This window comes from Gracilinanus agilis, chromosome 6, assembly GCF_016433145.1.
Source record: "Gracilinanus agilis isolate LMUSP501 chromosome 6, AgileGrace, whole genome shotgun sequence".
Taxonomy (NCBI): Eukaryota; Metazoa; Chordata; class Mammalia; order Didelphimorphia; family Didelphidae; genus Gracilinanus; species Gracilinanus agilis.
Genome location: NC_058135.1, coordinates 147,880,041 through 147,933,797, shown reverse-complemented (window position 1 = coordinate 147,933,797; position 53,757 = coordinate 147,880,041). Strand labels below are relative to the sequence as shown.

The window sequence follows — 53,757 nt, the reverse complement described above, 5'->3', positions numbered from 1 at the left end:
TTGTGCCTACATAAGATACCAAAGGGCCACCATGTGTTCATCTGTCTCTAGAGGTCCAAATGGTCATTATGATAATGTGACAGAGAGTATAGACAATTAGTCTTGGAGTCAGGAAGATCTGGATTTAAGTCCTGATTCTGACATATATTTTGACTCTGACTCCAGGCAAAACTCCTACTTTCTCAGGGTCCCAAGCAATTTGCTAAGCCTACTGGGTAAATTGCAGAGAAGATGCAGATCTGCATTTATAGAGGAGGCTCATTCATTGCAAACTCCTATATTACAGGTCTAGTTCCAGTATATATGTTATGGATATGTAGTTTTCAAAATTTATTCTGTTCTCTTCTCATATGGTTATTAGGGACACCCTAAATATATGTAAATTTTTTAAACGTTTTTATGTTCTTGAAGATTTTGAAACTTGGACTTCATCCCCCATAAGTCCTTAGTTTTTCCAAAATTCTGTTAATCTCTTCTTTGGTGGTCACTGTATAGTCTTATAGTTGGCTGTAACTCCTTCCTCTTTCTCTTTGGTTCCTGGGAGCGAGCTGGTTAGTCCCTTTTAGTTAGTCTCTTTTGTTAGTTTATTGTTAATAAAATATTTATAAATATAATATTTAGTATTTTGCATATTAATTTTAATTTTCACATTTTCTACTAGCAAGCATTTTTTTCTCTGCCACTTCCTTTCCTCCCAACTTCATTCCCAATGAGCAAAGAAAAAAATAACTCTTATGATAAATATGTATAGTCAGGCAAAGGGCAGCTAAGTGGTTCAGTGGATTGAGAAGTTGGCCTAGAATCAGGAAGATTCATCTTTCTGAGTTCAAAGCCAGTCTCAGATACTGGTTAGTTAGGTGACTTGTACAAGACACTTAAAACTGCTTGCCTCAGTTTTCTCATCTGTAAAATAAACTAGAGAAGGAAACCATTCCAGCATCTTTGCCAAGAAAACCCCAAATGAGGCCATGAAGTCAGATATGACTGAAAACGAGTAAAAAAATACTTAAGCAAAACAAATTTCAGGTACCATGAAAATTTCATGCAAAATGCATGACTCATACAGCCTTAATCCATTACTTTTCTTTCAGGAAAGGGAAATTTTGTTTCCTTTTTGGTCCTTTAGAATGTTGCTTTGACATTGCACTGATCAGAATTCAAAGTTTTTTGGAGTTGTTTTTCTTAATAATTTGTATAAATTGCTTTGTGACCACTAGGTGGTGCAGAGGATAGAGTGCCAGGCCTAGAATCATGAAGACTCATTTTCTTGAGTTCAAATCTAGGCTGACATACTTACTAGTTATGTGAACCTGTGCAAGTCACTTAACTTTGTTTATCTCAGTTTCCTCATATGTAAAATGAGCTGGATAAGGAAAAGACTTTCCCTAGGCCTGGCTGTCAACCCACTGAGCTACCAACTACCCCAAGATAATAAACTCTTAAGTACTTGTCTAATTACTCTGGCCAGAATTAGCTAAAGACAACCAAATTTTAAGTATCTCTTCAGTCATGTTAGCCTTTCTAGGCACCCTACCCTCTGGCTACCTCCTCTTTCCCAAGCTTTGTTAACTCATACAAAGAGTAAGTTTCCCTTCCCTCCTTTTTTTTCCCCCATTAATCTATTTTTTCTCCATTTCCCCATTAATCTACATAAACATCTCAAAATTTGTAGTTCATTGGAAATTCCAGGACTGTGTTCTGTGTGTTTTTCCAGATTAATCTGCCTACTTCCATTATAGACTGATGACCTCTTTTTTTCTTTTTAAATGAATTCCCAAATTTACCTTTGTCCCTTTGGAACTTGCCTTCTAGGAGCTCCCTGACTGATCCTGGTCTTAGACTGAACAATGGAGTTGTAAGTATCCATTAAGCACCCCAACAGGAGTGATAGAAATACTTAGACCTCAAGTAGCCTTTTTGCCTTCTTAGGTTCTTGGGCTACTCACTGGCACCCCAACCTCAGGCTACAACCTCTTTCCCAAGGCTCCTTGTAAAAGTGTGTTTCCTTTCTTTCATTTTCCAGAGTGTATACAGGACCCCAAGTTCTTCAGTTCATTGGAAAATCCCTTTAGAGGTACATTTTCTGGGAGACAGTGTTTCCAGAGTCCCAGAGCTTGTTTTTGTGTGGTATTTTGCACATGACTCGGTGTGGTGGCCCTTTAGAGCACTGTCTTCTTGCCCCCATTAAAGACTAATCCTTTCTAACCACTTTAGTGGTTCTGTGTTTTTCTAGGTTGACAAGACCCTTAATAAAATTATATTGGTTCTGTTTTTTTTAAGGATGACCTGCAAAGAAAACTCCAAATTGGGTCATGAAAGAGTCAAAAGGTCTATCAATCAAAAAAGAAGAAATAGATTGCTTTAATTGTGGTTCTAGGTAAAGTTAGCATAGTATTAGCAGTCAGTGCTTGTAGAGTGAGGATGGAATGGAATGAATATGATTTTATTATTTACAACTCTTGAATGAGTACTCTTAAGAGAGTTGGGAATGTCTTATCTATTTATATGCCATGCTCTGATATAGTTAACACAAAAAATGCTGATTAGTCTTGCTATGAAGAGCAAAATTCTTTTCCCCTGATATCCCAGTCCCTTCCTACATAAGATGGGTTTAATAAACTTGTTATGTACTTCACAGGATTGCTTCTCAATCAATTTTAATAAGCCTTCAACCACTATTTATGCATATTTCCTAGATCAACACTAGTTCACTTTTACTATCTTCCCATTGCTATTTCCAACCAGATCTTTGCTCTGGTAATAATTTTGTTCTAAATTAGGAGTAAACATCGGGATAAATATGCAATTAAGAGTTTCTTTCCTCCTCTTCTGAAAACAAGTGGAGGTAGAGCTAAAGTTCACGCTCATTAACTTCCGTGGGCTTCTACTGTTTTGGCCAACCTGTTATCACACTGGGGGAAACAAACATACTGAGGCAAGTAAGGAATTACTTTAATATTAGTTGCTCTGAGAACCCAAGCGATTTTCTCCAGGTGGAAGGGTTGGGTTGTGTTCAAAGTGAGACTTAAAACCACTCTCTTCTGCCTCAAAAGATAGAATCTCTCTAAGCTGGAGGCCTAGTTGCTAAGTGAAGTCACAATGATTTCTTTAGAGTTGAGCACAAGGGATACAGAGCAAAAGAAAAAAATTGGCCCTGCCCTCAGGGAGCTCTAATTCTAACGGAGAGTGTAAGCAGATAACTCTCTGGGAAGGCCAGGGCAATTAAGAGTTAATAATTGAGCGGCCCGCAGGCTTTCAAGAGAACAAAGCGTGCTTCCCTTTGGGCTCGGGAGGGCAGCAGGGAGCCTAGCGGAGACACTGGGGCCACTCCGAGCCAAGGTCGCAGACCTCGGGTGTGCCTGTGCCCCCAGGGGAGCCATACAAGGTTGAACATTTCCAATTAATAAGCAGTGCAGGAGTAGCTTCAGAGGAAGCAGTACTTGGCTTTAGAAAGAAAAGGGATTGGGCCGTTCGGCCCAGAGAGGCGCGACCTTCGACCCGGGTCTCGGAGCTCCGCATCAGGGAGGAGCCTAGGGCGGCCGGATCCGGACTCAACCATCCCTCCCTCGGTCTACGTCAGAGCCCTAGTTCGAAAGAGGTAGGGGGAGGGCTGGGAGGAGTTCTGAGGGAGGGTTGGAGAGCCAAGTCTCGCCTGCCCCTCCCCAGCCGAATCTCGGCACCCTATGGCCTCTTCCTACTCGCTGCCATCGCTACTGGACTGGCCCAAGACCAGACGGATTGCAGGAGGTGGAACACAATCCTCCTACCGGAGCCGCCGGGGCGGAAAAGAGGCTGCGCAGTAACGTCACCCCGTCCCACTTTTCTCTGTTCCCTCCCTGCACTGTGACGTTGCCCGAGAGGAACGAAGCGTAAACAGCGCTGGGCATTGTGGGAGCGGGATTGTCTCACGCAGGAAGCCGGGCTCCATTTTAGCGCCGCCCGCAGCCGCCATCTGTTTCCCCTCCCTCTCCCCTCCCCTTTCCCCCTCCCGGCCCGGAGCCATAAGGAGAAGGTAGCCGCTGAGGTCCTTAGGAAAAAAAAAAACGGGAGGAGGTGAGGAGAGAGGAAAGGGCTGAAAAAGAAGTCGGCCGCGGGCTCGTGGGGCTGAGGTGGCGGCGGAGGCCCGGTCTCGCGGGGCGGCAGGCGGGAGGGCGGACGGACGGGCGCGCGCAGCGGCGGCGGCGGCCGCGCGGACTGTGCCGAGGCGGCGGCTGCTGGAGGAGGAGGAGGAGAAGGAGGAGCTGCATCCTAGGGGCAATGGCGGCCGACAGCCGGGAGGAGAAAGGTGAGTGCGGAGAAAGGGGGACGGCGCCTGGAAAGGAGTGGGGAGGTGGTGGGTGATTTCGGTGAGGGGACAGAGGCAGTGGTGGGCTAGCCCCGGACCTGAACGTCTCCGTCGTTCCAGAAGGGAGGGGGTGGGGGTTTCTCCTCGCGGGGAACTCTGGCCCCACCCCCACCCCGACTCCCTGTCTCCTGGGAGGAGAACAGGCCTATCAGCCCGTGTACGGCGTGGCCTCCTTTTTTAATCAGTTTCTTCCCTTTAGATCTTCTTTTGCCTTTCCTCCTCCAGGTCCATATCCTCGCTGAATAGTTTTTGCTATATTTGTATCTGGGATGGTATTGGAGAAAGGACGGATTAGGGCATTTTTTTCGGTTCCAATGGAGGCCTTTAGCTTTATACACTGTAGGCCTGCTGCGTAGGTTCTCTACCCGATCTTTCCTTTTAATCCTCCCTTTCTTCCATCCAGATTTTCCCAACCTTTCGTTTAAAATCGGATTGTAAAACAGACTTCGGGTGTGCCAAGGACATTTCATCAGAAGGATTGTCAAAGCTTGTTTAAATTCATTACTATGTTTAGAGAATTCTAAGTAAACGGGAATGTGGCAGGATTTGTAGCTCTTTGATTTCGTCAGTAGTATTTGTTTAGGTGTACAGATGAGCAAATACATATAAAATTTAGATTTCGTTGTTATATTCCGGTGGTAGCATTTTTCAGCTTGGTGCTTATCAAGATTTAAAAGGTTTCTTTCCATACCTTTCCCCCTCATTCCTACCCCCACCCCCTTTTTCTTTGTGAGCCAAAAAAAACAGTTTAGAGTAGCAAGGATGTTTATATGGTGTATACAAAGTAGTTATTGAGAATTCTTTTTCTTTCAACATAACTCTTGTTTTGATATTTTGGGTGTTTATTGAATCATAGATTTACAGATGGAAGGGAAATGGTAGTCATTTGGACCAAACCCCTTATTTTACATATGAGAAAACTGAGACCCAGAATATTTAAGCAACTTACTTTCAAGGTCAAGTAGCTAGTGGCAGGTCTGGGATTTGAACCCAGATTCTTTGACTAAATTATCCGGCTGTCTTCCTTTGCACCTTTGACTTTTCTTTAGTTTTATTTTGAAGGATGGGGTAGGGAATGACTATTTTTGAAAATAGAGACTGATATAATAGATTTGTAGTCAAAAGATCTGGGTTTAAATCTTAATCTTTGCTACCTGTAACATAGGAAAAGTCACTTTAGGCCTGTTTCCTCTTTTGCAAGAGGGAGCTAGGTGGCTTACTGGATAAAAGTTGGGCATGGAATCAGGAAGATATGAATTCAAATATGACCACAGACCCTTACCAGCTTGTGTGATCCTGGATTAGTCACTTTACTTCCCTGGATTGTTGTAAGGGTTAGATGAGAGATGATCTGGCACATAGTAGGCTGTATGTAGGCAATGATATTTAACTTGCCTTCTTTATTTACTACTGTACTTTACCTAATTGCCCTCTTAACTACATCTCTGGGACTTTCTTTGCTTTCTCTTCTCTGTAGAGGTCCTCTGAGGCTGTTTTCTACCTTTTACTTGCTTCTTTACACATTTCTTCAAGAGAGCACATTCAGTCACATGATTTCATCTATTTGAGTTGTGCAGAGGATTCCTAAATCTATATTTCTATCTCTGGTTCCCTTTTTCTGATACTGATACTTCATCTTACTTCACTTTTAGTACTAACTTATTGGTTTTTTTTTAAACCCTTAACTTCTGTGTATTGGCTCCTAGGTGGAAGATTGGTAAGGGTGGGCAATGGGAGTTAAGTGACTTGCCCAAGGTCACACAGCTGGGAAGTGTCTGAGATCGGATTTGAGCCTAGGACCTCCTGTCTCTAGGCTTGACTCTCAATCCACTGAGCTACCCAGCTGCCTCCTGTCCTAACTTATTGACAGATACTGTCTTTTCTCCACAGTCTCTTGGAGACTAAAAATCTTGACTTTTCTGTCTTTTTTCTACATCAAGTCTTATGTTCTTTCTTTTTATTATTATTATTCTGTTTTTTACTATACCTATTGCCACAGTGCTCTTGTCACTTTAGTTCTTGGATTGCTGCAGGAGTTTTCTCCTGGATTCTTTGATGCTAGTCTATTTCCTCTAATATATTGCTACCAGAATAATCTCCATGAAAACAACCCAGATCTTGTGACTTTGGGATTTAAAGGGAAAGAATTATTTTAGTGTTAAAGACTTCCTCTCCCCAACCTATCCAATGTTAATCTCTCATTGCTCCCAAACAAAGACCCCCCCTAAGTCTCATTTTTCTTTTTCTTCAGGTTCTATTAATCATCTCTGTGCTTTTTACTTAAGTTTTCCAGCTTAAAATAATCTTTTATCTTCCCCTTCATTTATCTAAATCTTAACCATCCTTCAGGCCCAACTTCTAGTTCTTGTTTCATGAAGCTTTATTTGACAATTACTTCCCCCCCCTCCCCCATTGCACCCCCTCCAGTTTCTTTCCTTTAACTCAAAGCACTTCTTAATATAATGACATCTACTTTCAGGTTTTTTTTTTTGTATTAGTCTTGTTCCCAACTAGATGATATTTCTTGGAAGTAAAACTCACATCTTAATACTTTTATATTTTTATCAGAGTGCTTGACATAGTCAATAACAGTATTGAAAAACTGGAATCCATAAATTTGGTAATTTTTTTTAACATTCTGATTACTATCTTGACATAATAGATTTTCTTTCTAATCCTATGTATTTTATTTTATGCATTTAAAACCATTTTTCTGAGAAACCTATAGGCTTCACCAGACTCCCAAAGGGGTCTATTTTATAAACAAAAAAAATAGCAACTTTTCTCAAACTAATTTTGGACACTTTGGTGCTTTTGAAATAAATTGATCAAACTCATAATTACAGAGGAAATAAAAATTTGGGAGCAAAAGATAGATAGTGAAACCTTTTTCCTGCTGTAAAATTGACACATAAAAAAGTTTGTCGCCACTATTCCTCAATCTTTCACATAAACTGGAAATGTAGAGCACTATTTGAAAAACTGGTTCATATGGTAACATACATCTAAGGTTTTTTTAAAGACTATTTTTGGTAATGGGGTATATAATATGGGTGACCATATATTTCTTTAATTATTGTTCTCTGAGATTGTGAATCTCAGGTTATTCCATTACTTAAAATTTTATTAAATTTCATTTCTCCCATTTGATGTAGAATTACAAAAGCTAGAAAAGTTTAAATATTGTACCTATTAAAGAAGAAGGCAACATGGTGCAGGGGAATAATGGACTTGGGTTGTAGTCCTCACATAAACTAACTGAATTGACAAGTAATTTAACCCTTGAGTACACCAGTAGCTCTCAGACTATACTATTAGTGGAAGGAGTCTCCAAACTCGGAATTATACAAAGCTAAAATCACAGGTTCTTACCAAAAGAAAACCAAGGAGAAACTACCTTTAAGTACTTTTAATTCAGCTCAATTATTTCATGAAGATATAAAATACATAGAAACATGTATTTTTATACAGTCGTTTTAACTGAAGAGAAATAGCAAATTTCTGGCTTGTATTGCCAAATTTAGAAATAGGAAAATTGTATTTAATAATCAGGGCTTTTACATTTAGTTTTGTGAGTATGGGGCACATTAATATCTGAGCTTCCAATTTTACTCTTCTAAAAGTGAGCTAATCATATTTGCATTACCTACCTCACCTAGTTATTGTGAATATTAAATTAGATGCTGTATATAAAGCACTTTCAGCTATCTTTTTTTAAAGGTTAGTGGGGGTTTTTCGTTTTTTTTTGTTGTATTTTTTGGTAAAGTGACATAGCAAGGAACCTACAGGGATGAGTCATAATTGATTATTGAACATAGTATTGATTTCACTCTCAGAAGTACAAGTGATTAGTCTTTAAAAAACCTTGATGAAAATTTTTTTGTTCCAGAGACTTAATAGTTCCTCAAATGAATTTGCCAACCTGTATTTCCCCAGCTTTTTAAATTTGAGGTTATTGGATTCAGTAAACTCTTTGATCATCTTGAAGAAGGATCACAAACCTCAAAAAAACAAACGCATAAACTTAAAATTGTGTTAAGTAGTGATTTTTTGGTTTAACTCCATAGAGTAAGACAGGAATTCTTTTTAGATAGAATTATATTAGCTTTGTTGTAGCTGAATTTCCATTTCAGCTTTTTTTAAAAAAACAACAAATCCAAACTAAAACATGCCTTACTGTCATAACTTTAATTTCCTCCTACTGCATCAGTTATACTCCATTTAAATGTATGATTTCATTGATGTGGCTATTCTTTCCTTTGATACACTTCACACACACTTATCACCCTCGACTTTCACATAACCTTTGAGAATTAGTTATAAGTTCCCTTTCCTCTCAACCCTTCCCCCCCTCAATATATCTATATCTGTCTATATGTCAATCAAATGAACCTCTCCAAACTGAACTATGCTTAACAACCAGATATATTGAATAGAATGCTATATTCAGAGTCCAGGACCTGAGTTCAAAACAAAGCTCTGCCACTATTTTACTTTGGGGAAAAGGACAAAATCCAATCCAGCTTCCCTTTTGAGGCATTTCTAACTTGATAGTATCCCCAGAGCTTTCTTTAAGAGCCCAGACTCATATCTAACCATGGTAAGAAATCAGTAGTAGAACTTTAGTTGAGAACCATATTTGGCCATTGCCCCAGAATAGTAATAGAGATAATGCTAAAACACATTTTTTCTTCAAGGGGGAACAAGTATATTTACCTTGGAAATAGGATAAAAGCTTTTCTCATGTTTTAAAACAATTGATTTTTATTTTTCTAAAGACTAAATATTTGTAGTGCATCACTATAGATCTCAAATTTAGGTGATCCTTAATTATAGTTTGCTAAACGCATTTTTTATATCACTTTAAAATTTTCGCTATACTATAAGCATTAACCCTTATTTATTCCTCATATGAGGAAACCAAGGCTCATAGAAGTGACTTTTGAAGGTCTTTCAGAAACAGTTATCTGTGAGTATTAAAATTCAGGTCCGTTTCTTCATTCCAACAATATTTTTTTATACCAGGTTGCTAAAGAAGACAAGGTATCTTTAAAAAAGAAAAAATTTTTAATTGTTATCTTTTGTTTTTCTAACAGACTCCTTAATCCCACCCCATTTGAAACAACCCTCTTGTAACAAAGACAAACATTTTGTGGTACAGTGGAAAGTCAGCTCTGGATTTGGAATCAGGATTTGGGTTCAAATCCTTCCTCTGCTACTTAACCACCTATATGGTCTTGGGCAACCCTTTTAACTTCTTGGGACTTCAGTTTCCTTATCTGTAAAATGAAAAAATTGGATAAAATGACCCCCAAATTAACTTCCAGATCACAATCCATTATTTTAGCAATGCCAGTTGACATGGGGACCCTAAATACCCCGTTCATAACCATTGTTCCAACTTCTCTACCAAGTAGTTATATTGATTACATTTATTGTACACATTGTTCCTTTGGTTCTGCATTCTTCATTCTGTATTATTTAAACATAGCTTCCAATTCACTAAATTCCTCTTTTTCTTGGGGGATGGGGAAAGCACAAAATTATTCCATTACATTCATACATTACAGTTTGTTCATCCATTCCCCAATAGGCAACCATTTTTACCTAATTTTTTTGCTCCTTCAAAGAGTGTTAAATATAAGGCATCTTTGAATTTCCCACCCTGTCATGAGTCAGTATTTTGCCATGGAAAGTATTGGATTTGGAGTCAAGAAAACCTTGAGTTCAAATCCCACCTCTGCTACTTTTCTACCTATGTTAGCTTAGGCAAATCATTGAACCTCAATTTCTTGATCTGTAAAATGTGAACAGTTGGATTAGGTGGCATGTCTATTCTTAAGCTTGGTTATATGGTTTTTTAAAAATGAAGTTATGTTACTGAGTGGGACAAAAAAAGTATCTGTAGGTTGGAAGTATTTCAAGTACTTAAAGATTTTTCATCAACTTGCCAAAAGATGTTAGAAAAAATTAAAATTAAATGCTCAAGTCATATGGTTTATTAAGTACCTAATTCTAAAGATCAAGCCCATTTTGTAATTGCCATTATTAAGAAGCAACATCTTTCTAACATGCCACTGGACAAAATGACTAAATTAATTGGTATTTTAAAGGAATAAAAATTGTTGTGGGATTGCCTTCCCCCTGTGTTTTATTTTCTTTGTCTTATGATGTTGACACTCAGTTTTTTCCAGTTTTTCTCAAAATAAACCATAAGGAAACCTTTCCTATAATGTCTTTTGGGTCTGTGCTATGAGTTCACCATATAGATAAGATTGCTTTACTATCAAAGATTAATGAGAAACAACCCTAATAGATTTTTTTTGGTCCTAGATACATCTACCTGCTACAGGTTCTGCTATGTTTTAGTAGAATTCAGAATATTTGTTTTGCATTTGTTATGAAAAAATAATTGTGTTCATAACAACTTGAGCAAGAAAAGTAAAACCTATTTTGAGTACTCACAGTTAGTTCCAGAGAAATGCAGGAGTAACAAAACAGCTATTGTTTATTATTTGTCATTCACAAGTGACTAATTACCTAGTGTGTAATATGCTTTGTTGCTCAGTGGTATAAAGTAGAAAATTATTGAGCTCTATGTGACTACCCAGTTTCATCTTTTAAAACAAAAGCAAAATCTGTCAAAGCCTTAATCAGCTCAGATCATATTTCTTAATAAGGAGCCAAATGGACTATAGAATTTAGAAATCTTATCTATGCTAGAGAGGTTGGGATACTTATATACTACCTTGGAATAAACCTGCAGTTTTTGACCCTAGGTCATGATGTGAATAAAATGGAAAGGGAAGGGCCTGGAGTTTTAGGACCCAGAAATTTTTAGGACCTAGAAGGGACAGAACCCCTAGAGCCCCTGTTGGTGAACCTATATAGCACATGCTCGCTTCTTCCAGTCACCATGCCTAAGGATATTTTTTCACATCACCTGCACCCTCTGCCCAGCAGCCCAATGGGAGTCCTTTTTCACTCCCCTATCTGGGGTAAGTGGGTGGCTCACATGCAGTGAGAGGGTGCAGTTTGGGTCCTCTCTAAAAGGTTTGTCAATACCGCCTTAGTGGAAACTATTATTTGACTAGCTCTTAAGTTGGGATTTCTTGCTGTTCTAGGCTCTGTTTTTACATATCTTCTGATTGAGGTGAGTGCAATGTGAATCCTGTCAGGGGAATAGTGTTGTATTTTTGATAATCTACTTGTGTATATATATGTGTGTGTGTGTGTGTGTGTGTGTGTGTATATATATGTATGTATGTATGTATGTAAAACATATATTTGATTTGGTAGTATCATAATATGTAGAAAGCTGGTCTCCAAACCAAGAATACTGTGATAATTTTTAATCATTTGATTGATTGGCTTGGGTAACCTTTGGCAAGTCATTTAGCTTCTTAGTGCTCTGGTCAACTCTCTTTAAGTTTGGAAGATTCTAGGGAGAGGATGACATGTATTATAGATGAGTTTCTTTAATCTATAGAGTTCCATGTACCAATAAAATTCCAGATTCAGAATCCATCCATATCCCTGAATCTGTGCTTCTTAATATCCATATCAGTTATGGTAGGTCACTTTACCTCTGTGGGCCTAAATTCTTCATCTGAAAGTGAAGGGATTGAACCAAATGACCTTGTAGGGTGTTCCTTCCATTTCAAAATCTGTGACCTCTGAACATAGATTTAAAAAAATCATTCCATGTACGATACCATATGTTGCAGCCCAGTATTGTCAAAAGTTGTGCCAAGTTATTAAAGAAGATTAGAATGGAGAAAAATCCAGTTCACTTGACTAGTTGGTTTTTTTAGTAAGCAATTTTAATAGGTTAGTTGAGATTAGAAGCCAGATTGCAATGGTAGATGAGTGAGTGCATAGTGAGGAAATAGAAGCATTTAGTATACCATTTTTTTGGTGAAAAAGAGGCGTGGTATAGAGAGGATGATGACTTTGACAGGATATCAGAGTTAAATGAAAAACTTTTAAGGAGAGTCAGACCTGAGCATATTCAACCTAGCTATTGAGGAACCAGTATAAAGGGACTAAAATTAAGAGAAAAAGATCTTTTCGGCAAAAGAAATTCCAAACTTGCCTTTTTTTTTTTTTAATTTTTTTTTTTTTTATTATTTTAAACCCTTAACTTCTGTGTATTGACTTATAGGTGGAAGAGTGGTAAGGGTAGGCAATGGGGGTCAAGTGACTTGCCCAGGGTCACACAGCTGGGAAGTGTCTGAGGCCGGATTTGAACCTAGGACCTCCTGTCTCTAGGCCTGGCTCTCAATCCACTGAGCTACCCAGCTGCCCCATTGCCTTTTTTTTTTTAAAACCAATTTAAAACTAGGGAAAAACAATCATCCAAAGCTTTTGATAGGAATCATGAAACATGATTCTTAAGATGCTTCTATGATTACACCCGTTGTTAAAAGATAGAAAGATAAGAGCTACTGTTCTATATTGTGTACTCTTCTACTATTGCCCTTAATCCCTCTATATCTTGATTACTTCTAATATGGGATCTTTTGCCCTCATATATTTATCTCTGTAATTTCCAGTTTCTTTTTCTCTGTTTTCTTTCTCCCACTAGCCCTCTGCATCCTACTTCCCATCCTTGCCACTATATTGAAACTGCTCTTTTAGAGGTCAACAATCCATCATTTTTTTTTTTTTTTACTGTTTTAAAAAGAAAATGTTTTAATGTCTTGTATTTACATTAACCATTTTCCCTCCAACACCCCATCCTCTGCTGAATCTTACTTTGTGAAAAAGAGTCAAATAGAAATAGCATGTGAATGAAGTAGTCTCCCTTAGCACCCTCAACTCAACCCCACCATCATATCTACCATGAAGGAGGCGTGTTTTTTTTTTTTTTCCATTGGGCTTTTATTGTTGTTTTTTTTTATTTTTAATACTCAAACTTAAGTTTCTTTTTAGAGGATTTTTTATTTACATGGTTATAAATTTGCATCGTTTTCTTTTTTCTTTGTTTCAGATTACATCTGTTCTCATACATATTTTCCTCCTGAGTCTTTTATATTTATTTTTTCTTTAGATTAGTATATTGTTTCCATTTATATACCACACTTTTTTTTTCTCAGCCATTCCACAATTGGTGGTCAGTCACTTTGTTCCTAATCCTTTGTTATCCACAAACAACACTTTAGTGAATATTTCAGTATGTTTGGTTTGTGTTTTTGTATCTTCTTGGAGTAATTCCTTATTAGTAAAATTACTAGTCAAAGGTTTGGAACAGTTTAGTTCCTTTTAAAAGTCCACATTGAAACTCAAAGTACATTATCAGTGCATCAGGGTTTCTGTTTTCCCACAGCTCCTCTAACTGTTTCTATATCATCTTTGCCAATTTGTATGACATGAAACTTCAATATTATTTCAATTTATGTTTTTCTGTCTTTGGAGAATCCTTTGTGCTGTCATTTATAGCTTATTATACTGTTGAAAATTTGTTTACTTCTTTTTTACCACTTATCTAGTAGGTTACGTTGTTAAATGTTTGTGTCAATTTCCTGTCAGTGACATTTAATACCAATATATTTCCCATACTATAGTTTTTCTGTCTTCACTGATTTTATTTTTGCAAAAGCTTTTATGTAGTTAAAAAATTCTATTTTTTTGTTGCTGTTTCTCCATCTTTACTGTTTCTACTTATATAAGTGTCTAATCTTTTCTCATTTTCTAGTATTCTGGATTCCTATCCACTGCTTTCTCTAACAATTTTGCCAAGTTCAGGGAACTTTTTTCAGCTCTCCAATGTTATACATGATTGACTTCTTAACACTTCATCTTTCAGCTTCCTTGGCATTACGTTTTTTTTCTTACTCTCTTCTATCTGGTTTCTCTTCTAGAAATTCCTTTAAATGGACTTGATTCTTGACTCTGATTTTGTCTTTTTTTTCCCCTCCCCTTTACTGAGCTCAGCTGTTTTCACTGGCTTCATTTGTGACACTTTGGGGCCCATTCATCAAACCCAGTCTTCAAGTTTGAGCCTTGGATTCATTTTAGAATCCTTCATCCCCTGATATGATTTCTTTGTATGTACTGTTGCTCATTGTTTCACAATATCTGTAGCCAATCTGTCTTTTTCTCATCTTTCTATTCTAGTGTTCTCCCAAACTGGATCATTCTACTTTTGTTTTCTAATCTATTCCTTTAGTGTTAGATTCATTTAGACTTCTTTTTAACCTTATTAATCTCTTCCTGTTTCTTACTATAGCAAATACAATTCCTTTTTGACTCTTGAAGGTCATTTATTTCAAGAGATTTAGAAATTACATAATCCATACATAATCTAATCCGTTTATTCTGTATATGAGAAAGCTAAGGTGAAAGGATTTGCCTAAGGTCCCTGTACTTTTTTTACTAAGGTTTTCTGTTTCCAAATTCAGAGTTTTGTTTTATTTTTGTTTGACTCTCTGCCTAACTTTATATAATCTTTACTTCCTAATCAATATCTTTCTTATTTAGGTCATTATCTTTACTTGGGCAGCACATATTAGTTGCTCATCCTTGCTGCTGTGCAATTTGATCATTACTGAATCAATGTGTTAATCATTCATTTCTTTGAATTCTTACAGCAGAAAAGCTTTTAATTCTGTCCTCCCTTGATTGTTTTAGGTATTAATTATGCTTCCAGAACTGAATTATATGCATCTTGAGGACAGGGATCTTATGTCTTATTATTCCCCTCCATTGCTAACTCAATGTAGAACACATACTAAGTCCATGTTGATATTTACTCTTTCTTTCCTTTTTTTTAGATGGAGAACTTAATGTTCTGGATGATATTTTGACTGAAGTACCTGATCAGGATGACGAATTATATAACCCTGAAAGTGAACAAGATAAAAATGAGAAAAAGGGTATGGGAATTTTTTATTATTTCTTGGAAAATATAATGAAAGCAGATGTAAATGTTTAAGAAAACGGTTTGACTTTACATTTAGCATTTATTAGAAGCATATTTGAGAGTATGGAAGAGCATATTGAACAAGAATAATATTCTCTAGATAAGAAATGTGAAATTTCTTAAATTCTTAGAAAACATTCTAAAAACTTTAGGGTATTTTGAAATAAAAGATTTTAGTAGGATTAAGAAATTCAGGTTTATTTTTACATATACTTATTGTTGAGAAACCTTTACTCTTTTTGTTTTTCCCTGTAAAATACATACATTACGTTTAAAGTGTTTATAGCTTTTAAAATTCTCTTTTTAAGGTTCAAAAAGAAAAAGTGACCGAATAGAAACTACTGAAAGCAAGAGACAGAAACCTTCTGTACATTCAAGACAATTGATGCCAAAGCCACCTAGCTCATCTATTAGTAATAACAAAAGAATAATTAGTACAAAAGGAAAGCCAGTAACAGAGTATAAAAATGAAGATTATCAGAGGTCTGAACGAAAGACCCGTTTATCAAGTGGCAGTTCCAGAGAGCCATATAAAAGTCAACCTGAAAAGACTTGTGTCAGGAAAAGGGATCCTGAAAGAAGGGCCAAGTCTTCCACACCAGATGGTTCACAGGTAGTAAACATTTTTGCAAGTATAAAAAGAAAGCAATTCTCTGATGCTTTTGTGAATGAAGCATATTCTTTTAGAACTATTTGTGCATCCTGATGGTATATATTGTATGACTGCTGATTCCCTTTTTCTTTAAACATCAGAGAATTAGGCATGATGTGGATAGACGGCACAGCAGATCAAGCCTTTCTTCTAAAGAAGAAGTAAACTCTGAAGAATATGGCTCTGACCATGAGACTGGCAGCAGTGGTTCTTCTGAAGAGCAAGGAAACAACAGTGAGAATGAGGAAGAAGGAATGGAAGAAGAGGAAGAGGATGATGATGATGGGGAAGATGAAGAAGAGGTAGAAGAAGATGGAGAGGAGGAGGATGAAGAGGAGTATGAGCAAGATGAGAGAGACCAAAAAGAGGGCAATGACTATGATACTCGAAGTGAAGCCAGCGACTCTGATTCTGAGTCTGTATCTTTCACAGATGGTTCAGTCAGATCTGGTTCTGGCACAGATGGATCAGGTATATGCTACAGTTGCAAATGAATACTTTTTTTTAAATCATTGATTTAGCTTTTTCTCTTGAATGCATCCAGATTGACTGGTAGAACAAAAGATGATAATCATAGTATCTACATTTAGAGCTTGAAGGGATATAGTCCAACCCCGCTCATTTTACAAATGAAGAACTTAGGGCCCAGATAGTTGGTTTAATTTGACCGTAGTCACAGAGGTAGTAACAATTGGAATTTGAATCCAGTTCCTCTGACTCTAAATCCATTACACTTTCCATTGTACCAGACTGTTTCCTAAATTGACTCTTGGTTTATTTATATGGAATTTCCAGGATATTATCAATTAAGATTTGAGTCTCTGTAAGTAAATATAAAATTCCATTGTGTTATCTTCATATTATTTCACAAGAGTGATAAAGTTTTGAGTACATTGTTAGAAATTATACTTCTAATCAGTATATATTCCTTTGTAGTGAATTGTCAAAATGCTTTAAATTTAACCAGGAGAAATGGTATATATTATTTCATCTTGTTCTGGTTCTTGTTTTCTTTAAGAGGAAATGGCTAGATGTTTGAATTGAAATGGGTTAGAGGAGTTGAAGTGGTTTTTTGATCACAAAACACCCTAGTTATATCCTATTGTTCAGCTTAGTCCTTCACTTCATGCCTTCCATATAGGAATAAATATTTGTAACAGATGAGTGCTTAATAGATAAGGATGAGAGAATATTATATTTACTCTATGAAAGCAGATCATAAATAATGTTTCTGATCAATTAGAGCATTTTGATGGTTTATTTATCTTTGGAAGCAATTTTATTATATGGAATTCATCAGTTACTTTTTATTAGCAAGAAGATATTTCTGGCCTTGGAAATATACTACAACTTAATAAGCTTTTATCATGAGACAATTTTAATAGAATGTTTTTATTATCTATTTAAAGAGTATACATTCCTGGAAAACTTTTTTTCAATCAAAGGCATTAATTGGAACCCTCCCTAGGTTTATGTGGTCTCTAAATGAAACAATTTCCACACCTGAGACCTCTCATACAAATGAATCATTTGTGTGTGGGAAAACACGCAATTGGATTCCTAGGTTCATAATCTGTATCAATCATAATTAGTTTATTTTTGAAATTTCATAGTAATTGAGTATGTTGGCAAAATTGCTATTGGTGGTAGGAAGGGAGGGAAGGTGGAAGAAGAAATAATGATCAGTTTGTAGGTTTCTATTTTTGTAAGGGTATTGAAATAAAAAATAACATTTTCCCTATAACAGTAATATAGTAATGAGCTTGCGTTTTTCTTAGCTGAAAATGAGGTTAAATATTCTTTTGTCTCTGGGAAAGTTCTCTTTTTTTTTAGATTACTTTTTAAAAATGAAATTTTACTAATAGACATTTAAATATGAAGTATGTTTTCTCTTGAGTAATACTTCTACTAATGTTATGTCTGATGCTGTTGAGAGGCCGAGGAAAAGGGACTTGTCATTAGTTACCTTATTAATAACTTTTTTTCCCCTTCTACATCATAGTGGAAGTAATTATTAGTACCTTTTTTTAAACTCTTCCCTTCTGCTTTAGAATCAATACTGTGTATTGGTTCTAAGGCAAAAGAGTGAGTGGTAAGGGCTAGGCAATGGGAGTTGTGTCTGAGATCAGATTTGAACCTAGAACCTCTCATCTCTAGGCCTGGCTCTCAATCCACTGAGCTACCTAGCTGCCCCCATTAGCACTTTTTAGTCACAAGTACTGAGGACAGGCTTAGAATCTTAAATCAGGTTTGATGTCCCAAGAAAATTAAAGTCGGAAAGTGAAATGAAAAGTGAAATTTGGGGAAATTACCTGCCTTTAAACTTGTAGGCAGTTCCTCACTCATTTTATGGTAAGAGCCTAAAGTACAAATCATTTGAGTCAGTTAAAGTAGTTAGTCACAGGGACCCAACATGCTGTCTTTACTGAGACTTTGAAAATTCCATTTGATATTTAGTAGCTACAATGCATAGATTAAGGAAAAAAAAGAACTTTGATTATTCTGTGTTTGCATGTGGCATCATCTATTCACATGTCTTAGGTTAACAGGAGCGTGGATTTAGAGAGGTAAGGGACCTCTGAGGGCATCTAATCCAATTCCTTCATTTTTAACAGCTGAGGAAATTGAAGCCCAGTGAGGTTAAATGAAATGACATCAAGTGAATAGAGCAAGATTGTTCTCTGACTCTAAATTCAGTTTCTTTCCACTGTGCTATGCTGCATCTCTTCTTTCAGTATTCCTTCAAAACTCAATTTAGGTGCCACTCCTTCCATGATCCTGCTAGTTGCCAGGAATTTTGGCTTCCTGTTTTTTCCAAAGAACTTTGGCCCTATCACATGCCACTATTTTGTATTGTGCCTTTTTTTAAATGTCGGATTCCTCCAGTAGTATGTAGGCTGCTTTGTGGGTAAGGTTAGTTGTTATTTTTTTCCCTAGTAGAATGTAAGTTTCTTTGGGGGTAAGGTTAGTTATTTTTTAACCTTTGTATCCCTATACGTTAGCATAGGGCTGTATAATTGTTGAATTTGTGAGCAAATTTTAGATGAGGTCTTAGCAATGGTGCATTAAGCAATTGTTCAGTAACAACAGCTAGATATTTGACATCATGATTTAGCTCATTAGTACAGAATAGTTGACCTTGAAATATGCTGTCTTTTGATACTTTATGACATTTAAACCATATCCTTGTTACTTATTTCAAGTTAGAGAGTTATTTGAATGAAGAACAAACAACATGATAGGAGTAATTGATCAGAAATCAACAGGCCTGAACTCTTCCCTGTTTCTGCCACTGACTCCCTGTGGAAATGTGGGCAATTTACTACTTTCCCAGCCTCAGTTCTCTTAGCTATAAAATGAGTGGACTTGGACTATTTCTTTCATTTTAGTAATTCTTTTAAACTCTTACATTATAGAACTCTAATCTATAGAGTCACAGAGCTTTCTCTGAAGAAGTGACTCCACTTATAATCAAAACTACTTATGAAAAGTCAGCTTTAGTTAACATTTTGCCTAGGACTAACAGAATCTATATTTTGTTTTCCAAATTTTAGGGAGAGATTTTGAATTAAACTTGCTTTGATGCTATTTCTGGGGAAAGTCTAGGTCCATTAAAAAAGAGCACTAAAGAAAATAACAATCACAAATAATTGTTAACAGCATTTTTTTTTTCCAGAAAAAAATTTTGGTCTTGGATGCCATCAAAAATTTTAGAGCACACAACAGAATAAAAATAGCAATGGAATGAGAATTAGATGGAAAGAATGTGTAGTAGGTATAAAAAAAGAATTCGGTAATTTGAGAAGATAAATTTAATTGTATTTACACATGGCATTTGTGCCTTTTCCAAAAAATATATATATTTTTTTTTAGGGTAATTATATCAACACTTTTTTTAAACCCTTAATGTCTGTCTTAGTAATAACTCTTAACAGAAGGGCAAAATAGCTAGGCAAACATGGTAAAAGTAACTTACTCAGGTCACATAGCTAGAAAGTGTCCGACCAGGTACTCCCTGACTGCAGGCTTGATGTTCTATCCGCTGCCACTTAATTGCCTCCTCTCTAGTCACTTAATATAGATATCTGGTGATCAACTTGCCAATGAAATTATTAATTTGATTTAACAATAGTTTTCTTCCCATTTCTGTTTGAAATATATAGTAATAGCTTGTCTTTTATGAAGTGTTTAATATCCCTTATCATCTTAGTTTCTTAAAGCAATTCCATGAAATAGTTGGCAGAAATTGGTAATAATAATGATTTTACAGATGAAAAAATTTAGCCTTAGAGTAAATTACCTGAATCACATGGTAAAGTGGTAAAACTTGTTTGAAACTAGAGCTTCTGACTTTTCCCCCCATTATATATATCATTCTTCCAACTTAAAATTTTTATTTTTTTGCTAGTGAAAATTTGCACTAAATACTCAGAACTATGGTGGCAAATTTCAATTATTGAAGTCACTCACTAAGTCTCTTCTTATCTGTTAAATGAGAAGAGTTGGTCAAGATGATCTCCTAAGGTTCATTCTATCTCAAAATCCATTGATTCTTTGATATATATTTGATACAGATTATATATTTGGGAAAGTTTAGGAATGGTCAGAAAGTCACATAGTAATATTTTCTTACTTTGGGCCATATAAGGACATGCTATGTAACTAATAGGATTTTTGTTGTTGTATAGTACTTGTTGTTTTTTTTTGTTTGTTTGTTTCCTTATAGTAGATATTGCAGGATTTCCCCTAATTATTATGGAATTTTTTTAGATGAGAAAAAGAAAGAAAGGAAGAGAGCCAGAGGCATATCTCCAATTGTTTTTGATAGAAGTGGAAGTTCTGCATCAGAATCTTATGCAGGTATTCCCCTTTGATTGTTTTTGATACTGATGATTACCACATTTATTACTTTAATGTGGACTAAAAATGCAATGATATAGAAATACTGTGTGGAAACTAGTTTAGTGTGAAGTTGTTAATGTCAGTTAGTTTTGATTTTTGGCATGTTCAATGTAATAAATTACTCTTGAGGGAAACTAAGCTTTTTCCTGTATTATTTTAATGCTGTTCTGTTACTGCTTAAGTGATATTTTCACTTTTATTTTTCTTGGAAGATGATGATTCAGTGACTAGTTTTCTGAGTGTGAAACTGTTCAAATACATAGATAAAAAACAAAACAAAACAAAACCCACAAAAGAACTCCAAAAGACAAAACACTCGTGCACATTGAACAGTATTATTTTTGTGTGTGTGGGTGTGCAAGGAAGGATAATTTGTCATGAATGAGAATTATATGTGACAAGGCTGTAGAAATTGTGTCTTATCTCTATTAAGGCTCAATCTGAACAAATGTACTTTGGCTAAATACAGGTTCAGAAAAGAAGCATGAGAAATTATCATCTTCCGTTCGTGCTGTCCGAAAAGGTATCATTTAAATTTGAAAACAAACAAACAAACAACTTTTTAATGCATGCCGCATCACAAGTCATTGTTTTACCTTGTCTGTATTTCATTAACAATTTATACAATAGTAATGTTCCGATATATTTATAAAATTGATGATATTGTAAGTTTATATGTAAACACTATCTTAATTTGTTACTATGTATATTTTAGAATAATAGCAAACATTTTCCTCTCAGGTTTTTATAGACATTAGAATGATTTGTATTATAAATATACAAAACATATATAGTATAATTTTTAAAAAATTGAGTCATTTTTGATGCTTGGCAGAATAACATATCGGAACATCACTAAATTTCCTTAGCTTTCATGTGTTTTCTTTTCTGAAGCTTTGCATTGTGTTTTCTGTTGCATAGTTCTCCAGGTTTGAGGGGGTTCTCATGATTTTTAAGAACTTAGTTGGGGTCTAGAGGGCTAATGAAGTAATTTGAATTAATAAAAACCTTGTGTGATAGTAGTTCCATCTTAATAAATTTGGAATTTATTTTTCAGACCAAACAAGTAAACTTAAATATGTTCTTCAAGATGCAAGATTCTTCCTTATAAAGAGTAACAACCATGAGAATGTCTCTCTTGCTAAAGCCAAGGTACAACATCAGTTCAACATTTTTTTCTCTCAATCTTTCTATAAGTAAATGAACTTGACTTTTTGTTCATACAATAAAATGAAATATGCATAAAACCTACTTAAATACAATTTTCATTGATGTTTATATCCTGAGCTATAAAAGCATAATATCTTTAAACCAATAAAATCCTTCTACTTTATATTTTAGCCATTTATTGAAAACTAAATAGATGGACTATGCTTGTTAAAGAAACTTTGTAATTAAACATAACTTTCACCAGTGCCAACATAATGACCATTTTTTTGGCCATAATGACCAAGTTACAGCTGCATAGTGTAAGATTTTTAGAATGTTACAATTAGAGTGTAATTCTTAAAATATAGACCAATTTTAGTAGATGGAGCTAGATCTGGAGTGAGGAAGACCCAATGTTTATATCTGATTGTGTGACCTTAGGCACAAACTTCTGTTAGCCTTCATTTCCTTAACTGTATAATGAGTATAATAGCAGCATCTCCCTTAGGGTGGTTGGGAAGATTAAATAAGAATATTTTTAAAGCATTTAGCACAGTGACTAGCACATAGGTGTTACTCAATTGCTGCTGTTTGATTTATAGGCTACTATCATTGTTACTTGAAAGAATATTTTTAAAATAGTTGGTTATCTTATGTTTATTTTAGACTTTTTCATATGCTAAAGAAGACCTGTTATTTTAAGAATTTTCTTTATAGCATATTTGGTCTATTCAACTTAAACATTATCTTGAAGGATATAATGGATGGCCTAAGTGTAGTGACTAACTTAGAAGCTAATAGCAGAATGAGGCTTGAAGGCCCACAGTAGACATTCCCCTTGCTTTCTCCGTTATATATTTTCAGTTACTGCTAGAATATGAGCTTCTTAAAGGCCAGGAATATTTACTTATCTTTATATGTGCTTAGCTTTGTATATTCCATTTATTAAGTTTTAAGAAATCTTGAGATACTGATACTTTTTATTTTCAATGAGCTTAGGATAGTGTTAATAGTAACTGGAAACTTAAGTTCAATGTTATGTTTATTTCATCTGTGATTTAAAATTATCTTATTTGTGGTTTCAAAGGATTAACTGTATAAAGCATAAGGTAGACATATAAACCAAGAGTTTAAACTTTTATTCAGACATTTCTGACATTTTTAATTCTGGCCAATAATAATATGCAGCTATCAACCAAAGGGTACATTGTACCAAGAAGCCAAACTGAGTGTGCCTAATGGCCCTTTTTCAAACTTTTAAAGGACTAGATTTTAGGTAGTCACCAATATTAGAATACTTATGTGAAAAGAAGGAAAGATGTGTGGGTTGCTTGTTACAACTTTTTCTTTCATAGACACTTTGATTAGAATGATGTATTAAAGGGGGCAGCTGGGTGGCTTGAGCCAGGCCTAGAGATGGGAGGTCCTAGTTTCAAATCTGGCCTCGGACACTTCCTAGCTGTGTAGCCCTGGGCAAGTCACTTAACTCTCATTGCCTAGCTCTTACCACTCTATCGTCTTGGAACCAATACCAAGTATTGATTCTAAGACAGAAGGTAAGGGTTTAAAAAAAACAATAATGTACTAAAATAATTGTAGTACCATAGGAATGGAATCTTTATGTGATTATGTAAGTAGTTTTAAGAGAAATACCAGTATATGTTTCTATTAAGTAAATTTGAATTTAAATATATTAAGACAAAATAAGTGATGATTATTTGCCTTATGAAAGAAAGGTTTCCATAATCCATAAAAGGATTGCATAAGACAAATGCAGAATTCCTCTAGCTCTCTACCTTTTTCTAGGATCATGGAGTCCTTGGCAATCTGGTGAAACCTATGGATCTCTTCTTGGGCGCCTAAGAGAAAATACACAGGATTACAAAGGGAGCCAATTAAATAAAATATATTTATTTTTAAAAATAATTTTTTGAAGTTCATGGACCCCAGGTTAAGAACTGCTTTAGTTAGTATTCTAGCTATATTTTAAAGAAATTACTATCATCTTTTGTTTTTATCTAAGCACATTGATTGCTTCTATCCCCTTCCCTAATTCAACAAAAATTTTATATATAAAGGAGGGGATGGGAGGAAAGCAGTTAAGTTTCAGGGCAGATTTTTTTTTTAAGAAGTCAGATTATTTTGTAATATGTTAACTCATTTTTTTTACTTCCTTGTATTTTAAATGCTTATTTTCATTTTCACAATTTTGGTGTAGGGTGTATGGTCAACACTTCCAGTAAATGAAAAAAAATTGAATGCTGCATTCAGATCTGCAAGAAGTGTAATTTTGATATTTTCTGTAAGAGAAAGTGGGAAATTTCAAGGTAAGAAAAATTAATTTTGATACATAAGAAAGCCTTTTAAGCTTTTTTTTTGTTAGCATATATTATATTATCACTTTTGATTCCTTAGGATTTGCAAGACTCTCTTCAGAGTCCCATCATGGAGGATCTCCTATACATTGGGTTCTACCTGCAGGAATGAATGCTAAAATGCTTGGAGGTGTCTTTAAAATTGATTGGATTTGCAGGTAAATTTTAAACTTAACTTTTAAAATTTTTAAATTAAATTTTTCTTATTTTTTAATTAGCTCATCACTTAATGATTATAATGCAGACTCTTGACAAAATTCTTTAATAATAAATTAGAAATTATTGCCAGTTATCTCTTTTCCTCACATTTCAGGATTGATTTGGACAATTAATGCTCTTAATACAAAATCATTTACATCATTTATTCAGTTATTTAGTAGCTTTTATGTCTAGAAACATAATTCCAAAGGACATTCAAAGAATTTGGATATACCAGGTTTAGTTAGAACTTTTATGTTTCTATATGCTTCCTTTATTAGTATGAAAACTCATTATATAAGTTTTCTGTATTTAGACATAGAAAAGACCTGAAACTGATTTACAGCTTTTTCTTCTCCTGCTTTAAAGATGATAGCCTTAGAATTTCTTTTGGGCACACTAAGAGACAAAATTTTGAATTTGATTATTCTCTATCACTGAATTAATTGTTTTTCTGTGATTATGAATAGACCTTTGAGGCAGTCTAGTACAACTTCCTCTTTTTATTATTTGAAAAGTTAGGTCCAGGAACTTGCCTAAAAATAATATATTGGTAGTAAGTAATACAGGTGGGATTTGAACCCCAATTGTTCTATGGTGAATGTTACATTTTATTTCCTTTGGTAGGGAGGAGAAGCCAGTGTGTTACCAGATTGGTACTCTGAATATTTTGAAGTTATATAGGAACCTTCTTGTTACTATACTCTTTTGGGATAAGAGAGAATCCTATTTTTAAAATTTAAAATGGATCTCAACTTTGTCTCCATTTAATTTTAGTCTAATTTTTTTGGTAGCAATTAGAGATAAAATCTTATCAAATGCTTTGGACTACTTTCATTTTTCATAGCTTGTCTACCACCAACAGTTATTTATTTCAATTCTATCATCAACATAATACAGGAGATTGCAGATATATAAGATAGAAATAGAAACAGGTAAAACTTTTTTTTAAGTACTAGGAAGGAAGATACCTTAGAAATGATTCCAGCTATTTCTATGACTAAGTAACTGGCCCAAATTAAGATTGATTGAGGGCTTATCCTTGATTAGAACTTTTTTTTTGTGATTTTTTTTTACTCTAAGGGAACTTTAGTGTAAATTAGAAGATGAGATTGGTAGGTATTTAATACTGTTGCCGTAGCAAATTTATTTATATACTACATTATGGGGCACAATCAACATTTTAAATAAACCTATGAAACTCAAGAAGCATCCTGTATTCTGTATTATTGAAATCCAGCCTGAGAACTTGCTGCCCCTCTAAGAAGATTGTTATCATAACTTATGCCAATTTGTGGATGATGTAAAATAATTAGATATGGGAAATATCAATTAATAAACACCAGGGTTTATATAGCTAAATCAACTTAACTGTGGAAGTGAAATAAACTTTAAGACTTTTACTAAAAATAATTAAAATAATATGTTGCTACTTCTATATTTAGGCGTGAATTGCCCTTCACTAAATCTGCTCACCTTACCAATCCTTGGAATGAACATAAGCCAGTTAAGATTGGACGCGATGGACAGGTTTGTCAGTTTAATTGAACCTTTTAGTAAAATTAAAACAAATGGTTAGTGTTTATATAAGTCCTCATTAAAAGCCTTTTTTATTGATATTTAAAGTATTCCTTTTTAAAGCTGTTTTGCAACTCATAAGAAAGTCTTTTTTTAATGGTGCAAAGGAAAATAGAATGAACAACACAACCAGAAGTTTTCTTTTTCAGAACTTAGATTTGTTTTTATTAGAATCACTGATGTTAACATATTCCCTTTAACATAATAACTGATATTTTGGGTTATACAAGCTTGGGGGAAACTTTTAGGAAATGAGGCTTGAGGTTTTATCTTTTTTGAAACTCAGGTGATGCTTTGCCTTTTTATTGACTTTCTACGACAGATACTTTAGCTTAAAGTTTACTGACTAAATTAAAGCATTATGAACTGAAATTTATGAAGTATGTTTATGGTCACATTTTTATGTAAAGTGTAGAAAAATACTTTAAAGTTTAACTTTCACAATGTCATGTTATCAAAAGTGTTCTGAAGAGGCAATGAAGACATCTTATTGGTTTTAAATAACAAAATTCTAATCATTTTGCCTCTTTCAGAAATAGAAATAAAACTAATTCTTATTTTCAGTCAGTGCTTGAACTAATAGTACAGAAGTGAAAGTTTGTTATATTCATTCTGAATAATCTTTTTAAGTGTTAATAATAGAAAAATATCAATTTACAGTTTTAAAGTCTGTAATTCATTCACTTATTTGTAATTATGAAAAATATAGTGAAAAGAGACTAATAATAAATACATGAGCTAAGTTGACATTCTGATTTGTGACTGCTGCTCATGAGTTAGGTTATTAATTCTAGCAAGTTAATGGGATTATCATTTTTTCTGTGTTTGGACTCCATTGTAGGTGATAACTTTGACTTGGCATTTTTGTATTTTGCATAAAAGGAGTATTCCTTTTTCTGCACTGTGATCGTAACAATCAGTTATCAACAAAGAACTTTCTGTGCTACTTTAACTGTGGTGATCCCAACCAAGTATCTCCCCTCCATCAGCAGTCACCCCCTCTGTAATAACAGAAACACAACTGAAAAGAAATTCTTAAGAGCTGGCAGTTTAATGGAACTACACTTGAGATCCTTAACCATGGGAATAAAGCCTCTGTCTCAACTTGTTTCTGTTTATAAAAACCTCAGGAAAATGCTACAAGTCTTTTGAAAGTTTATTCCTGTTTTCAGCTTGTAAATCGCTACTTTCCTATTCCAGGAAATTGAGCTTGAATGTGGAACCCAGCTTTGTCTTCTATTTCCCCCCGATGAAAGTATTGACTTGTATCAGGTCATTCATAAAATGCGTCACAAGAGAAGAATGCATTCACAGCCCCGTTCAAGAGGACGTCCATCCCGTCGAGAACCAGTCCGGGATGTGGGAAGGTTAGAAACGTTCTTTGGACTGATAATAGGCACATGTATCAGAATAACATGATGGAGGAATGTGATTCGTCAAAAGTTTGCCCTGCGGTAAAGAAGAGAGAAAATCCTCAAATCAAGCTGCATGGACTAGTTTGTGGCTTCATTGAGGATTTCACATTGTCACCTTGGTCTCAGTCATTTTTCAAGAGGAAAATGGGGATCTTTCCTTAATGCAGAAAAAAAATGTTTGCTAAAGAGTGATAACTAGTTTAGATAATTTACAGATAACACAATGTATAACATTGAAGTGAGGTAGGCTTTGATTTGCTATGACCAGGCTAGAATGGAGGAGGAAGAGGAAGTTTATATGAAAAAAAAAGTTGTTAATATTTTGTAAAAGCCTTTTCTTTCAGGTGTGTCTCTGGATAAGCCTTATCAGATATTGGGACTTTTATAAAGGATCACTAATAATTTTTCAGAAGATGGCGCCTCATTTAGAGGATAAATATTTTAAGTTATTTTGATATTCAAGAGGAGCATTATTGGGACTGTTTCAATTTGTGTCACCGTGATGTGTTAATCTCATTGCCAAATATTCTCTAACATGTAACCACTGAATTCACACATCTTGCTGAGCTTCTGAAAACAATAGGTTCTTTCCAAAGGGGATCAAGTGGCCCTGGGAGACCCGGCAACAAACCAAAAAGAATGGCTGTTGCTGTGTCTATTTACAACCTTTCCAGATGCTGGCAGTACTCGTGGACTTAAAATATTTTTAGAGGATCGTCATGGTTTATTGATCACTGCTTTATGAACTAAACAGCATTTTCCAGGAAAAAAGGGGGTATAACTTGTTACAGAATTGGAGAAGTCTTTGCAAAGGACTGATATAAGCCCTTCTACCAAACACCTTCCCCTGTAGCCACTTTGCATAAAGATAAATCTAAAGTTTTCTGCTAAAGACTGTTGGATGTGTGGTTTGATGGGATGAAACCTTTGGTTAAGTTTCCTTTTGGAGGAAACATCCTGTGGTAGGTACAGATATCCCAACAGGAGTCCCTATTTCATTGAGCTTTAAAAGGACACTATCGAATAGGTAGGAGGAAACCTGGCAGAGCCCCCTTATTTTTGGCCTAAAAGGACTGAGCACCAAGATGTCTTTTGAAGTTTTAAACTAAGAGGTTTCCAGTGCAATAAAGTATTTACAAGTGAAGTTTTTACCTCAGTTTTGCAATGGACTGCAAACTATACATATAACACCACCACACCTTCTCTCAAGCCTGCCAGGGCCTCCATTTATGTATGTGGCTTACAGCTTAAAGTCAGTAGTTGGACTACTATATGAACTGTTACTATCATGTTTTATACCGGTCGTAAATGCACTCCCCAAACTACAAGAAAAGCGGTATGTTTATTCTTTACACCAGCTTTTAATTTTCTTAGTCATATTTACTGTAGATGGAACTGCTTTGTTCTGTTGGGAGGGGGGAGGATGGGGTTTCTCAGAGGCTTAAACCTTTCTTCACTTTTTACTGCAGTTTGTATAAATACTGGGAATTGTTATGAGGATGAAAAGTCAGTTAAATGAAAGTAAATGTTGGTTGGTCATTTTCCAGATGGTTGCTGAAAAAAAAAAGTGTTAATGGGTTGGAGTTTAACTTAACTGATTTTTTTTTTAATCAAGGAAAAATGTAGATGAATGAGTGCAACACCTCAATTTGTTGTCTAAATATTTGGATAAATATTGAGAATTGTCCCTCTTTCATTTGAATTATCTTTTAGTCACTAGCTAGGAGGAATAAAGCAATGTGCTTTGTAATGCCTTATAACAGTGACATTGAGATTGAAGAAGAGTTAAATTTCTGCTTATTTTTGTCCCAAGGGATATCCAGCACAGTGAACAGCCTATATTGGCTCTAAAATGTTTTCTTTTGTATGAAGGCTCTGTAAACATTAATATATGGCCTTAATGACTGCTAGACACCAACCCATATGATAAATGATCTTTCCAAAGGTTTTGAAGACAGATTTCCGTATAGAGTTTTTTTTTTAAGCCTACCCAATTTTCTCTTTGACTCATTTAAAAGAAAAACAACTATCTGCAAATAAACACACACGCTTTTTTTAAAAGCCAATGTTTGAAGTTACATCTGTAATAAAATACATATAAATGGTGGAATTGAGATTTTAGGTTAGTTATAATTAATGTTGAATTTTCATTAGCTCAGTTTATTTGATATTTGTATCTGAAATACTAAAATGTGACTTTACCTGTTTGAGCAGGTTACTCTTTCCAAGTGTCTGGTCTTAGCACGAGACAACAGAGTGATAAGTCACTCTGCCTCCAGCATTAGGGTATGGTTTGTGACAAAATTTAAAGAAATGAAGATTTAGAAACTTTAGGTCTACTTGAAGCTGCCTGTCAATTGAGAAATAATCCCTAAAGGAAACCATGGCCTGATCTTTTTGCTTATTTCTGTCAAATATTCTGCTTTCCCATTTTTAAAACAGGTTTCGGTTTAATGTCTAATGTGTCTAATTTGTATAGGCGTCGACCAGAAGATTATGATATTCATAACAGCAGAAAGAAACCAAGGATTGACTATCCCCCTGAGTTTCATCAGAGACCAGGTTAATATCTTAAAATCATGCAGATATGTTTGACTTTTTACAATTATTTTAGAATTATAGTACTCGTACAATAATAAAAAATAAATACAAAAGTAATAGAAAGATAGGAATACTCAAATCTCAGAAATTATTAGTATTTCTTTCCCAGTTGCCTTATCTCCCTTTATAATTGGATTGAAAAATTCAGGGCCAATGTGGATCATTGATAATTATGCAGGTAGTATTAATTTTTAATGTTATTTTCATTATAAGAAATTTCTCCCTAACTGGTAGTTTACATTGAGGTTAAAATGAAATCTACATTCTCTTTATTATTGAAGTATATATATAAAGTTGTGCATTATAGACATTCTATTTATCATAGAAATATATAATTTTATGTTTTGTTTATATATACATACATATTATATCTTCTGTCCTATATGTTAGATACCTGTCTGTGCCACATTAAAAAAATTTTTAAGAGCTCATTTAAAAAACATAACTGTTTTGATAGAGAATGCAGAGGAATTTATATTGAGAATTCTATAAAATTTCAATATATGAAGGAATAAAGAAACCTATAAAATCTTAAAATTTTGTGGCCTTAAAGCATAGAGTCCAGAATTTATCTCTTTATTTGGAATAATAAGAATAAGTGCTTTACATATTTGTTTAAAAGTTTTGTTCCCCCCACTTTCCACCTATCTTACAGTGGTGATGTTTTCCTAAGCTAATAGAGAAGCACTGTATACAGTACCACCTTTTTTGGATTTTGGTTTTTACATGACATTTGTTGGTATCTTGCAGTTTCTGGTGAGGAAATTCTCTTCACCAAATAATGATCTGCAGTTTGTAATATAGAGTTGCTTAGGGGCACCAAAAAGTTTGGGACTTGAACTTCAGGTCTTTTGACTCAGAGCCCCACTTCTCAATTTAATATTTCTTAGTCTTGTTATGCTTTAATTTTGTTTGTAAGGGGTTAATCCAGAAAAAAAAATAATTTTAATCTACCAGGAAAATACACAATTTAATGTTTATTACATTCTAATTTTCTTGGTCTGTGAAATTTTGATTTAGCATTTCTGTTCTAAAATAAGATTTTTTTTAAATTGATAATTCCTATGGTTCTTCTGTTATATAAAAAGAATGTCAAAATCCTCATTTATGAACCATAATGGATTTGTTAAACTCTGAAGAGCAGGAGAAAGGGGTTTAGAGGTTTTATAGCCAACCCCTGTTTTTACAGGTGAGTCAATTTAGACCCACAAAAGTTAAGTGGCTCCCTTATTAGAATGGAATTCTATTGTCAGTGGATATTCATTATACCTTAGTTCTCTGTTTTTTTTTCTTTTATCTTTTATTGAGTTGGCAGTGATTATATATTATCTGCCCATTCTTTTAAAATTTGGAATTATAAGCATTTATGTTGAAGTTTTGACTCAAATATTTTCTGAGCTTTTAAAAACATGCACATTCAATCTTAGAATCAATACTAAGTATCAATTCCAAAGCAGAAGAATAAAGGGCAAGGCATTGGTGTTAAGTGATTTGTTGTAAGGGTCACCCAGCGAGGAAGTATTTGAAATCATATTTGAATGTAGGAGCTCCCATCTCCAGGCCTGGCTCTCTCTCCATTGAGCCACCTTGCTGCCCCTCATGCCAGCTCTTGATATTATAACCATCACTGTATGAGCTTGTCATATTTTTTTTATAAATGTCAAAGCATTAATCTGAAATTGTATCCAAAAGCAGGTAATTCTCTTAACCAGTTAGCTTACTTTCCATAACATGACAGTTTCAGGTGCTATTGGAATTGCAATGGCAAAATTTAACCTCTAGATATTTCAGAGAGAATTAAAGTGAGTGGAAAGGCAGTTTTAATGATGAATATGAAAATTATAAATTTGATTTACCAAAATGCTTGATGTTTAAACAGGGTATTTAAAGGATCCCCGGTATCAAGAAGTAGACAGGTAAGTGTGGGTTTCTTTTGATTAATTTTCAACAACATTCTTGGAACTGGTTTATGAATTACCTGAATTTAGTTTCACAAATCTTATTCCCAACAGACGATTTTCAGGAGTTCGCAGAGATGTTTTTCTAAATGGGGTGAGTATTTTACACTTTAAATTTAAAACATGGGGAAATTTATGGTATGGGTCATTTGCAGTTCTAAAACTTAATTAATATTATGGTTTTTCATTTTAGTCCTACAATGATTATGTGAGAGAATTTCACAACATGGGACCACCACCACCTTGGCAGGGAATGGTTTGTATTCTGTACATCTTGATTTCTTAAAAAATATTTAGCTTTAGATGCAGTGCTAACTGTACTTTTGATGGACTTTAAATACATGTAGAGTCATGCAAAAGAACAGAAGTACCCATAATTTCATTTGGCTTGCAAAATTAGATATTCTTATGCCAACTAAGCCTAATTTAAAGCTTGTTGCTTCTGGTAATTTAAAAAATGTTCAAGTTATTTTTTAAATTGTAGATGATGTTTGAGACATTGTTAAACTTCTTTTTTTAGAGTAATTGAAGTAACTTTTTAAAGGGTTCGTATTTCTGTCATGATATTTTTTTTCTTTCTTAGTGCTTCACGAAAATTCTTATAAAATTGGAAAATATACCCTGAACAGAATTTGGAAATCATGAACTTTAGTTTTTTAGATCTTTGTTGATTTTTCTTGAGAAGTTAATATGATAAAACCAGTTGCATCAGCTTTATTTTTTTTCCTCTCATAGTGGCATTTTTGAGCCAGCATTCTGCAGAGAACTCTCCTAGTGAAAAAATTCCCTCTACCAATGCAAATCAGCAGTTAATGCAATTTATAATCTTTAAAAGTTGCTTGGAATGCTGAGGGGCTAAGTGATTTATTCCAAGGCACAATTCCAGGTTATGTTTAAACCATCAGCCTTGAACCCAGATTTTGATAACTCAGAAGCTATCTATCCAATTATGAAGTACGAGGCAGTTAGTAGTATAGTGGATAGAGTGCTGGGTATGCAATCAGGAAAGCCTAAGCTTAAATACAGCCTTAGGTGCTTACTTGCTATGTGACTTTGGACAAGACAGTTTACATTTGCCTCAGTTTCTTCAACTGTAATATGGGGATAATAATGGTACCTACCCTTCAGAGAGCTATGTGGATCAAATGAAAATATTTGTAAGCCATTTTAGCAGTGCTTGACACATAGTATACACTATATAAATACTCTTTTAAGCAAGCACTTCGCCTCCCATTGTGATATTCTCAAATTATTTTTGTCATGATTATGTTGAATTAAATATGAAGAATGATCTCAATATATTTGTAAAATTAAAAAAATAGGAAGTTTGAATGATTGTGCTTATGTATAGAGTTTAAAAGTTACTGAGAAGTAGTAATTTGGAAATTTGGAAGTAGTAAATTGGAAAGTAGTAGTATTTTGGAAAATAGAGTATTTTGTATGCAAGTTAGGTTAGTAATTTTTCCTGAAATGTATATTCAAGGGTTAAGAACTTGAAACATATTATTTTATTCAGTAGATGCTTACCAAAGTATGTTTTCTATTAGCCCCCTTATCCAGGAATTGAACAACCACCACATCATCCTTATTATCAACACCATGCTCCACCTCCTCAAGCCCATCCCCCTTACTCAGGACATCATCCAGTACCACATGAAGCAAGATACAGAGATAAACGAGTAGTAAGTACACTTGAAGGCAAATGTTTGAGGGGTTAGATGGCTCTGGGTAACTTACCTTTGAGAATATCAGATTATATTCAGCTTTAAGCCATTTCATGTTTCCATGTAGAATTTGTTCTTAGCAATTCTTGTTTTTTAGTAAAGTAAATGACATTCATTTCTCAAAGGTGATTTTAGATAATAATTGTCAAATACAATAAAAGGCAAAATGAATAACTATATTTAGGTTAGTTCAGAAGGCGTTCTTTATTAAAGCCTCCTAATTTGCAAATCTTGCAAGTTGTTTCTGAGTTTTTAGATTAAATAATATAGCTAACTTTTCACTATCCTTATAGATAAGTTAGAACTGATAGAAGAAGTTGATATCACTAAGAAATGCTGAAAACTTCAGATTGCTTGATTAGATTTTAGTGTATTAATTTAACCTAGAATTAGTCAAAAAAAAGTGGATAGAATTTTGTTTATATTCAATTTTCTTTTTTTGGTAAGAACTTTGTGACTACCTCATAAGAATCACAATGTTGAATGTTATGCCAGAAGCCAGCCCCTTACGTGATTCTTGGGTTTTGGGAAGCTAAAATTTTTGAAATAAGGGCAATTGGAGTTTGAACTGTTATATATTTGAAATGAATAAAATGCATTTAAAATATTATATATTATATATTTGGTAAAAAATCCATGGCAGTTTACTATGAAATGTTGAAATTTTGACTTGTCAAGGACTCTTGTAATATACTCTTATGTTTATAACTATGCTATTCTTTCTACAAAGGTGATAACCCTAAATTAACATCAGCAACACATGGAATTTGAGGGTTCTTTTCCAGTAGTTATAGATTTGTGCCAAGTCATTGATAGCCTTCTATATTCCATTTTTAATGGATTTTACCATTTAAAAAAAAAAGTACATTTTTTTTGTTACTGCCTTGCCTATCTTGTGCTTTTGTATAAAAATGCATGTACACATTGTATATAAGGCAACCAAATTGTTCAAACCTTTTGCCCCAAATATCCTAGTTGACTATTGTGAAGGGAGAAAACAAGGAGACCAAGCCAGAAAAGTGACTTGAGAGCTAGGAAGATAAGAGTAAGAAAAACAGAAAGAGGCATAAGGTTGGATAGATGAAGCTATGCCAACAGCTTCCTAATTAACATGTAAAATAAGAACAATAGCACTTATTTCCTAGGGTTACTGTGACAGTCTAAGCTGGCATCTGTAAAGAGCTTTGCAAACTTTAAAGTACTATATAGGTGACAGGTAGTTATTAATTCTTTATGTTCTTTGTTTTGCCATTAGGTAGCATTAGGCTGTCTTTGAAAAGCTTCATGAAAGCAATTTTCACAGTGTATCTTAAAGAAAGATTGTTGAGCTTTGTGTGAAGAAGGCACAACTATTTAGTATTGTGGGTAGAATTATATGACAGAAAAAAAGCAAATCTAGAGTGTTACAGACTGAGATATGTCACTTGAATTGAGGGGGAGGGAATTTAAGTGATAGTAGAAGAGGTTTACTCCATGGTTAAACCATAAACTTTTTGAAGAGATATATTTCTTGAAGTTGAATCAGAAGTGGCACGAATGCTTTAGGAGTGAAGGTTTTTGTTATAGAATCCATCTCCCAAAGGTGCTTTAGAAAGGAGATTTCTCAGGTACTAGCACATTTAAATCCTGCAAATTGTCAAAAATTAAGTTCCATATATTCACAGATGAGTGAAGGATTTCCAGAGTGCTTCCCCTTAAAAATGTTTAATTAAATTAGAACTTTCTTCTTTTTATTCCAAGCCTTCAGATTTACCTAAGTTTAAGATATTTTCTTCTATTCAGCATGATTATGATATGCGGGTAGATGACTTCCTTCGTCGAACACAAGCTGTTGTCAGTGGCCGAAGAAGCAGACCCCGTGAAAGAGATCGAGAGAGAGAACGTGATCGTCCTAGAGATAACAGAAGAGACAGAGATAGGGATCGAGGACGAGACAGAGAGCGAGAACGAGAGCGGTTATGTGATCGGGACAGAGACCGAGGGGAGAGAGGACGATACAGAAGATAATGTGTCTTGAAGCACTGATTGTTTAAAAACAACAAAAAAAATTCTTGTATTTTTTTTGTGTGTTTACAAGTAGTAAATTTATTTTCAGATGTCTACTTAAAGTTCATTGTGTAAAAGGTTTTATTATGACCCTCTTTGTTCCAAGCATGCAGTATATAAGAACTGGAAAAACTCAAATCAGCCAAAAAAAAATGCACAAAGTTGACGCTTGAGTTGACACTTTTATTGGGGCAGAACGGAAAAGTCAAGAATGTAGATATTGATTCATTCTCCATAAGTGTTTATCTACTTATAGTGTGTTCATCCTAGGTTTTTTGTTTTGTTTTGTTTTTATTTTTTATTTTATTTTTTGTTTTATTTTTTGTTTGTTTGTTTGTTTTTTGGATATTAATGGATAACTGCCATGATACTTTGCTTTGATATTTTCCTACAAGTAGTTGCACACGGTTCAGTGAAAATAATGCTGCTATCAAGTATGCAAATATTAAAATATGATGGTTTGACTTTATGGCAGTGTTGTAGCAGCCTCTTGGTTTTATTTTTCTTTGTTTTTTAAAACTTACTCTGTAAAGTCAGTCACATTTTTTTATTTTTTTCCAGTCTTCAATGATGAAAGCAATATTAAGAAGACATTATTGATATCTAATTTTTAACCTTTTTAAAAGAGAATCTTCCTATGTTCAGTAGCATTTTTGGTCAATGCTATTGTTTAGCCTTCTCCTCCAAAATGTATACATTGGCTTGGAATGTTCACAACCTGCGTGTATGCAGCAGAAGAAACTCTCCTGTATTCTACATCGCTACCGTTTTTTTTTTGTTTTGTTTTGTTTTGTTTTGTTTGTTTTTTTCGTTTCATTTCATTTTGTTTTTTGTTTTTTTGTTTTTGTTTTTGTTTTTTTTGTTTTTTTTTTTTTTTTTGTAAAAAATAAATTGGTAAAGATTGACACTTCTGTTGTGTTTATTTCTTAGCTTTTTGAAAGTTATTTTTTAACATATTAAAAGAACATAGCTTAGAAGATAAAGAGTTACTAAGTTTGCTGTTTTAATTTTCTCTATCAGGAACTTGTTATTGGCTTTTGTTTTCAGCATTAGAAAAATAACCTGGGTTAACTCTTACTTCTACTAAAATAGCAGTACTTTTCGTTTGAAGTTTAATGGTATTTTGGAAAACAGTACTATATTATAGATTAATTTATGGTCCTATTTGTTCCTAAGATAGTTTTCTTGTAGCTTTCCTCTTCTGCTTTTGTAAGTACAATTGCTTAAAGCTGTCTGCTAATCTTCAGAATAGACCATTCTAACTTGTCAGATATTTCATTACCATTTTCTATATTCTAAATTTGTATTAATCTCTTGACTTGACATAAAAACATACTATGTTGCACTTATTCATAACTGAGTAATGTAGTGCAAATATTCTTGTCCCTCTTTTAACAAATGTAGAAACAGGCTCAAAGAATTACAATCAATAGTAGCCCAGGGTTACAAAGCTAATAAACTCTAAATCTACAATTTGAACCTCGTTTTCTGACTCCATAGCCTGTGCTCTTTCCACTTAAACTAACATTTTTTTCTTTTCACTCTTACTAATAGTATTAATAGTTTTTGTTTTAATTGTCAATTTCTAGTGCTTCAGTTACAGTGACAAATGAAAACCCCACCCCCGTTACTATGGTCATCTATCTGATCCATTGGTATCAGACACTGGAACAGAAGTCACTAAATTATACATATGAATCTCTGTGCGCTACATATTGACTGAGTCTTCAAATTTGACATCTATGTTTTATTACATTTGTTTTGTTCAGTCTTTCTGTATTGTATTTTAGCCTATTTCACTTGGCACTTGCAAGTCTTGAGGAACAACTATTTGGCGCTTGTTCTATTCCACTTTCATTTCCCAGATTATGTTCTGAAGAAAATAGTGTCAAGAATGATATATGTTGTCAAATGCCAAAGAGTAGGCAGAAATAGGGCAGCAAAAAGGTTATTGGATTTAGCAACAATTTGAGTCACTTTGAGGAGAAGCTGATTAAGTGCCAAGAGCAAAAACTAGTAAGGTTAAATGAGAAGCCCTGAAGTTATGGAGGCAATAAGCTCTTCCTAAAAAACTTGTTGGTATAAGAGTAGGAAAGGGCAGTAAAGAAGTGGGAGAGTCAAAGATTTTTACCATGAGAACAGAGAGCTAAATAAGTTATATTGGCCTCAAATCACCATGTTGTATTTTTTATCAAAATTACTGATTTTGGGGGGGACAAATGGTGAGAGAGACCATCTCTTATGGAGGTTGTGTGGGAATTTCAGACATTTAAGTGGTTAAAGGTTAATTGATAAGCATAAATTTGATTCTTTGTGTCTTTTTCACAAACTTTAAGCTTCCCATTTCTTTGACATTACATGTTATTTAGTTATGCTCATGGTTACTTTCTTTGGCTTGCAAATGGAATGAATTTTTAGTTAAGCCAGAGTTAGAGAGGAAACTGAGGAAAGTGCATCTATGTGAGAGAAACTGAAGTGGAAATGAATAAACTGGAAGTAGGGTATAATGAGTATGCATAAGTAGTCGAGAAGGGAAAGGAAAAGAAAGGTCAGTGTGATTAATATAGTTTCCTATGTTATCTACCAGATATCCCCATTGGACCAGAACAGTATCAGAATATTGAGATGTCTTGTTCTTGTTCCCTTTTATCTTCTCCAGAACCTTACCCTATCAGTTGTTTTGAGATTAAACATAACAGTTTCTACTTGGGCTAAAAAACCTTTGAACCTGCTATCCTATCAAGTAATTTTCGCCTCGCTATCAGATTTTTAGTGTATTTACTAAACCTCTAGCCACTTTCTCATCACCACTCATTTACCTTTTTCACTCTTACCAGCTCTTCCCAAGGTCATTAATTAACATTTTGTGCCCTCATATTCCCTGACTTATGGATGACCTCTTTATTTTTGGCTTTCCTTTTATTTCCCAGACCATTCAGACTTACTGATGCCTTAAAATGCCTGTGATGTGGGTATTCCTTATGTTTTGGTTTTGGCCTTTTTTTTTAATACTTTCTCCCATTAAATTCCTACTAAGTGCTCAGCACTACCCACTATACTACATTACCTTTTGAAGGTCAGGAAGGTCAGAAAGATTCTAAATTTTGAGAAGGGGTGAAGTCGACCTGAACTATGATGATTGCTAGAGATAACTCAGAAAAGAAAGAGAATAAAATATGTAGTAGGGGAAGATTCACAGATGAATAGGAAATGCCAGATAGTGGAAATTGCCTGCCTCATCCCTTATATTTTAACATCCTCCATCTTCTTGTCCCCAAAGAGTCAGTATAGTGCATAAAATGTGGGGTGTGGGGTTAGGAAAACTTATTCAAATCTTTTCTCAGGCACAGATGGTGGACTGATAGAGCTAGAGTTCAGGAAGACTCAGTTCAAATTTGGCCTTATCATTTGCTGTGTTCCTGGGCAAGTCATGTCTGCCACAGTCTCGTCTTTAAAAAAAAACAACAAAAAAACACATAACTCGGGGTGGTTGTAAAGATAAGATATTTGTCATGAAAGCTGTTCAATCTCTGAGCCTCAGGTTGTCATAAGTGGAAAATGAATGATATAACATAAGTATTAGATATATTTAATCTTTTAGACTTAAAGTTTTTTTTGATGTTTATTATGCCACAGTCATATTCCCTTAAATTCTACCTCCCCACTGAATATTTGATTTTTAACATCTAGTGTATTCCACATTTCCACATCCATAGTGTGCCACCTCATAGGGAAGCGAAGGGTATATTTCATCATTAGTCCTTTGAGACACAGAATCAGTAATTCAGTTTGAGGCAAGAAACATCCCTACCATATTTAATGTACTGGTGATAAAAAAGACAGGTAAAACAAGTCTTACTCTGAAAGAACTCGGAGTCTAATGTAGAAATGAAGAGGTATATGAATAGGATAAAATTGAAATTAGTGCAAAGGAAGCCCTGGCAGATAGGGAGAAATTGCCATAATTCTGACAATCAGGATGTAATGTATCACTCTGATCATTCCACTATCACTGCACAAATAATCCAGTCATTTCCCATTATCGATAAAGTAAGTTTTGATTCTGGCATTTGAGGCCCTTCGTAATGTGGCTTTAACTTAGGTTTCTGGTTGCATTTAATATTGTCATGTTTCAGTGCTCTCTCTTCCATGAAGATTTCTCTGATCTTCCACCCCCAATTAAAAATGATTTTTCCTCAGATTTTTGTTCTGTTCTCTTATATCATTGTGAATAAATGTTTTCCCCAATGTGGCTCTGAGCTCCTCAAACTTATACCACTCTGTATTCACAGTGATTAATATTTGTATCTTGTATACAGTAGGCAATTGATAAATGATAGATGTTTGTTGAAGAATAATCCCCTTCCAGAAAAAGACACTTGAATTCTGAGATGTCTCCCCACATCATTCAGCTTCAAAGGGTAATTCTTTCCTACCCCCCAAAAAAGGTAAAAACACTGTTTTTCCCTCAAAAAGAACTCACATTTTAATGGGGTATACAACTTGTAAATAACTGCTACAAAAATATAAGAACAAATGGAAGGTAATCTCTGAGGAAACAATTGCAGTGGGTAGGAAAAGGCTGCCTGTGAAATGTCAGATTTGAGCTTTGTTTAAAAAAGTCAAGGATGCTAAAGGACCTAGATGGGGAGAGTGATCTAAGTCATGGGAAAGAGGCAGTGCTTTTAAAAAAGAATGGGAGATAAAACTTCCAAGGGGATTGATTTTAATATGAAGCATATAGTCATACAAAAATCGATGGCCATCTGAGATCCAGTTTGGTCAGAAGCGAAAGGACAATTTATAGTAAAAAAGAACTCGAGTCCTGGGAAATGACAAAAATCTTAGAAAACTTTTTTAGACAAGATCACATTGACCAGGGAGCTTTCTAAATTCAGTTTTCCTACCATTGCCTTCCTTTAGACTGGGCATATCAGAGAAACTTGGTGGTTTCAGGAGTTCTATGCTAGAAGGGAGTTGAGGCTGTTGGGTGCTGCTGATAAAAGGGAATTCTCTTGGCAGCCAGCTATCAGAATTAAAACCTGTGATCTATCACTTATCCTATTGTCTAATCTTACTCCTCTAAAGATATATTTATTTCCTATTAGATTATTAATTCTGTAGGCAACTGGATTCCAAAGCAAGTATTTTTATTAGTTTAATTTAGCTGGTAGGCCTGGCCACTAGGAGTAACTTTTACTAAATAAATCATTCAAGTAATCAATATTAACTATTCCGAAAGTTTTATCCGTTTCAGTACCAAGGCACAAATGTGTATATGTAGGTAGGAGGAACAGCAAATAGGCTAGTGCTAGTGGAAAATAAAGTGTAAGAGACTACAAAGATTAGGAAGGGACCAGGTTGCAAAATACTTTTAAGTGCCAAATAAAATTTATATTCTATAGGTAAAAGGGAGCCACTGGAATTTATTGAAGGGGGAAGAAGATGGGAGGAAAATATTACATGATCAGATTTGCAATACATGAAAAAATCTGGCAGCAGAGTGGATAATGGATTGGAATGGAGAGAGGCTATTTGAAAGGCTATTGCAATAGTCCAGGTGACAGGTGTTACAATTTGACAACAGATTGAATATGTGAGGTGAATGTAAGTAAGGAGTTAAGGATGACAAAGCTTTGAGCTTGGGTGAGAGAAGATGATAGTAGCCTCTACAGTATTAGGAAAGTCTGAAGGACCCTTCAGGGAGGGTTTGGTATTTTGGGTTAATGACAGTGACTTTGGGCAAGTTCCTTGTAAGATAATTTGAAATGCCCAGAAGGCAATTGGTGGTGGTAGAAATCTCACATGAATCAGATTATGGTTGGATATATAGATCTGGAAATCATCTACATTGGGATGATAATCGAACCTTTGGAAGGTGATGAGATCACTAAATGAAAGAGTATAAAGAAGAAAAGGAAGACAAAAGCCTGGAAAGGAGAGCAGGAGATGGTGACCAATACTGTCAAATGCTTTGAAGGGGCCAAGAAGAATAAAGAATGAGAAAAAGCTATTAAGAAATCTGGCAGTTAAGAAACAGCTGGCCACTTTGGAGAGAGCCGTTTCAATCAAATGATGAGGTTGGAAGGCAGATGAGAGGCAGTTGGCAGTAGGCATAGATGGTTAGGTAGAGGAGTTCAGCTGAGACAGGAGAGGATAGCTAACTGGAATGGCCAGATCAAGCAAGGGCTTCTTAAAGAATTGGGGCTACAGGAGAATGTTAAGATTAGAGAGGGATGGTAGAGGGAACAAAATGGGGTCCAAGAGGGTTTGCTTTGACAAAGATAAAGGCCATGTTTTTACTGGAGACGAGTGAAGGGGAGATGTCAGACTACAAAGAGAGCAAGAATCTGGGTTGTGAAAGGCTTTAGATGCCAGTCAAATAGAAGAATTTGCACTTAATCTTAGAGGTTAAAAGAGGTGTATTGGATGGACAGATTAGGCTTTGCACTGGTCTCCATGAAATATTCTAGAAGATTTGACAACTGTGTGGAGGATGGATTGGAGTAGGGAGAGACTTGAGGCAGGGTGTCCAACCAGCACGCAGTGGTCCTGGTGTGAGGGGATGAGGTGGTGGCAGTGTCCGAGGAGAAAGATAGCATGTAAGAGATGTCTCAGAGGTAGAATTCACAGGACTTGACAACAGTTTGATACTGGGGGTAGGGGGAGTGGAGGGTGGGGATGGGGTGTCAGATTGTGGAATCAAGGATGTTGCAAGCCTGGGCAACTGGAAGGAGAGATTGTAGAGTGGGAGAGAGGTTAGGCCTGAATAAGTGAATCTGATAAATATTTGCTTAAGGAGTGATAACTAAATGCATGGGACCTGATGAGATCATCCAGTGAAACAGAAGAATGAGAGAAGAGGGCTCAGAAGAGAGTCCTGGAGGACTCCCACACTTATAGGCTTGGCCTGGATGAAGATTGAGCAAAGAGAAGTGAAAAAGAAATGGTGAGGAAACAGATAGGAGAACCAGGAGAGAGCAGGGTTGTGAAAATCTAGACTAGAGAGAAGAGATCAGTAGTGCCAAGAGGTCAAGAAAGATGAGGATGGAAAAAAGGCTGTGATGGACATTAGGGAGGGAATATTTTCAGTGGAATCATTAGTGGGAAGCCATCTTGCAGAGTTCAGAAGAGAGTGGAAGGAAAACAAGCATAGGCCTTGATTGGAGGCAGCTTTCTCAAAGGAGGCCACGAAAAGGGGAGGGATGAGAGAAAAGAAATGGACGGATCAATGGAGGGTTTTTTGTTTTTGAGTCTTGTTTGTAGGCAGTAGAAAAGTGTCCAGGATACAGGGATAGATTGTATATGAGAAGACAGGATGGATTAGAATTTTTTGTGTATGTAGAGGGGTTTGCCTCAACAAGAAGAAGGACCATCTCTTTCTGTGAAACAGGAGTGAACAAGATAGCAGGGAAAGGCCTTTCAGTGATGGAATGAGAAGGAGGGGGAAAAAAGTGCTCTCTGCTATTGGCCTCCATTTTTTTTTAAACCCTTAACTTCTTTGTATTGGCTCCTAGGTGGAAGAGTGGTAAGGGTGGGCGATGGGGGTCAAGTGACTTGCTCAGGGTCACACAGCTGGGAAGTGTCTGGGGCCAGATTTGAACCTAGGACCTCCCGTCTCTAGGTCTGGCTCTCAATCCACTGAGCTACCCAGATGCCCCCTGGCCTCCATTTTTAACACTGAAATGTAAGACAAGATTCTCCTTTGGGGAGAGGAAGAGGGAAATATCAGAAGTTTGAGGAGGGTTGAAAAGATTGGGAATTGCTGCTTTTGTGAGTGGGGTAGTGGATAGATGAAGGCATAAAGGAATGATGAGCCTAAAAATTAACCTCCAGCCCCAAATATTTTCTCAGCACGTAGCTGCTCCCTTATCTCCCCCTATGACAAACCTAAAAATGTTTCCCAGCATGAAGCTATCTTATTGCCTCCTTGATGAATGTTTGCCAAATGCTTCCTGACCCCTGACCCTGAAACCCCCTTGATAAATGTTTGCCAGATGCTTTCTGACCCCTGTCCCTGACAACCCCTTAATGATTACCAGATGCTTCCTAATATCTCTCCTTGATGACGTATGTACCAACCCCTTCCCCAAACATTTCTATATAAACCCTTGGCTGAAGAAGCCCTGGGGTCAGATAGGCAAATTCTCCCTCTCTGCCTACTGACCCTAGCGTCATGCTAGCCAATAAATGAGCCTCTTCTTGCATATTGCATTGTCAGTGTGATTCTTCCTGCCACGACTGAATCTGGGCCAGAAAATTCAGGTCCAACAGGAATTGCCATGAATCTATGTTAAACTCATCTGAGATCCACATGTCAAACCAATCAGATAACTGGAATTCTGAATACCCACAATTTTTTTTCTCGAGCAAATCTGTTTTCTACTTGTTTTAGGTTAGCAAAAAAGGTAGAAATCGAGGCCATTGACTTCATGTTCCCATGAATTTTAAGATTCCCAATTCTCCCAAATAAAGACAAATACTCTTAAAAAAATATACACACCATAACAATCAATTTCTTTTAATTTAAAAATATTAGGAAAATGAATTTATAGTGCTTATGTGCATATTAACCTAAAATCAGCATGGAAAGGATTTGTGGTCATATTGCTATTTTCAGTCAAGTTCAAGAAGTAACATTAGCAGTTCCATGGTCATATGAATTGTAAGTATGCTTTTCATTTATTTATTTATTGTAAGTATGCTTTTTAAAAATGAACTTGAATGTTATGTAAGCATTTACAGTTTTTAACGAAGCCAGTAGAGGGCACTTGTCCTTTGAAAATATTATTTGTAGCCCATAAACTCTTGAGTTAGATGTGTTACAATCTGATAAGAATTATAGCAGCAATACATACTTAATTCCAATATCTACAAACACAATGCTTAATTAACATAATTCACATGTTGGTATATAATCCAAGTAGCATTATGTAAAAAAAATCCACCTACTTTAAGCCTCTAAGCTTCAAAAAATTCCTGGACAAATAAAGTCTTCCTAATGATATTTAGAAATCGACACTAAGATAAAATGCCTTGGAACACGTTCATCTTTAACCTTTTCAAAATTAAAAGGAAATTCTGAAGCGTTAACTTAGCAATGAACACTACCAAAAAATTAAACTATGATTTTGGCAAACTATTATTTTTAAGATACAGTGTTTACAGAGTAGTAAGTGCTAATGCTCTTATTTAGATAGGACAGTAATGGCTTAATTTCTAGAAAACTTCTAGAAAAAAATTCAGTGCTGCTCCATAGGGGTTGATTACTTTGATTATATTCTGAAAAATTAATCAATACAAATAATTTTTTTAAAAATAAAAATGCAAATAGGATTTTTATTTGGTTACTTTTTTGTTTTATAAAACTAGTGAACAATTTTGTGAACTAGTTTAGGATTCCCAACTCCCCCAAATAAAGACAAATACTCTTAAAAAAATATACACACCATAACAATCAATTTCTTTTAATTTAAAAATATTTGGGAAACGAATTTACAGTGTTTATCTGCATATTAACCTAAAATCAGCATGCAAAGGATTTGTGGTCATATTGCTATTTTCAGTCAAGTTCAAGAAATAACATTAGCAGTGCCATGATCATATGAATTGTAAGTATGCTTTTCATTTATTTATTTATTGTAAGTATGCTTTTTAAAAATGAACTTGAATATTATGTAAGCATTTGCTGTTTTTAACTAAGCCAGTTACTAGTGAACTAGTGAACTTTTCCTCCTATATTCCTTTATAGTTTCCCCTACTCTAACATCCATACTTTCCCCATTAAGTTATGGCAGACAAATCTCTTTCCCTGAGAAATGAAAGCATTCTCTGTGGTTCTTGTTCTTAAAAGGCATAGAAGCAATTTTATTTTGTTCTAAATTTAGGCTTTACAAGTCAAGGTGAAATGTGGGGAAAATCCTTTCTTAACAGGTGCTACTATCACTACTTATTATTGTAAGAATATCCTATGAGCTTGGAAATATTTGATTGGTAATCATTTTGAATGGATGAGCTCTAGAAATAGCGACATTTTAGATTATTTTTGAAGCACAAACAGGACTACTTTCTCCTGAATCTTTGTCCCAATTCCAGTTTTAGAACTGGGAGGAATTATGTTGTCAAACTGCCTCCATTCCTTTTTTCATTTTACAAATGAGGAAACTGAAACCTGGCAACAAAATGCATAGCCTGTGGTCACTCATCCAAGTTAGTAGTAGAGCTCAGGTGTCTGAGTTATCAGTGCTAGAGCACTGAGCTATGATCACAAACCTTTTGAGGCAAATTTCACTTATAAATCAAGATTAAAAGGTTGCTTGGATTATTACTCTTAGAAATTATTCAAGGGTGTGAAATAACAATTGTGGATGTGGAAGGGACAGATAGGAGATCAAAAGAAAGTAGTCAGGCAACCAAGACCGAGTTGAAGATTGAGAAAAAAATTCCAATTTGAATTTTGTTTTTTCTCCTGTATTGTTTTCTACTAACTTTGGTACTACAGTTTTCCTAATCTACCTGGAAAAGTCTTTGTGATATCACAAACTAGAAAGAAAAAGAGAAACTCTTAAATTGCTTCTTTTGAGACATCTCTTATCATATTAAAATTACCACTCATTATTTGTATGCATGTCATATTCATGTCCAAATTGGTTGTAAACTTGAGGACAAAAACTGACTCATCTGTCTTTGCATCTCCTTCAGGACCTATATACAATGCTTTGCACAAAGTAAGAGTTACATAAATATTGTGAATTGGGAAAAGGAGTTTATTTCAAACCTCAAGGCAGCTAGACTAAGTACTAAGATGGAGTTCTTCCTGGCTCCTTCCTCACCACTTCTATCCCCCATCCCCAGCCTTAGGTATCAAAGGAAATTATGCCCTCTTTTGTTTCTTTCCTGTTTTACCAAATTTCCGGCAGCAAAACAAGCAGGATTTAGCAACTATAAAGACAACAGTTGCCACACAGGCAAGTAGGAAGCCAATCACATCCAAGGAGTGGTACTGGTACCAGGTGAGGTCATGGGCAGCAGGTCGAAGGTGCTTAGCACCTTTGTGACGCATCACAAACTCGATCCAGAAGACAGCTCGATCTAGGGGTTTCACAGGTTGGTCATGATGAATTCTTGATAATCTCATAGCATTTTCTTTGTATCTGAAACAGAAACACGTACACAAAGCAGAAGAGAGTAAATCACTTGTTTTTCTTAGGAAATTTACTCTACTAGTACCTACTATCTGTGCAACCTTGCAGCAAATCATTTAACTTCTCTGGACCTTAATTCCTCACCTGTAATAAAACAAGGGGGTTGAATTAGATGGCTTCTAACATTAGGGTGAGGGGAGGGGTAGTGTGTGCTAAATTTATAATCCTGTTAATTAAATATCACATGTACTTTAAAAAATTAGTATTTCTCTAATCAAGAGTGATTTAAATTTTTTTTAAAATTATATATATAAAACAATTACATGTAATAAAAATTTCCACACAAGTTTTCTCAAGTTATACGATTGAACTTATCTCTTTCCCTCTCTTTTCTTCCACTTCCCAGTGCTGTTAGACAACTCAATCTGGGATATACATGTGATGTACATATATCACGTATATCATACATACATGGGATAGACATATATCATGTATATCACATATACATGGGATATACATGTATCATGCAAAATATTTCCATATTGTTCATTTTTGTAGTATTATAAAACCAAAACCCAAAACAAATCCAAATAAACAATTGAAAAATCATATGTTTTCATCTTTTAGTTCTTTTTCTGAAGGTGGAAAGTATTCTCTGTCATAAGTCCCTCACAATTGTCTTGAATCACTGTCTTGCTGATAATACCTAAGTCTATCACATTTGATCGTTCCACAATATTGCTGTTACTATGTATAATGTCTTCCTGCTTCTGCTTGTTTCACTCTGTATCAGTCCATGAAGGTCTTTCCAGCTTTCTGAAATTATTCATCATTCCTTACTGCACAATAATATTCTCTCACCATCATATGCCACAATTTGTTCAGCCATTCCCCAATTGAGGGACATCCCATTAGTTTCCAATTCTTGGCCACCACAAAAAAAAAAAAAGCAGCTATAAATATTTTTTAACAAGTACAAGCCCTTTTTAAAAAAAATCTCTCCAGGACATAGGCCTAGTATTAGTATTACTGGATCAAAGGCTATGCATTGTTTTATAGTCTTTTGGGCATCTCATGTACTTTTGAGGGTCACTCAGCAGACAGTCCTATTTCCAGTTGGTCAGGGGAGCTGAATGTCTTTCTAATCTGTCTGACTCCAGCCACCTAGATTATCCTTTGTTATAAACAAACAAGGGAGAAGAATTGTGAGCCGTATGATTTAGTATCTGAAGTTCTAAAAGAATTTAATTTTTCTCCATCAAATATTGGAAAACAATATAGGTTCTTAATATTTATTGATGAAGTTTTTTTAGAGTTCTTGTTTCATGCATCAGTTGTGAAAAAATATCAGACATAGAACTGGCCAACCTCCTTTTCTAATCATATGGGAACATTTGTGGCTGTTAAGGGGGCCACCCAACAGAGGGACAGCTCCAACCCCACTCTAGTATCCACAAAATGTTACCAAGCCTAGTAGGACTCCACCATTGTGTTGAGTGGATCTTCTGTGATGGTGGATTTGGAAAAATATGAATAGCAGGATGAGAAGTTGTTGATGTTATCAGTTATCCTTGTGAAGGAATAAGATCATGCATTCATTGAAGTACTAAAGCATCTATTGCATTTAAGAACCTTTGATCCAAAGGGTGATTCTGACAAATTTCTATCCTTTTAATATTTTCATTAATTCAATTCACCAAACACTTATTAATATGTAACATTCTATAAGCATCTTATGGAGAAATTCAGTAATATATTGTAGAGGAAAGTAGGTGCCCAAATGCCATAGCTGCCTTTTGGAAGTCATTACTTCATTGAAAATAAGCTTTTAAGCCAGAGATAGCAGGGCACAACACCTGTAGTCCCTGCTCCTGGAGAGGCATAGACTGGTATAGATCAGTGATGGGCAAACTACGGTCTGTGGACCAGATGCAGCCCTGAAATGTTCTACGGGGCATTGGGACATTATTCCTAATCTGATGAATACAATGAGTAGGATACAATACAATGAAACTTCGAAAGAGTTGCCTTAGAAACAGACTGAGAGATGAGCATTTCCTTTCCTTTGGCCCCCTCTGGTATAGATGATTTGAGTTTGGGAATTCTGAGCTACAGGAGGATTAAAAAGTCAATCAGGTGCATGCATTAAATCTAGCATCAATGTGTTTTAAGACCCTGGAAACAGAGGGTCACTGGGCTAACTTAAGAAGGGAAGAACTGGACAAAGGTGGAAATAGATTGTGTCAAAGCTTTCATGCTAATTAGCAATGAAGTTGGTCCTTGAGAGCTTGATGCTCTTCTAATCTGTAAGAGATAGGGAGACAGTCTCAAAAAGAGAGAGAGAGAGGAAAAAGCAGAAAAAGAAAAGGGAAAACATTCTTTAGAAAGTGCCTGTGACATTTAATTGATAGGGTTTTGGGATCAAAAATTTAGAGCCACTTCCCTTCCCCATCTTAGAGGCCATTTAATCCAACCTCCTCACTTTACAGGTGAAGAACTAAGATCCAAAGAAGTTAAATGATTTGCCACAAAGTTGCGCAGGTAGTAGGTACCAGGTTTTTCTTTTCTTTTCTTTTCTTTTCTTTTTTTTCTTTTAAACCCTTAACTTCTGTGTATTGACTTTATAGGTGGAAGATTGGTAAGGGTAGGCAATGGGGGTCAAGTGACTTGCCCAGGGTCACACAGCTGGGAAGTGTCTGAGGCCGGATTTGAACCTAGGACCTCCTGTCTCTAGGCCTGGCTCTCAATCCACTGAGCTACCCAGCTGCCCCCTAGGTACCAGGTTTTAAAATTTGTTTGACTTCCAATTCCCAGTACTGGTACTTGAGGTTATTAGTGGTAAGAAAGCAGTAAATTCTAATACTCACGAGGGGTCATTGATGACTGTCTTCAAAGCATTAAGCAGGTCTGCTGTTGTCATTTTATTAAAGTTCACCTCGACAGCTGCTCCCTTGGCCTTCATGTGAGCAATGTTATCAGGCTGATCAGCAAACATGGGCACACCTACCATGGGAATTCCATGATAGATTGCTTCGTAGATTCCATTGGTTCCACCATGAGTGATAAAAGCCTTGGTTTTGGGGTGACCTAGGATAGAAACGGAAGGAAAAGGGATCAGTTTAAGTAAGTCGTGATGGTTTTAGAAACAGAGAGTCTAAGGCATTGGTTGATATTAATGCAATAAATTGGTGTAAAAGGGGAATCCCTTGGAAACGTTAATATTTTTGGAAGAATCTGGGATCGTGTCTATATGTTGATCTTAGGCTGCAGTTATAAGCAAAGGAACTGAAGGTGGACCACAAAAAAATCTTTCATTGTACATTTCATTAATGTTTAAAGAATGTTTACAGAGAGAATTAGAGAAGAAAAAGAGTCTCTTTTTCAGGTGAGTCGCCAAGCAATTATACTTTCTTTTCACAGACTTGCCTGATACTATATTTTTATGGAAACTCTTTCTACTCTATTTCTCTGATTACAACAAAAACACAAAAAGCAGCTCACTTTCCATTCTTCTTAATTTAATCAGTGCAATTCTTAATTGTTCTCTAAAACCTAAGTAACCAAGTTGAGACTTTACCAGAGATTCTTTTTTTTTGTTGTTGTGGAACTCTCATACTTTTTTTCTTCCTCCATTTGAGATGTTTGCAAATGTTGAAAGAACCCACAACCTTAATCCTTAATTTTTTGGGGAGGAACTGAACTTTTCATTGCAGAGGTTCTTAATCTTTTTTTGTGCCTCAGGGATCCTATTGGCAATCTTTTTAAGCCTATGCTCCTCTTATCAGAATGTTTTTAAAATCATAAGCTATCAGAGCAATAAAGCAGAAACTAGTTATTTAATTATAGTTATCAAACATTAAAAAGCAAGTCAAAAGGACAATCAGGTCCTATCTCTACCAAAAATGCTCTATCATTTTGACTTCTCCATGGAATCACAGCTTTAGAACTGAAAGGGATCTCAGAAGTCATTTAGTCTAACTCTTTCATTTTACATATGAGGAAGACAAAGCCCAAAGAGCTTAAATGATTTAACCAAAGTCAAAATCTGGTACATCAGAACCCTGATCTATTAACCCCAAATCTAGCATGCTGCCTTACTGTAGCAGAGACTTAGGCTAGCAAAAAGCCTTCTGATGGTTTATTAATTCAGAAAATGCCAGTAATTATCATCAACTAAGTTATCTGCTTTCAGACAAGAATCTTTTTGGGAGGCCTTCCTCCTCCCCACCCCCCGCCCCCAGATAGTTAGAGGAAGGAAACACCTGGAAAAAGCTAACTGAGTTTTAGAATTACTTGTACTTAATTTGCAATCCTCCATCATCCTGATCAATTTATTCAGTTCTTTAGAGTGCCTTTGGCTTTTTAGGTATCATTGACAAAGTTGGTCAGGAATGAATGTATGATTTAAGTTATTCAAGATTTCTTCATAATCCCTTATGATAATGCATTACTTGTGAATTGGTCCACAATGTCAAAGACCTATGATTTCATAGGTGTAAGAATTCCTCCCAACCAAAGCAGAAGACAACCTTATTACTTAGTGTCTCATAGCATTGCTAAAGGCTTTATAGTGGTAAATCACTAATCCAGAGACACAAAACTACTAAGTGTCAGAGGCAGGATAGAGCTCTCTGATTCCAGATCTTTCCACTACATATCGCCTCTTCTCTCAGGGTCTTTTATTAACTGGAAATATTTCATAAAATAAACAACTTATATTCTTGGGACTGAGAATTTTCACCATGCTTCACCTAGAAAAATTCTCTGTTACTGACATTGAAGAGGTTTATATAACAGATGGATAATTCTCTAAAATGGTACTTTTTAAATGGAAGAGAACCAAGAAGATATGATTTAATTTTATATAATTTTTTAAATTTCTTAATATTTCTAGTCTATAGGCTCACCAAGAAGATCATTCTGGGGAATCCAGTCATAGGTTTTGGTATTTGGACCTAATGTGGCTGGCTTCTTTCCTTTGTATCGCCACAGAACCTTTGAAAATAAAAGAAAAAAAAGATTTGTAATGTGAGTAGAATCATAAAACTCTAAAATCATTGGACTTTTAATAAGAATCTAGTACAACCCTCCCTTTTTTATAATTGAGGAAAATGAGGCCCAGAGAAAGTACCTGATAAGTATTAAATAACTATACCACTTTGTATCTATCCTTTCCAAGAACTTTCATAGACATCCTATTGAGGTCATTATTGTCATCGTTGTTGTCCAGTACTTTTTTCAATTGTGTCCAAGTCTTTATGACTCCATTTGTTTTTTTCTTGCAAAGATACTGGAGGGGTTTGTCATTTCCTTCTCTAGATAATTTTATAGATGAGAAAATTGAGGTAAACAACGTTATGTGATCTGCCTAGGGCCATACAAGCTAGTAAGTGTCTGAGGCCAGATTTGAATTCAGTAAGATCAGTCTTCTTGACTTCAGACTCAGCATTCTGTGCACTGTTCTACCTAGCAGTCCTTGTCATTATTGTTCCCATTTAGTAGATGAGAAAATTATAACAACAGATTGGGAATGGAGGGTATGAGAGGCAGGAACTTAAGGCATCTTCCTAGAGTCAATTGACAGAACTGTATTAGAATATACAGTACAAATCTTCTGTATTCTAGTTCTCAATTTTAAAATTCTGCATTGCCTAGGAAATGTACTTGCTTTAATGTTTATTGAGAAAGATTTGCTTATATTCACTTTCCTCAGAAAATCTTTTAACTTTATCTAGTTCAGTAAATATTTTATATATGTGCAAAACATTGTTTAGGTGCTACTGAATATAAGGAAAAACCCAATCTCTGTCCCCAAGGAGACTACAAAAATGGGTGCAATATATATCCAAATAAATAAAAAAAGGAATAAGAAAAAGAAGATAGAAATAACACATTAACAGGGGAGATCAGGGAAGGCTTCACAGAGGAGGTAGCCCCTGAGCTGAGCCTTGAAAGAAGATAAGAATTCAAAAAGGAGATGATGAAAAGGTACAAGAGTTGGCTTGTTTAAACTTGTGAAGGTGTGAGACAGAATGCTAGGTTCGGGAAGAAGCTAGAAATTTAGTTTAGCTGAAATTTAGCATGTGGGAAGTTGGAAAATAGTTGAGTTAAATCACGGACAGCTTTAAATGCCAGGCTGAGGAGTTTGTATTTTATCTTAAAGGCAATAGGGAGCTAGTAAGGAATTTTGAGCAGAGTAACATGATCAGAAACATGCCTTAGGAAGAAAATTTTGGAAGCTGTATGAATGAGTTGAAGGCAGATAAATTGGAAACAATAAAAATGGAGAGAGACAATGTGGTACAATGGAAATAATGTCGAACTCAAAGACAAATACTAGCTCTGATGCTAGTTGAATGATTAGGCAAGTCTGAGTCATTTTGATCTATAAAATGGCAGTGATACTTGTATTATCTACCTCTGTGATGATACAATCTGAAACAAAAAACTGGAATGAAGTTCATTCTGTGTAGAATGATTAGAGGATTTTATTCAAAATTGCTTTATATCTAACTATCAGTTTCAGGATTCTTTTTACAATGCCAAAAGGAATCACATAATCATAGAAACTCGCATTTAGAAGGTAGGTCAATGGCCATTTAATCCCCCTTTACTTAAGTTTATCTTAATGTGTGTCTGTGTGTATAGGTATACATATATCATATGTGTATTGTATATTGTGTGTATGTGTATATCTGTTTAGGGAGAGAAAGAGAGAGGGGGGGAAGGGAGAGAGGGGGGGGTCG

General features: G+C 35.2%; 2 protein-coding genes across 16 annotated transcripts in view; one reads left to right on the top strand and one right to left on the bottom strand.

The window, feature by feature from the left end:
• The first annotated feature begins 4,033 nt into the window (after nt 1-4,033).
• YTHDC1 (YTH domain containing 1) lies at nt 4,034-36,366 on the top strand. 4 transcript variants are annotated; one of them, XM_044680182.1, is made up of 17 exons: nt 4,034-4,285; nt 15,121-15,222; nt 15,578-15,882; nt 16,023-16,392; nt 20,692-20,781; nt 21,293-21,346; nt 21,881-21,975; nt 24,191-24,299; nt 24,388-24,505; nt 25,991-26,075; nt 27,324-27,490; nt 30,018-30,100; nt 32,019-32,055; nt 32,128-32,191; nt 32,291-32,353; nt 33,645-33,779; nt 35,604-36,366. In XM_044680182.1, the coding sequence occupies exons 1-17, from the start codon at nt 4,258-4,260 to the stop codon at nt 35,826-35,828; spliced, it is 2,130 nt and encodes a 709-aa protein (XP_044536117.1). In that variant the 5' UTR covers nt 4,034-4,257; the 3' UTR covers nt 35,829-36,366. The 4 variants fall into 4 exon arrangements, with proteins under 4 accessions (XP_044536117.1, XP_044536114.1, XP_044536116.1 ...); XM_044680179.1 differs by having other exon boundaries at nt 4,167-4,285; nt 32,152-32,191; XM_044680181.1 differs by lacking the exon at nt 21,293-21,346 and having other exon boundaries at nt 4,167-4,285; nt 32,152-32,191.
• An 8,006-nt stretch (nt 36,367-44,372) lies between these two features.
• Nucleotides 44,373-53,757, bottom strand: part of LOC123251536 (UDP-glucuronosyltransferase 2B31-like) — a 151,147-nt gene continuing 141,762 nt past the window's right edge. For all 12 annotated transcript variants that reach the window (XM_044680817.1, XM_044680818.1, XM_044680821.1 and 9 more), the window contains 3 exons: nt 51,919-52,006; nt 49,879-50,098; nt 44,373-47,020 (listed from right to left, as the gene is read on the bottom strand). In XM_044680817.1, coding sequence (XP_044536752.1) covers nt 46,741-47,020; nt 49,879-50,098; nt 51,919-52,006 — 588 coding nt within the window. In that variant the 3' untranslated portion in view covers nt 44,373-46,740. The remainder of the gene's footprint in view (nt 47,021-49,878; nt 50,099-51,918; nt 52,007-53,757) is intronic.

Bases quoted from the DNA above. Each gene is read 5' to 3' on its own strand.
- YTHDC1 (XM_044680182.1), top strand. From the start codon at position 4,258: ATGGCGGCCGACAGCCGGGAGGAGAAAG. The intron at 15,223-15,577 runs GTATGGGAATTT...TCTCTTTTTAAG, and splicing joins AGATAAAAATGAGAAAAAGG to GTTCAAAAAGAAAAAGTGAC. The intron at 32,192-32,290 runs GTGAGTATTTTA...TTTTCATTTTAG, and splicing joins GAGATGTTTTTCTAAATGGG to TCCTACAATGATTATGTGAG.